General features: G+C 33.8%; 6 protein-coding genes and 6 pseudogenes across 7 annotated transcripts in view; 6 read left to right on the top strand and 6 right to left on the bottom strand.

Moving 5' to 3' along the window:
- Positions 1-580, bottom strand: part of LOC144560838 (dirigent protein 22 pseudogene) — a 625-nt pseudogene extending 45 nt beyond the window's left edge. The window contains exon 1 of the transcript XR_013513494.1: positions 1-580. This exon is cut by the window's left edge and continues 45 nt beyond it. The product of XR_013513494.1 is annotated as a dirigent protein 22 pseudogene (transcript).
- A 6,293-nt stretch (positions 581-6,873) lies between these two features.
- LOC144560735 (dirigent protein 22 pseudogene) lies at positions 6,874-7,512 on the bottom strand (annotated as a pseudogene).
- A 10,827-nt stretch (positions 7,513-18,339) lies between these two features.
- On the bottom strand, positions 18,340-19,226 carry LOC144560929 (dirigent protein 22-like). Its single transcript, XM_078310144.1, has one exon. It carries the CDS (start codon positions 19,184-19,186, stop codon positions 18,593-18,595), a length of 594 nt encoding a protein of 197 aa, XP_078166270.1. The 5' UTR covers positions 19,187-19,226; the 3' UTR covers positions 18,340-18,592.
- Positions 19,227-22,758: 3,532 nt separating this feature from the next.
- On the bottom strand, positions 22,759-23,489 carry LOC144560928 (dirigent protein 22 pseudogene; annotated as a pseudogene).
- A 3,237-nt stretch (positions 23,490-26,726) lies between these two features.
- LOC144561079 (putative transcription repressor OFP9) lies at positions 26,727-27,399 on the bottom strand. Its single transcript, XM_078310287.1, has one exon. It carries the CDS (start codon positions 27,391-27,393, stop codon positions 26,815-26,817), a length of 579 nt encoding a protein of 192 aa, XP_078166413.1. The 5' UTR covers positions 27,394-27,399; the 3' UTR covers positions 26,727-26,814.
- An 8,756-nt stretch (positions 27,400-36,155) lies between these two features.
- LOC144560700 (uncharacterized) lies at positions 36,156-38,400 on the bottom strand. The gene is made up of 3 exons (XM_078309947.1): positions 38,241-38,400; positions 37,220-37,488; positions 36,156-37,032 (listed from the first exon to the last, which is right to left on the bottom strand). The coding sequence occupies exons 2-3, from the start codon at positions 37,481-37,483 to the stop codon at positions 36,343-36,345; spliced, it is 954 nt and encodes a 317-aa protein (XP_078166073.1). The 5' UTR covers positions 37,484-37,488; positions 38,241-38,400; the 3' UTR covers positions 36,156-36,342.
- Positions 38,401-44,280: 5,880 nt separating this feature from the next.
- LOC144560607 (uncharacterized) lies at positions 44,281-48,839 on the top strand. The gene is made up of 6 exons (XM_078309848.1): positions 44,281-44,706; positions 45,299-45,516; positions 46,239-46,422; positions 46,655-46,867; positions 47,251-47,782; positions 48,446-48,839. The coding sequence occupies exons 1-6, from the start codon at positions 44,401-44,403 to the stop codon at positions 48,577-48,579; spliced, it is 1,587 nt and encodes a 528-aa protein (XP_078165974.1). The 5' UTR covers positions 44,281-44,400; the 3' UTR covers positions 48,580-48,839.
- Positions 48,840-52,922: 4,083 nt separating this feature from the next.
- Positions 52,923-54,436, top strand: LOC144560770 (aspartic proteinase nepenthesin-1-like). Its single transcript, XM_078310019.1, has one exon. The coding sequence runs from the start codon at positions 53,060-53,062 to the stop codon at positions 54,386-54,388; it is 1,329 nt and encodes a 442-aa protein (XP_078166145.1). The 5' UTR covers positions 52,923-53,059; the 3' UTR covers positions 54,389-54,436.
- A 1,014-nt stretch (positions 54,437-55,450) lies between these two features.
- On the top strand, positions 55,451-56,779 carry LOC144560220 (aspartic proteinase nepenthesin-1 pseudogene; annotated as a pseudogene).
- Positions 56,780-58,765: 1,986 nt separating this feature from the next.
- On the top strand, positions 58,766-60,103 carry LOC144560219 (aspartic proteinase nepenthesin-1 pseudogene; annotated as a pseudogene).
- A 3,900-nt stretch (positions 60,104-64,003) lies between these two features.
- LOC144560816 (aspartic proteinase nepenthesin-1 pseudogene) lies at positions 64,004-65,588 on the top strand (annotated as a pseudogene).
- Positions 65,589-70,273: 4,685 nt separating this feature from the next.
- LOC144560218 (aspartic proteinase nepenthesin-1-like) lies at positions 70,274-71,454 on the top strand. Its single transcript, XM_078309392.1, has 3 exons — positions 70,274-70,616; positions 70,921-71,134; positions 71,262-71,454. The coding sequence occupies exons 1-3, from the start codon at positions 70,274-70,276 to the stop codon at positions 71,452-71,454; spliced, it is 750 nt and encodes a 249-aa protein (XP_078165518.1).
- Positions 71,455-72,089: the final 635 nt, after the last annotated feature.

Genomic DNA, 72,089 nt, shown 5'->3' with positions numbered 1-72,089 from the left:
CATTATACTCCACCACGGCATTGCGGTTCTTCACATCGATGGTATGTAACACCACGTACCCACGAGCGAATCTAAACAACCCGCTCCCGCCAACAATCGGCATTTCACGCACCGCAGAAACCACATCGTTGTGTCCCAAAATAGTGATTGTACTCCCGTTATATTTCCCGTCGGTTAACACAATGTTCATTGCCATGAGAAGCCCAGTTTTCTTCAACCCTGCGAAGCCGTAGAATCCTTGTGCCCGACCCACTAACTTGGAGTTCATGTCGGACCCAGTTGTCAGTGGGTCATCAATCATGAAGATGGCCCCGAATAATGTGGATGATGTGTTGGTTCCTGGTGCTTCTGCTACTGGGACAGAAGTTGGATTGGGACCGCTGACAATGTCGTGCCAATAAAACCGAAAATGACTCTGTTTTTCAACAGTGGTGCGAGAAACAGGCTGGCTGCTCACCAGATAGGCATCAGCACTGTCGGAGGAGATGACCAGTGCTAAATTGGTTGCAGTGGTGAGGAATAAGAGGAGGTAGGAGAATGTGGCGCATATACAGGTAGCCATGGGTGGCTGGTATGTTGTTCTTGTCTTCTTCTTTTTTTCTAGTTCTTTTTCTTTGAATGAGCAACAAAGGAGAATCATGGTTCATTTATAGTGGGCACTGTATAGGTTTATTGGATCGTTTATAGTTACGCCCGATAAGTAGTAATTAAAACCGTTGAGCATTAGTAGTCTCTACTAACCAATTCAGCATTAACTCACAGAAAGAAGCAACATAGGGAATATATATACTATAAATAAATTATAAGGAAATTCTTATTCACTCTACATAACTGAATATATATGTTTAGTAATGATGTTCAGAATCTTTTAGAAATATATTAAATAATCTGTGGGAAAGGAGAAATTAAGATGGAAAAAAAAATGGATGCATTAATAGAACGAAGTCAATTATTGATTCGATTCTTTGAGATATTTTATACAAACCTGAATAATTAATTTGATTTGTTAAAGTTCGTAGGATTTTTATTCGTTTTTCCTTGCGTACCCAACACTTGCAACTTGTAAGTAGCTATTGCTCTCAATATAAAGAATGTATAGTTGAAGTTAATTAGTCGAGGTTGACGAGTTAATATATTTGTGTGATTGATTTCTAGACTAAATGATATGACTTAAACTTAGCCCGAACATATATAAGCTCAAAGGCCGAACAGATATAAACTCAAAAGCAAAGCAATAGATCCAGAGAGAGGTGCAATGTCAAGGCCCAAGTTTAAACGGAGGAATGCAAAATATGATGATGATACGGTTTAAAGTTGATTGAGGTGCACAAGCATCTATATATAGGCTGAACCTTTTTGGGTCTGGATCTCCTAAATTAATCCAAATTTTGAGTTTGATCCGCAATGCGGGCCAATTTCGTCTGAAGTGGAATGTACAAAGTCCTTTAATATTTGTGTCATTGTAGATCGGACGGTCCTGATCCAAACTAAAAAATTGGGTTACTTTAGGAGATCTGAGCTGAATTCACCCTTTGAATTCACCCTTTTCATAGGTTCATATTGAAAAAATATATATATATATCTAGTATGAAAGTATGAAATTTGACTAGGCATTTAATCATATACTAGACTAGTATAGAAGATATCATAGCATAAAACAGACGATTTGTTTAGAGATTTAATCACTTATCAGAACCTATTTAGAATATATGTGAGGGATTTGTATAGAGATTCGTGTCAGAATAAAACAGACGATTCAGATCTCATTTCAATTGCACGATCTGGTACCGCGTTGGATCCGAATTCGATATCATGAGTGTTTTGAAACATCAATTTCAATACTTTTTAAAGAACTCCAACAGTTAAATTGTTTAAGTCAGAGGTCCAAAGGTGCTCTGGGAACGACAAAATTATGACTAAAATATTTAAACTGAATATATAATGAATAATAAAGCACGTAAGCTATGACTAATATACTATATGTTGAGATTTAATTCAAATCGATTAGAGCATGTATGAATCAGCTTTTACCAGCATAAAAACTGAATTGGCTATTTTAGGCGTTTATTTAAGCATATATAGTTTTTTTTTTTTGATGGTTGGCGGGTAACTGTCAAACAAATTTTATAAATAATATAAAGGGTTTAATTACACAAATTTTCAAAAATAAAAACGGAAGTAGCTCCTCCACACCTGACTATTATTTGATCAAAAAAGCAGTGTAACAAATAGATATCAAAAAAGCAGTGCAACAAACTGAGAGTAAGCTGAACCAAAATTAAAGGCGATTATCCATTTTGATGCCAAAACATGATCTCCCCTATATAATTATTTAAAGAATAGTTGGCATAATGGTTATTTTTAGTAAGCATGTTGTGTAGTGGGTGAAAAATAATAATACAATATAACCTACCTATTAGCAGAAATCTTATGAAAAATAAGCTCAATAGTTTAGCAAATAAACTGAAAAATAAAATATTAAAGGTAACTTAAGTCGTTGGTGCTTTAATTTGTTATAGCTCCAACACATGTGAAGATTCTGCGAAGCTCTGACCAAAATATTTAATTCAACAATAAAGCAAGTTGAATATATATTATATATGTTGCATATTGGGAACTAAAGTACATGTACTAAAGCACATCATTAGAAGTTTACCGGACCATCGTCACAGGTTATAAAATAGGTTTTTTTGAGAAGAAATTTAGGAGTCTAGCTCCTATATTCCATTAATAACAGACACCAGTGGTGTCCAGAGTTACAAAAGTGAAAATAAAATTGCGTAATTTAAACATACAATTGCCCCTAATCTACATCCTTTATGCTGCTATACCCTTCTCCATGGATTCTCAATCGATTCCAAACCAACTCCTTACTTCCTGAGCCACTTCAATTGCTAATAATGTGTCTGTTTTACAATTTTCCTGAAAAATGCGCCTACATCGCTCTCTCCAAGTGACAAAGCATGCAGTCAACGTGATTTGCCTGTTTACCAGAAGCACCTCCTTGTCAATCATACACGTGTAATCAATGGTTCCATTGCCATCCCTGTTCTGCCATGTTGAGATATGATTGCACATTTGTCTTCTTATGCTCTTTCCCACTTGACAATCCAGAAAGAGGTGTTGAATTGTTTCCTCCTGTTTCCTACACATATGACATATATTTGCCATTTCCCATCCCTTTTTCTTTAGATTATCGACTGTGAGTAGTTTGTTGTTCATCAGCAACCATGCAAATATCATAACTCTCCCCGGGCCTTTGATCTTCCATATCGTTTCCATTTGTGTCTGCTCCCAGGGGCCTTGCTCCATTGCCTCATAGAATGACTTTACTGAGAATTGTCCCTCTTTTGTCCATATCCACTGTACGGTTATAAAATAGGTTGATCGATATACGAAAAGTAATAATAAATTATAACCAGTTAAATTGTTCAATAGTAAATGTAAGATTGTAGAGTGCATAGATAAGGGTTACAATTAAGAGTCATGCCGTTCCGTGCTCCATAATTTGGCACTTTTAAAAACAACATACAATTGCATGTGGCACATCTACACATGCACATACAATTAAAGAAAAAAAAAACACAAATTTACTCTCTGGTTTTTCTCCTTTAAAATAAAAACTCAAGAAAACAAATTACAATTTAGAGTTCCGGTCTCTCCGTATCTGAGATTATCCATATCCGTATCTGTATCCGAAAAATTATAACGGATACGGATACGGATACGGTAAGACCACTATCCGATCCGTATCCAACCGTTTACATCCCTAGTCTCTCGTCTAGCAATAAATATATTTTTCGTGTTTTATGAATATTAAATAATTGAGAAATTTGACTTTCAACCTTTATTAAAAAGATGAACAATTTCAATTCATAAATTACTCTTACCAATTCTTAGTAGTGATTGACAAAAACATTATACTCCACCACGGCATCACCGCTCTTTGTATCGAACAAGTAGGTCCGTGCCTGAACGTACCCACGAGCGAATCTAAACAACCCGCTCCCTCCGACAATCGGCATTTCCCGCACCTCGGAATAAATTGCATTGTGTCCCATGATACTGATTGTGCTCCCGTTATATTTCCCATCGGTTAACACAAAGTTCTCCAACATGAGGAGACCTACATTCTTTAACCCTGCCGAAGCGTATAAACCTTGTGCCCGGCCCACTAACTTTGAGTTCAAATCAGGTCCAACTGTCAGTGGGTCATCGATCACGGCGACGAGCCCGAAAAATGTGGATGATGTGTTGGTTATTGGTGCTTCTGTTACTCGGACAGCCGTTGGGTTTTGGGACCGCTCACAATGTCATGCCAATAGAACCGAAAGTGGCTTTGTTTTTCAACGGTGGTGTGTGAAAAGGGCTGGCAGCTCAACAGATACTCATATGTATGGTCGGAGGAGGTGACCAGCGCTAAATTGGCTGCAGAGAAAAGGAATAAGAGTAGAAGGACAGAGGGGAAGGTGGTGCATGTCCGTGTAGCCATTAGTTGACTTTTTGTAAAATGACAATGTCCCATTCAAAGTTGTAACTTATTTTTGTAATGATAGTTGCAATGTAGCATTCGTTGTTTTCTTAAAAAATTTCATCGTATTAGGTTGTAATTTAATTTAGATGCTTCCAAGTCATCACCCACCACCATTTTACATTTACTTAATGTAATATGATTATTTGCTGAATGGTACTTAATGTAATATAATTTACTTAATTGTTCTATATAATTTTAAAAACTTATTCGTTTTATGTTGAAATGTCAATTCACATGTACCTAGTCATCACTCGTCACCATTAGTTGACTTTTTGTAATCAGATATTTACTTAATAAATTATGGTTATGTGGATATATAGAAGGAAGGAAATTCTCGTCACCAGAAAGGTGGGACCTATTTTTTCAATTTAAGCAAATGGACCCACTATTGGTTATTATATATATTCGGCCATTTCTAATTTAATATTTATTTTAAGTGCTTCATATCAATCCGGGACGTGTTAATATTCTACTGTATTTAGTTTTTATTCATTCAATTTATGCAATCTTTAATATAACAGCTTAATTATTTGTAATTTTTGTATTTTATTATATTAGTGAATATTTGAGTGTTGTCTTTTATCTTATTAAAATTTTCTTACAAATTAAAATTTTACAAATGATCTTTTCCTATTTTTCTAATACAAAATAGATTTTTTTTTCAAAAAATCCAAGCCAATCAATTAGTACAAGCCTACAAGGGAACAACCATTGGGCAATTGAATGGATTTTTTTATTGTAATGATTTGTCTTTACATAATTTTGGAAATATTAAATTTTTACACATTAATTTTTCTCATATTTATTGGTACAAAAAAAAATTGAATTTTAGATTTAATTCAACCGATTCATCCGATTTTAATTCCACAGTTAAGTGACCAACTCGGATTCGGATTCAGATTCTTATTCGGATTATGATTCTTATTCGGATTTACGAGTCATGGTTATTTGCAGACGTTTACTGATACTTTTGATATTTTTTAGACAACAATTAATGCTTGAGTTGAGGAGCAGGACAATATAATAGGCCACATATATAAATTGTGGTGCAGGATTTTGAATGAATGATACATGCATGCCTATGCTTTGGTGATCAAGGTAAGAATGTACATATTTGCAATCGGTGAAAGAAGAATGTAGACACTGAAAAGTCAGTCAAATGAAATCAATATATGGAAGTGAAATTGCTTTGTTGTATATAATTCGTCTGTTGCATGAAGTTAAAATTACTCATTTAGAATCTTTTTCCGTTGTTCGTTTTCACCCGAAAAAAATATTATTAACACAACAACAAATTTTTTCGGGATGAAAATTTGTCACTAACGGTATTTTTTTCTTATAATTTCCACAAAAGCATTTGATTTGACATATTTTTAATTTAATTTTTGTATAATATTGTATTTAACGTCGTGAGACTAAATTACATTTAATTACTATAAAAATGAAACGGATCACTAGCTCATTATCTCATTAGCGCAAGTGGAATACCGTGGACCTTATTTTTTATGAAACTTGTGGGATAGAGATGCCTAGCTACCTCCATCTAGAGAGAGAAATGAGAGAAAGAGTGGGGACACGCAGACAGCTAGCTCCAAAAATAATTGTAAAGCGAAAGATTATCTTTTAATGGAGAATTTTATTATAAAGATTCGGATTTCCTCAATTACTAATTTTCTGAAATATAATATGGACTTAATTAGTTATTAACCTATGTGACCCACTAGCTTTTGATAATTATGGAGCAGACCTAAGGAGAAGGAAGGGGAACAAGAATACAAAGTTCTTTTGAATTGGAGTGGTGCAGGAGGGAAGCTTTCAAGCATTGGAGCATAAACAGAAGGCAAAAATATTTTTTGAGTAAGGTTTAGATGCTATTAGATACTATGGATATTATAAGGTATTACGTACTATTGTCTTAAAAATTTATCATATAAATTTCAAATAACAAATTCAATCTGTTAAAACCGATGTACTCCATTATTGATGCAATTATATCTCAAATTTACAAAAACATTAGTTCATTTTGTATAAAGTCAAGCGGTCAAAAAATGATGAAATTAAATGTATTAAAATTAACTTAAATTTCATAATTTTTTGACAGCTTGACTTTATATCAAATAAAATAAAAATATTATAAATTTGACATGTAAATGCATCAATAATGCATTGGTTTTAATATTTTGGATTTATCATTTAAAATTTATATGATAAGTTCTTGAGGCAATAGCACGGAAGGTCTTATGCTAAAGTTGCATGTTCATACGAATGTTGCATGTTTGAAATCTTTATAAAGAATATTAAACAATGAGGTTAGACCTCCAACTTATATTCAATTAAAAAAGAAAACAAAAAATTTCAATCCATAAATTTCTCTCATTAATTCTTAGTAGTGATTGACAAAAACATTATACTCCACCACGGCATCACCGGTCTTAATATCGGACGTGTAGGTCTTCGCCTGAACATACCCACGAGCGAATCTAAACAACCCGCTCCCTCCGACAATCGGCATTTCCCGCACTTTAGAAAGGACTTCGTTGTGTCCAAAAATAGCAATTGTACTCCGATTATATTTCCCGTCGATTAACACAAAGTTCATTGCCATGAGAGCCTCTATTTTCTTTAACCCCGCCGCAGCGTATAAACCTTGTGCCCGGCCCACTAACTTTGAGTTCACATCAGGTCCAATTGTCAGTGGGTCATCAATCACAACAACCATCCCGAAAAATGTGGATGATGTCTTGGTTCCCGGCGCTTCTGCTACTCGCACATTCGTTGGATTGGGACCACTCACAATGTCATGCCAATAGAACCGAAAGTGGCTTTGTTTTTCAACGGTGGTGTGATAAAAGGGCTGGCTGCTCAAGAGATACTCATAAGTATGGTCGGAGGAGGTGACCGGTGCAAAATTGGCTGCAGAGAAAAGGATTAACAGTAGAAGAATAGAGGAGAAGGTGGTGCATGTACGTGAATCCATTGGTTGAAGAAGAGAGGAGAAGGTGGTGCTTTGCTTGGACCACCATGGGAGATTCATGGTTCATTTATACAGGGAGTGAATAGGTTTATTGGACCTTGTCTAGTTACGCCCGATAAGTAGTAAACCCATTAAATGTACCTGATTAGATTTGAAACCCAAACCGGACCCGCACCACTTTATAAAGGACAGAAAAGTCAACGCTACTAAAAAAAATTTAAATCGCTTATTAGTTTGCTCAAATAATTATGTGCTCCGAGATCTCCTATTCGATCTCCTTATTTTGATTTTAAACAATAACTAGAATTTACGCGCTTAGAATAACACTCCCTCTAAATTAAACTTCGGAAGTTCGGAGCATATTTAGAATACTGTGCGGTACTGGATTGAGGAGAATACTTTCAACTTGTTTGAGAGTAAGTTTGATTGTTGTTGTTTTAAAATCACTTCAGAGCATATTTAGAATATAGATAGTCTCCTTTGAGATTCGTGCCAGAATAAAACTCGTATCAAATTTTAAAAAATCTGATCCACTACATGGTAAAAGTGCTTTTTTATTATCGCAGATACTTATGTCGGTAATACTTATATGCTAAAAAATATCACGTTTTTGTCAATGAACCCTCGGAGATAGTTTTTTTTACCCTCACGAATATCGTCTTATTCTTATAGTTATTGGATCCGAATTCGATATCATGAGTGGGTTGATAAATCAATATCAATACTTTTTAAAAGAATAATAATTGATATATAATTCGTCCATCCAAATAGATACCTCGTTTTGGAAGAGACGAACAGAAGTTCCAAGGTATGGAGTCAAAAATTAAATTCACAAATTTTTTAGAGGGGTGACGTTAATTAAAAAAAAAAACATTTATATGATGTACTCGAGATATCCGTCACATTTTTTTGTTGAATTTGATATCTCAACGGTGTTGTGAAAGGGTTGATGTATTTATATTATTTGTCGTTATCAATTATATATATATATATATAGATATTATAAATTACTTGTCAATATTTGGATGTCGTTATCAATTTGATATCTCATTAACGGTATTGTGAAAAGTTTGATCAATTATTATTTCTATTTTATATGGATCCAGAAAAATTCTACGGATTATAAAAAAAACTTCCAAATTAAGTGTTGTTTAGAGCGAAAGATTTGTATAATATTGGTATAACGCACATCCGAAACCATGGCGCCTTCTTGAAATCTGAATGTATTTATTTCATCTTCTACACGGCTGAGCACAAACTGGGTCTCTGTCAAGCAGGGCCCGTCAGTCCGTCACAGAATTCATCGGCTGCACGAGTTGGTACATTTAAGATCCCTGATATGCTCAACCGTGTACGCGAATTAATATTTTTCATTTTTTTTTTATATTCATGTTTGCTAGCTAGTAAAGAATCATATATAAAATGACCTTCATAGCAAAGGACTTTGCTACTACTTCTAATTTCATCAAGATTAATCTAAAGGTATTTACAACTTTTTCCAAATGAGGAACCTCCCAATAGATGTAATTTGTCTCACATCCATGCTCCTCTACTATGAAAAGCTGTGATTTTTTTTTTTTAGAAAAAATAAGGGTCTTGGCCCATATTTGATTCATGTAAATGATTACATAGATTGTAACCTAGAGTAAAAGTTTGAAATTTAAATTAAGCTCAAAACATTTGAGCTTGCTGATAAATAAATTGGAAAGCAAATAAAATCTAACTTAAGAAACTAACACAATCTAAAGAGTAAACAGTAGCGCTTGACAGCATAGATTGGCTTTACCCCTCGCTTTGCTTGTCAGTATCCTTGATCCTACTCTCCCGAGTTGTTGTCCTCTTGACGAGTCATAGCCCCGTTCGCAGTTATACTTTCCTGGTACCCCACTATATGTAACTGTTGCAGCACATCCTGTAGCAATTCCTCTGTTGTTCTCATTTTTTCCGTAAATGATCTTGCACATCTTTCCCTCCAAACTACAAACTGCATAATTAGTATCATTGATCCTTGATTCCCCGTTAGTCTCTTTCTCGCGAAAAGTCACACCATCTATTTTATTTGAGTTGGTATTTGACAAGTTTTAGTTATTTTAGCTTTGTCATTTGTTATCACTTTTGAGTCGTTGGTGTGTGTATTTGTAACATCCAATAATTTTAATTATATTTTTATAACTTATATTGGAGCTATTTATAATATTGTAAAATTATAAGGTTACTTATGTAAAATAATCTTCAACTTTGAAAAAAAAAATATAAGAAAAAAAAAATGAGGTGACACTAGTTCCACGTGGCCTATCCATGTGTTACCACATTTGTATTTTTTACCACCGTTAAAAAGTTTCCTTTATATTAGTCATTATCTCTTCAATTGGATTAGGATAAAAAAAAACTATAGTGAAATAAAAGTGAAAGGAGTAAACCGAAGAAACATAGAGAAAAATGAGAGGAAAATATTTTCACAACAACAGAGTAGACACTTTTCGCGAGAGAAAAAGTGTATTTATGACGGTACTCTCTTGGGAAAAGTACCGTCACAAAAAGAAAAGGCTGAACAATGACGGTACTCCGTCGCTAAAAGTCATTTTTTTATCCTCGCGAAAATTTGATTAGTATTGTGATATTTGATTTTATATCTGATTGGAATTCCGACTACGTTGCATTGATTCTGAATAGTCGTTGCAGTTTGATTTGTATTTTTTGGGTTAATCGCTATCAGGTAACCGGACTTCTCTATAATCTGTGTTTTTATTTTGTTTGGTTGAATTGAATTGGATGATTGAATTGGGTATTGGATTATGATGCATATTTAATGGAATAGCGGGTCTGTGGTTCGAATTTGATTTGTGAAATGAAATGATCGTGTGTTATGAGAATTTGAGAAATAATGTGATTGTGTGAAAGAAAATGATATGAATATTGTGTGACTTGATTTACGGATAACCCAGACCCAGGTGCTATTGCCGATTAATGCAGGCATGATTTGAAATTGTGTGGATTAATTTAGTCTGTTTGAATGGTTGTTTAGTTAAGTCAGTTATAGAGAAGTCCGTCGTTAAATAACCGGTTACTGAGCTTTGTAGTTGACTCCGTATTATTTTTGTTGTTTCTTTTTATTGCGACGTAGGTTGACGAGACGATGGATGGATGCGAGGTGCCTCTCTTGTCACGACTCTCGGCCTGGCGGCGGGGTCGTGACAATATATATGGGTGTGCGTGCGTGTGTGGACAACATTTGACTTGGAATAATAAGGAGAAGCATCTAATATATATTCCTAATATTCTCAGTAATAATAATAAAATTACATAGTTTTATGTATATATAAAAATTATCGTAGATAATTTTTATATTTATTAATTATTATATAGGGTAATGAATGCAAAATAGCTCTTATTCATATTTTTATTCAATAAACTAATGATAAAAATTCTTATCTCTAGTCATATCTAATAAGTTAACAGCAAAAAAACCATACTTATATATGGTACGGGACGGGACGGATAAACGGTTTAAAGGATATGATTGACACCCTGACAGAAATAAGCAATACAAAGAATATATGGACTATAAATTAAAAAGTGTTTTTTTTTTCATAATTGAAGACATATGTTTAGGCAAGATGTTCAGAATTTTTTAGAAATCTGTTAAATAATTTGTGAGAATGGAAAAAGGTGAAAAGATGTTTTGGATGTATTAGAAGAAGCTGAATTATTGATTCAAACTTTTGAGATATTTTTTTAGAAAACTGAATAATTAATTATTTAATTGGATTTCTTAATTTGTATACGTTTTTCTTTACTATATATATCTGCCCATACATTTGACTCTAATTGCTCTGTCATAGACAGATTGATATGACTTAATTGGAAACCATCCTCTCTTAATTTTGAAACCTTCAAACGATTGAATTAGCTTGAACAGAGTGAGTCTATGGTACTATGCATATCACGGATTGTTACCATGCTACGGCTCTATATTCGAGTTTTCAAATCCTAACGGTCGATCCGAACCGTTCATCTTGTTCTCCATATTAATATGTATTTGGAGACCAAATTTTACATTTTTTGAAATTTTTTTACTATTTTTTTAGATTTATTGAAAATCACTGTTTTTGGATGGTCCAGAATTTTCAGATCAAGTGATTTTCTAAATATCTAAAAAAATAGTAAAAAAAATTTCAAAAAATGTAAAATTTGGTCTCCAAACACATATTAATATGGAGAACAAGATGAATGGTTCGGATCGACCGTTAGGATTTGAATACTCGAATATAGAGCCGTAGCACAGTAACAATCCGTGATATGCATAGTACCATAGACTCACTCGCTTGAACATGGCACTGAAAATATGGTGGGTAGCATAATAATTTATTAATTTTAAAAGGCCCACAAACCTAGCCCAAATATATAAAAGCACAAAGGCCCAACTTGTAAACCCATAACCAAAGCAAAGCAAAGCAACAGTTGCACTGTCAAGGCCCAAGTTTAATCGGAGGATACGGTCCAAATTAAGTAGGATATATATATAGGCTGAAGTGCTCAATCCTTTTCATATTATGACAGTATGAATCAAACTATAACTAAATTAAAATTCGGAACATATTTAGAAGAGGAGCGGCGATTTTTATTAATATTCCTAAAACAAATCAAAATTTTAAAAATGCCCCTGTTCCCAATTTTTTTTTAAAAATGCCCTGACCGCCTGGGCCCAGGGCGGCCCAAAATACCCTGTGAGGCGCCACCCCCTGGGGCGCCCCATAAGGCAAGTGAGGCGCCATCCCTAAGGGCGCCCCATGGTTTTTTTGTTTTTTGTTTTTTTATATAGATCTTATAATTTTGATTTGAAGAATTTTGTGAAGAAAAACGGATTAAAATTCATAATAAATCCAGGAATTTAAAATTGAAATACATTACTAAATAATACAGTACCGTCGAGTCCATAGAAAAATGTAACATAAAATTCATACAGCAACAACCAATTCAAATATCAATTATACAAACCGTTACAGTTAAAACATAAAATACTACAACAACATACAATTGGGGTCTAAGCCTTACGAGACGAGGAGCTTGCTCCCTTTTTTTCCTCAGCCCGACGGACGCACGCAGGACACTCCCACGTAGTGAGACGAGCGTCGTCTTCGTCTCCTTCCGGATAGAGCAGTCCCATAGTCAAAATACTACAGTCAGAAATATATCACAATAAACAAAAACTCTACAATCATCATCTTCGTCTCCTTCCGGATAGAGACAACCTAGGAGCCGCTACGCCCTTGCCATGCCTGTGCGGCTGCACGCGCCTCTGCGGACTCACATCTCGTAATGCATCCTCTCCCAAATCCTCCTCATGGTCCCCCATATCCTCATCCTCGTCCCCCGTATACATGTGCTGCGTACCTGTCCTGGCTGCCCATGGATCAAATCCAGCAGCTGACTCTGCATTGGCGGGCTGTGTACGCAGCTCCCATGGATCTTGCTCCCAGCTTGCAGAATACGTGGAAGGAGGCGGTGCGCCAAATAATGCAGAGACAAAGCCATCTGCAGTCTGAGATGAACTCCCACCAGCCTCAAAGTCATGCTCCATCTCCACTCCATATCGTGGTCTGTGGGAGCCATACGCCTCTGCATCTGTATCTGCCGAGTCCAGCTCATTTATGCTAAATATGGGATCGGCATTCCAACGAGGTGCTCCATCCTAGATTAAAATAATGTTAGTTTTGCTACATACAAAGAACTCTACAACAAATAATGGTATAATTGGCGACTGACCGTGCCAAGCTCTACTGCAACTCCGTATTTATTTTTATAAGCATCCCATCCTTGGGTATTCAGCACCCAGTCGTGGAACGCCCAACCTGAGTCATCAGCTGCATAATTGGAAGTTAACTGAGTTAGAACGAACAATTCAACGAAAATATGAATATTGTGTGTGTCGTACTTTTAATATTAACTTGTAATTACCTGCAAGAGCTTGCGGCATCTCATCGCCGTAGACAGGGACTCGTTGATAATCTGGATTTCGCGGTGCAGACTGTATCTCCCGCCAATTGATGTTCTCCCCAGCATCGCGCAGCATGCCAACGAGGCAGCCTTCAAAACCGCCTGTCTCCACGATTGGTGCAGTGTGCTCGAGCATCTGGCATCCTATATATCGCCAAGCATCCTTCGCCATCCTATATATCTGCCATCCTATACTTACCAAATCGTGCATTTTTTATCAATTTGTCAGACTCAAATCGTGCATTTTTTTAGTAACTCAACAGAATGTCATTTTTTTAAGTATGAAAATCACATACCTCAAGAGATGCCAATGAGACGCGGTGCTTAACATGATGGGTCCATAGAAGAGGACTAAATGTGTCAGGATCATGCACACCATCTGGAAAATCAGCCTGAGACGACGGATCCGCTCCAGTCGGATCCTCAAAACCCCTACCAGTCGTATCATCATACGACGACGGGCCCTCTCCAGTCGGATCCACCGAGGACGTGCCAGCTCCACTCGGATCCACAGGATCTGCACCCTCTGCAGGCTCAGCTCGTACTCCCCACCGTCTAACTCTAGGCATACTACATTTGCCAAAAAATATTAATCAAAACATACAATTTATATAAATTTTTTTTAATAAGAATTGAATGTATATAATCCCAAAATAATTGCATGTATATGATTTAAAAATAATAATTTTGTTGAAAATAAATAAACTTTACAAAAAAAAATGCATATACAACTCTGGGTTTACTTTTTGGGTGTATATGCAATTTTTTTACAAAATTAATTTTGCATGTATATGCATTTTTTTTGTAAAAAAAAAAAAATTACAAAAAACAAAATTAATTTTTAAACAAAAAAAATGCATATACATGCACATGCAATTTATTTACATGCAATTATTTTGGGTTTACTTTTTTTAGATTTATTGAAAATCACTGTTTTTGCATGGTCCACAATTTTGATATACATGCAATTCTTTGAAATTTTAAACCGCACAAAATTTTTGCAGACCTAAATTTTAAAAATAAAAAAATGAGATATACATGCAATTTACTTACAATAAAAAATATATATATGTCATTTTTAAACAAAATTACTTTTACTTCAAATTATTTTGTATTGATATATACATATTTTTCATGAACTATCACAAAAATAATTTTCAAAAAATAAATATGCATATTTTTAAATCATAAACCCAAAAAATAAATTCTTAAACCGTTCAACCATTTGAACCATAAATTTCAACCCTAAATTGACAAACATAAACCCTAAATTTAACTATAAACCCTAAATTTTACCCTAAATTTTACCATAAATTCACAATTGACAACTATAAACCCTAAATTGAACCATATGACATTCAAGCAATTTTACCATAAATCATAATCCTCAATTCGAGTAATTGAACCAATTCAAGCAATTGAAGCATCTAATTTAAGCAATCAAGAAATTCAACCATCTAATTCAAGAATCCAATCAAACTAATTCGACCAATTCAATCAATTCAACTAATTACTCACATTTAACCCTAAACATCGAATCAAACCAAACCGAATCACATTACATCATTTAATCACATTTAACCGAAACCCTAAACCCTAATCGAATCAAAAAGAAGAAAACTCACTTGTTCGATCGAGAGAGAAGCGAATCGAGGCGCGAGGCAGTGACGAGCATGGTGCGAGGCAGAGAGGGGTCGACTCGGCAGGGCTTCTTTCTTCTTCTTTTTTCTCTTTTTTTTCTGTTTTTTTCGGCAGAGAGGAGGGGAGAAGAGGCAGAGAGGAGGGGGAGGGGGGTTTAGGGTTTATTAGATGGGCAGTGGGGCGCCAGATGGGGGGGCGCCTCACGGGCTTTTTTGGGCCGCCCGAAGCCCAGGCGGTCAGGGCAGATTTGATAAAAATTTGGAGACAGAGGCATTTTTAAAATTTTGATTTGTTTTAGGGATATTAATAAAAATCGCCGGAAGAGGAGAGTTCAAATGCCTTCATTTTTTTTCTTTTTTCGTGTCTTCATCGTGTCTCTATTTTTAAAAAAATTTAATAACTCAAAATTTAAATCTTAAAATTCAAAATAAAACCATTCGATATGAACTACATCATTTTATCTGTGCACATGTAAAATATTATGGCATTTCAACTTTGTTTTTGTTATCATGATCTTGAGCTTGTTAAAATGTATACTAATGTGGATAATTTCTAAACGTTGATTTTTCAACTTATTGATTCATATAAAATCAAAATCAAAATGTGATATTTTTTTATAGGCATAAATAAAATAGCATAGATCACATCTAACGGTCTTATTTTAACGTTTAAGTTTTAAACTTTGAATTATTTAAGTTTTTAAAAATGGAGCCATGATGGAGACACAAAAATAGTTGAACCCTCCTCTATTTAGAATACTGTGCGGTACCGGATCGAGTAGAATACTTTTAACCAAGCTAAAATGAGTAGAACTAGGGTGCTCTTAAGCTTACCAAAGTTTTGGTGAGCTTAACTCTAAAACTCATCAAATCAATTTCAAATGACGAATCCGAACCGTTGAAACCCGTCTACCTTATGTGTGATGCATCTACATGTGAAATTTTAAAACATTCGAATTAATTTAGTATAAAGTCAAGCGGTCAAAAACGTTCAAAAAATGAATGCACTAAAATTAATTTATTAACCTTCTAATTTTGACCGCTTGACTTTATACTAAATTAATTTGAATGTTTAAAAATTTCACATGTAGATGCATCACACGTAAGGTAGGCGGGTTTCAACGGTTTGGATTCGTCATTTGAAATTGATTTGATGAGTTTTAGAGTTAAGCTCACCAAAACTTTGGTGAGCTTAAGAGCACCCTAGTTCTACTCAGCTAAAATTACTTCGGATTATGATTCACTTTCATATTTAATATATCTCATCTTGTTTGAGAATTGAGACTAAAAGCTTGATTGTTGTAAAATCACTTTAGACCATATTTAGAATCTAGATAGAGTCTCCTTTGAGATTCGTGCCAGAATAAAACTCATATCTCATTCTACAAGATCTGATACCGCATTGGATCCGAATTCAATATCATGAGTGTGTTGATACATCAATATCAATCATTTTTAATAAGAATAATAATTGATAATTCGTCCATCCAAATAGGCACCCCACTTTGGAAGAGACGAACAAAAGTTCCAAGGAATGGAGTCCAAAATTAAATTCATATATGTGACATTTTTTTTAGAGGGGTCCATATTTATGGTTGACGTTAAAAAAAAAACAAAAAACATATACCGTCACAATTTTTTGTTGAATTTGATATCTCAACGGTGTTGTGAAAGGGTTGATGTATTTATATTATTTGTAGTTGTCAATTATAAGAGGAGGGATCCGATTACACCCTTTTTTTGGTGACACCGAATTACACTCTTCATTTTCAAAGTTTTCAAAGTTCAAACAGTCGATCCAAACCGTTCAACTTGTTGGATATGTTAAAATGTGCTTGCAGATAAAATTTTACATTTTTTTTGAATTGTTTTACTATTTATTAAGTATTTAACAAAATCGCTATATTCAGACCGTTGAATTTTTGTACCCATCTTAATAAATAGTAAAAAAATTCAGAAAAATATAAAATTTGAATTTTAACATATCCAACAAGTTGAACGGTTTGGATCGACTGTTTGAACTTTGTAAATATAGAATGTAACCGGTGTCACCAAAAAAAGGGTGTAATCCGATCCCTCCTCCAATTATAAATATATTATTAATTACTAGTCAATATTTGCATGTCGTTATCAATTTGATATCTTATTAACGGTGTTGTGAATGGTTTAATCAATTACTATTTCTATTTTACACGGATCCAGAAAAAATCTAAGGATTATATTAAAAAAAACCCTCCAAATTAAGTGTTGTTTAGAGGGAAAGATTTGTATAATATTGGCGTGACGCACATCGGAAACCATCGTGCCTTCTTGAAATCTGAATGTATTCATCTCATCTTCTCCACTGCTGAGCACAAGCTGGGTGTCTGTTAGGCAGGGCCCGTTGCAGAATTCATCGGCTGCGCGAGGTGGTACGTTTAAGATCCCTGTTATGCTCAACCGGTATTCATCTTCGTAGCACGTCTAAACCTTTTATAACATAAATAGAAACATTAATTGACATAGTTTTCAAATTTTATAACAATTAGAAGATTACAACCATTGACACAGTTAATTTACTGATGGCATAAGATTAGATTAGTTGTAATTTATGCTGTGCTTTGTGATACAAGAAAATGTCCCATACACCCTACAAATTCAGAAATAAGCCAGTAACCCTTCTCTGTCAGTATCTTGAATAGATGAAAGGAGCCCAAATCTATCCTCATTTGTTTAGAGGCTAACATTTATAGTAATACAAATTCTGTGTTGTGTCAGATATATATTTTAAGACATATAAGTTTACCAGTATTGTCACAAGTTACCAGGGATTCTCCCTGGTACCTGTAATTATACTATTTCAGCAATAGAATGGGCTTCATGCCTCTGTTTTTTTTTAAAAAAAAAAATTGACAAGTAATAATAAAGTATTAACTAGTGTAAGATCGTAGAGTGCAAGTCCTAAAACCGAACGCGGCACTTCTAAAACACGCATGTGGAGTTGTGGACACATCTGCACGACACATACAAAGATTGCTGTTTAATTCACTGTAAGGAATTATATTACACTGACAAAGTGGACCCAATATGTTCAAAAATTTATGTTTTTCTTGCCTTGTAAGCAAAATAATTTTCTAAAAATCATTCCCTTTTCTTACATTGCAAGCAATATTACTTTTGGAAACATCATGAACTAATGCCCTAAAGGGAAACCAAAGCAACAAACAATTAATGATTAAAGCACGGAAGATTTGATCAATAAGATCTCTGAAAAACAAAAAGAGTTACAGCTAGGTAGGTACTCTTTTATGTTTTATCTCCATCAAAAATAACATGAAGAAAATTAATTCCAATTCAGAGAACAATTCTCTGACCTTTGTATCAGGATCACAGAATTAGAAAGCTTAAACTCCAACCTTTATTAAAAAAAAAAAACAATTTTAATTCATAATTAAATTACTCTCATTCTTAGTAGTGATTGACAAAAACATTATACTCCACCACGGCATCACCTCTCTTTGTATCGAACAAGTAGGTCCGTGCCTGAACGTACCCACGAGCGAATCTAAACAACCCGCTCCCTCCAACAATCGGCATTTCCCGCACTGGAGAAAACACTTCATTGTGTCCCAAAATAGCGATTGTACTCCCATTATATTTCCCGTCGGTTAACACAAAGTTCATTGCCATGAGGAGCCCTACGTTCTTTAACCCCGCCGAGGCATAGAATCCTTGTGCCCGGCCCACTAACTTTGACTTAACATCGGGTCCAGTTGTCAGTGGGTCATCGATCATTACAATGGCCCCGAAAAATGTTGATGATGTGTTGGTACCAGGTGCTTCTGCTACTCGAACAGCCGTTGGGTTGGGACCGCTCACAATGTCATGCCAATAGAACCGAAAGTGGCTTTTTTTTTCAACAGTGGTGCGAGAAACACTCTTGCTGCTCAGGAGATACGCATCGGCAGGGTCGGAGGAGGTGACCAGTGCAAATTTTCCTGCAGAGGAAATGAATAAGAGTAAAAGGAGAGAGGAGAAGGTGGTGCGTATACATGTATCCATAGTTGTCGAGTTTGGTGCTTTTCTTTTGCTGTGGTTGAGCCAGCAAAGGCGATTCATGGTTCATATATAGAGGCCGTGTATAGGTTTATTGGATCATGCATGTTTAGTTACGCCCGATAAGTACCCATTGTCCTATTTAGGTTTTCGGATTTTAGAATTATACCCGTTAAGCATTAATGTAGTCACACATACCAGAAGTACTAAAAAAATTTATAAGTATTAAAGGTTATAACAAAAGTGACCCTGGCAGTTAAAGACTAATCAAGGCTGTTATAGGCAGTTATTAAAAATTCTGTTAGACAATTAATATTTTGGTTAAGCTTTCTGTTAGACAAATGTAGCTAGGATTAATACCAGATAACAGCTACTGGTATTTGCTATATTGAGCTATGTACACTGTATCAAGAAATACAACACAGAATCATTCTATCAAATTCGTTTCTCTGTCTACAATTCTCTAATTCTATTGGTATACTTAGCCATCAATAACATTTTTTATATTTTTATACAAGTGTATATTGAAATTTAATTGAACTTTTTTTAAGTATATATAATTAGCTCCCTTGTAATATTAGAATTTCAAAGGAATTCAATGTAAAATTTCAGAAAAAGCCCATTGGACTCCGTGCGCACAATCTCCTATTCTAGTTATTTTGTTTACAAACAAAAAAAAAGTATAGATCGGAAGGATGAGATTGGAAAGGTATAATAAGAAAAATTAACAGGCGATGAAATTAAAATTTTTTTATAAATTTGTTCTACCTTTCAAATTTTTCAAACAAATACTCCGTTAAAATTATTAACAAAATATCTTTGTAGACCTCCATATATTCCGCTCTCCCCCTATCGTACCACCTTTCGGCTATTATAAAAAAAAATGCCCACATCTTTCCAAAACGAGATGTAACATGCATTTTGCCATAGTATGTATTTTAAATATCAATTATTTTTCTTATAACCAAAATTATATAATATATGCAGGTGTCACAAGTAGGGCGTGCAAACGAGTCGGATATTATCTGTCCATATCCAAAAATTGCATACGGATAGCCGATATCTAAATATCTATGCGGATATGAATATAGATATATGGTTTTAAATTTTAGTTATTTGTATCCGAATAGTAGATATATACCAGATAGTTCAATATATATTATGAAAATATTATGTAATTCACCATTATAATGCAGATATCCATATCCATATTTGTTTAATATCTGATCTGTGTTTTATATGTATCCAAAAAATTAAAGAAGATACAGATATGATTTCACCACTATTTGATCTATCTGTTTGCACCCCTAGTCACAAGAAATCATCTACCGTTCAAAACTAAAGCATGTTTAACACTATTCTTAATCTAATGTGAGATTGTTTGATCGTATAATGTTTATTGACTACTAGTTGATTCCTCAAAAGACTAGATGGTTATTTCCCTCAAAAGACTACTAGTTGATTCCCTCAAAAGACTACTAGTTTATTAACTACAAGTCTACATGGTTCTTTCCCTCAAAAGACTACTAGTTGATTCCTCTTTCCTGATTTAAAAGATGTTCATTTTATTTTATTACTATTCCTCTTCTATACAACGATATGTTTCCACCTTTCTCATAAAAGTGCATTTTTTTACTTGGGAAAACTTGAGAAAAAATTGTTGTCTAATTGAAAAACATATATCTAATATATCAACTGAAAAATTTGTTGTCTCTATACTTAAAATTTGTTGCCTGAATCACATTTTTTTTTTTAAATATTTTACGTGCTCATTAAAGTCTTATTAGAGAAAAAAGATGTCAAAACTGATGAAAGTAGAATGTAGCAGGGAGAGAAAAGATGAGAGGAAAATGAGGGCCCCACAAGAACTCTCTGTTCATAATTTTAGAGGAGGAGGAACATTTTGTTTGAATAATTTTAGAAGGCAGAGTACTTGATAAAATTTCCTAATGACATGATTAGAAATAGAAACTAGCTCAATAAAAATTCATTTAACTAGTGGACGGTCACTTTCATTATTAATTTTTCTAGCACTTTGAAGAACGAAATGACAGATTTTTCCGAATCCGCATCCTCAGTGATAACATTTTTTTTAGTTTCAATCATGACCGTCCAATCTGAATCCAAACCAATCCGATTGAAACCTGTTATGCACAAATCTGTACTAGTATATTACGAACGGACCGGATTCAAATTAAAAGTTTCTGTTTTCTCAGGTGATATTAATATATCCAATTTCTAATTCTGCCTTGTAAGTAGCGTACATACTTTCTAACAATTAATTTGATCCAACCTAAAAAGAGAAAACAGTTTCAAAACAATTTGAACCTCAACATAATGAATTCAAAAACTCCTTGAATAATCCGAACTCCAAGATAATTCTCATCATAGCTCATATGATCTGAAACCTCTAGAATAATATGAACTTGTGCTGATCTAATTTCAAAGCAATTTAATCTTAATCAGACCCATTCACCAATTGTCTTCTCTATGAATTATAAAGTGGATTCCTCATACATGAAAATAAACCCATCTGAAATCCAAAAGATACAATCCTTTATGGATATTAAATAGTTCGATGGCTTTATCTTCAACTTTTATCCAAAAAATGAAAAATAAACCCAATCCAATTTGATCAAATGTCTATGAAATTATCTTGAAATTAAAATTTTTAATTTTGATATAGTCAAAGATACGTAATGTCCTCTACGTAGGATGTCACTAGCTAGTTTCAAATTTAATAGAGATTTTTTGTGCGAATAATACCTAGTTAGCTGAAACTTATGATATTTACTTAAAATAAAAGTAAATTTTGTCGGAGGTTGCTAATAAATTTTATTCTTTATCATGAATTGATTACTCAAGTTGTATTTGTTCATCAGCAACCACTGAACTTTTTATTTGTTCCAATCAATGCAAATAGGGATGTAAATGGTACCTTTTTAGCCATTTACTTGACCTGTATCATATTCGATAAGGTTGTTTTTCATTAACTTATAGGGTATGGATATGGATAAGAATTTTTTTACATTAATCAAATGATTAAGGATATGGGTAATGACTATTTTGCTGCCAGTTGAGAACGGGAATGGATTTGAGTTCGGATCTAATTTGAATTGCCGAAATATTGTTCCCGTGGAAAAAAAATTCACTCTGAGTGAATTTTTTAACAGGTGCTTATTAGTTATTACTTCAGTAAAATACTAGCGAAATGCCATTTGATCAAATTGGATATTCGTTATTACTTCAAATTTATCATTTATAACGTCTAATTGTTTAAGTTATTTGGGAAGATGAACTATTTATTCACCTATCCCCCCTCGATTTGTTTCCAACTCATCATTTATTTAGAAGTTGTATGTCAAAATTTTGCATCTTCCCATAGTTCGACCCAAAAAGCGAGAGAGAGACACCATGCATATAGCCACATATTGCATGGTGCAACACTATAACCAAGTACAGATCGTTATACTTCTTTCTGTATTTTCTACTTCAAAAAATTATTCTTTAATCAAGTAATAGAGATAATATTTTTTCATTTGAAGATCGCAGGATCGAAATTCAAAAAAAAACCCGTTGTAAATTAAATAATTGAAAGGTTTAACCTTCCACGCCTTTATTAAAAAAAAAAAAAAAATTCATAAACTACTCTCATTCTTAGTAGTGACTGACAAAAACATTGTACTCCACCACAGCATCGCCGTTCTTCGCAAGCAAGTTGGTCCGTGCCTGCACGTACCCACGAGCGAATCTAAACATCCCGCTTCCTCCGACAATCGGCATTTCCCGCACGGCAGAAAGCACATCGTTGTGTCCAAAAATAGCAATTGTACTCCCGTTATATTTTCCATCGGTAAACACAAAGTTCATTGCCATGAGAAGCCCTATATTCTTTAACCCCGCCGAAGCATATAATCCTTGTGCCCGGCCCACTAACTTTGAGTTCAGATCGGGTCCAGTTGTCAGTGCGTCATCGATCATCACAATGGCCCCAAAAAATGTGGATGATGTGTTGGTACCTGGTGCTTGTGCTACTCGAACAGCTGTTGGGTTGCGACCGCTCACGATGTCATGCCAATAGAACCGAAAGTGGCTCTGTTTTTCAATAGTGGTGCGAGAAACGCTCTGGCTGCTCATGAGATAGGTATCGGCAGGATCGGAGGAGGTGACCGGTGCAAAATTGGCAGCAGAGGAAAAGAATAAGAGTAGAACGAGAGACGAGAAGGTGGTACATATACATGTAGCCATTGTTTGTGGAGGGAATGGTGTTCTTTTCTTCTCTCTTTTTTTCCTTTTGCTTTGATTGGACCACCAAAGGAGATCCATGGCTCATATATAGACGCAGTACATAAGTTTATTGGATGGTTTATAGCTACGCCCGATAAGTAGTAAAGCAGTTGTACTCTTTAGGTTCTCGGATTTTAGTGTGAACCCGGCCCGTTAAGCATTAGTAGTACCATATTGAAGAATCAGGAGCGTGAAAAAAAAACCACCTAAACAGTAAATTTGAATATGGTAGTTAGCGTGAAGAAAAAGTTAGCAAAGAATAATTATACGCTATAAGTTAGGCTCTATCGATTTATACAATTTTAACTAAATAAGAATTATATTGATGCTTGAAATAATAATCATAATTCAATAATTATAACTATCATTAATTTCTCTCAAATTTTATCATACCACTTACCTCACAAAACGAAGCAACATAAGGCATATTTAGACCAAAAATTAAAAGGAAAATCCTTCTTGAGCTGATATAATTTCAAGGCAATTAATACAATGTCTATTAAATTATGGAATAATATGACAATTTTATGAAACGTCTGTTAAATTATAGAATAAGTATTGTCATGTTCATCTAAAACTTCTGAATATCATTTCTTTTTTGTAAAAATTAGAGAATAATTTATTTTCCCACTAAAAATAAATAGCTTTCTGTCATTTCCCTTTTGTACCATTTTTTTAATTTGTATTTGATTTTGTAGAATAACTCAGTTTTTTAACTTTTGAAACTTTAAAGTTTTAAACTTTTAAACTGCTTAGCTAGTTTTTCCATCAATACAAATCTAGTAGCTCCAACAAAAGTTAAAAATTAAATTAAATAAATGAAAAATGAGAAAGATTATAATTTTTATTATTGAGAAAATAAGTAATTTTCTAAGTTTGATAATGAAATTGAACATTATGAAGTTCTTAATGGGTAAGACAACAATTCTAATTTAAAATACATAAATAAAATATTTGTGTATTTTAATAATTAAGGAAATAGATATATAAAATATTTTACTATCAATTCTTCTTTAAAGTGATCTAGAAGTTACTTTTCTGTAAAAATTTTGCTTCTTCCTCAAGTTTGACCCACATTGCGCATGACCAAGCACTTGAGAATAATTGGTTGGTGGCATTAGACTTGTGTGACAAATTTTCCACGCGCATGCACTTTGACATGTTACCGTATCAGAACAGATAGAAAAAAGAAAGAAAGTAGAAATTAGAAAGAAAAAGAACTTGACTTAATTATTTGGCAGTGGCACTTGACTTAATTTTCCAGGCGCTTTGAAAGTTGAAAGGAGAAAGACTTTACTAAGAAAAATATGTTATAATATCATGATATTAAAAAATAATATCAACAATAACAATATATGAAAGAAAATAATTTGATTTTTAATAATGATTCCATCTTGAGATAGTCTATATATATGCATGGACACAATTAATTAAAATTCTAAAATATGAAATTCAGTTATACCTCAAATACTATAATAACAATATTGCTGGAATAATAGACAAAAATATTAAACATGATAGCTAACCTATAATTTTTGTTAACAACGATATCATCATAAATATATTATATTTATTGGCTTATATATGAGTATGGCTAGTATAACATCAGTGTCATTTCAGCTTATATAACACCTAACTCCAAAACCTATCGAATCGACTTTAAACGGTGAATCCAAACCGTTCAAACCGATCTACTTCATTAGTTTTGTGTTTACATCAAAATTTATAATTTTTCGAATTCATTTAATATCAAGTTATGCGGTCAAATGTGTGACATTTTAAGTTAATTTTAATACATTCATTTTTCAACATTTTTCCTACTTGATTTGATACTAAAATAACTCGAAAATATAAAAAAAAAAATTGCATGTAAACACATCACTCATAAAGTAAATCATATTGAACGGTTTGAATTAGTCGTTTGAAGTTTATTCAATCGATTTTGAAGTTAGTGTCATATGACACCAATATCATACTAGCCGGACTCCTTATATATTTATCTGAGTTGACGTCCGACTAATCAATTTTTATGATAAATTGACGTTCTGGGTCATAAAAAATTGATCGAATAAACCATTCATGAATCATGACAATATAGGTATATTCAATCCTATGTATGTTATCAAGTAAAACTAGAGTGTTCTTAAGCTCAACAAGTCTTTTAGTGAATTTAACTTTAAAATTTATCGGATAGATTTCAAATAATAAATTCAAATGTTGAAACTGATCTACTTCACAAGTGAGGAGTTTTCATAAAAAAATTTTAATTTTTTGAATTAAGTTAGTACTTAGTACAAAGTCATGCGGTCAAAAAATATAAAAATATAAATGTATAAATTTAATTTATAAATCTTCTAATTTTAACCGCTTGACTTTGTACTAAATTAGTTCAAAAATTTAAAAACTTTGCATATAAACGCATTACTTATGAAGTAAATCGGTTGTAACAGTTTGAATTTGTAGGTTGAAACTAATTCAAAAAAAAATTGAGCTAAGTTCACAAAAAAACTCAGTGAGCTTAAGATTCTACTCTATTTTATCAAATTTATGTAGGCCTTGTCGTTGTTCAGATGGATTAAATGGGCCTTAAATTAGTGTCATGAGAACCATTTCAAAACCTATTTTGGGCTGTACATTGGATACCTCAACAAAGGGCTTGAACTGTGAATTGCCATGTAAAAAATTTGCAAATGTGTTTATTTGAAGTATTGTACTCTACGGCCTGTGTTGGTTTCTCCTACAGGCATTCATAGCTTCTTCTTTTTTCTCTACATCAAGTAACCCTTCTTTCTGGAAAATATACGAAAACCTTCTCTTTCTTTCATTTTTTTTCTTAGAACAATATACAAAATTACAAACTGAAAATAACAAATTACGACCATAATCATAATTAAGAGAACGGAGTAGGTCCAATGGGCTTTGGATTTGGATCTGATGGACACGGGAGCCGTCCGATGTGCTTTAAAATTTGTGTTAAGGAATCTCAGAGCAGGGGCACACAAATCTTAAAGCGAATCGGACAACTCCGGTGTCCATCGATCAGACCAAGATAGGTCCAAAACCCATCGAACCTATGTACACTTTTCTCCATATATAATTAAATAAATACAACAAAAACTAAGAAATGGTTTATATTAGATAAGCTAACAGATAAAAAAAATGAGAAATAAAAGACGCTTCATTGATTAACAAGGAAAGTTCCATTTTATACTCCTGGCATATTCACCTTTCATTGACTTGTAAATCTAATACATTATACAACATAGACATTTTATACTATGCTTCATCCTACTTTATTCCCACCATGAACACAATATCACTTATACATCACTCTATTATAACAATTACTAGTGAACATAATTGCCTTTATTGCATACAAAAAGTGTCGAACAAACATCAACGAATGCTTCAAGTATCGGTTGATGATGCTCGCTTGAGTTCAACGAAACATAACAATTCAAGAGGCCCTTGAGCTCTTTCGGTTCAACCAAGCCTTTACAAGTAATTACCTCCATGATAGAATTCCGAAAATCTTCTCTCGGGTCATATGAATCCCGCTCGATGGCTACTAAAACAACATACTTCTTACTATCAGTAGTAGTAATTGCATTACTAACTGACTTATTACAGTATGTTTTGCCAAAGGAAAGGTCTCTTCTATGTCTTTCGTGAAACCCTAATGGGTGCGAGTTTTCACCGATGATGTGCTCGAGCCGTGCTTGAACCATACCATGAGCCATGTTGGAGAGGTCATTGATTAGTTCCGTGTCGGACGATCTGATCGGTTCTGAACAAGAGGTGGTTGAGGAAACACTTAGTCTCGAACCGCAACATAATGCTCGACAATGGCTTTTCTTCGAGTTTTGTTGGTGATCAGTTTGGCTGTTTGCAATGTTCTTACTCCTGCTTTTCTTCTTCTTTCCCATTAAGCTTTGCATCTCTCCTCTCTCTCTCTCTATGTCTCTCTCTTTGTTTTTCTTCTTTAATATGTTTCCTTTACTAATTAAGCCTAGCTTATAGCTAAGAGAGGCACATGCATGGTAAAGTGAGTGCTACCCATGTGAGGAATGTATATGGAGTGTGATTGTATAGCGCAGCCTTTTCGTTTAAGCGTACAATTGGTAGTTTCTAATGTTACTAACTCTGTGGTCATATATGTGGCATGCTATAATTTTCACTAACTTCTGGATATAAAATTCCATATATATGCTAGAATTAGTGCAGTTAGTATTGGTTTAATTTCGCTCACTTCAATCTCAGTAGTACAAAATGCTGGTGCAATACTAGCGGTATTTTTTAAGTTAACTTGATTTTTTTTTTATTATATTTGTACTGGGACTGGGAATTCATTTTTAGTCCTCTAGTAAAACTTTTTAGAAAAAAAATTAGTGAATCTAACTAGTGAATCTGAGCACTTCAAATACAATTTCTTTTGCTTTGTCTTAATTTTCATTTTTTTTTCTCTAGTAATCTAATGTGGTCATGTACGTATAAATCATTAGAAGATGTAAACTTTTATATTTGTAATAATCTTAAACATCCAAAACATTATAATAATAATAATAATAATAATAATAATAATAATAATAATAATAATAATAATAATAATAATAATAATAATAATAATAATAATAATAATAATAATAATAATTTTATGTTGCAATCTCAAATTCGTCATAAAACCTTATTTTCTCCATGAGTTACTCATAAATTAGTGATCATGCATGATTGGTAGAAAACAAATTTAACAAAACTAATTAATATAAAAATTTGAGAGAATACAAATATATATATATATGTGTGTGTGTGTGTAGTTGGGCTATGGTACTTCGTGAAGTAAAACGAGTGTTTTACTTCATGTCAATATCTCCAAATTCAAAGATCAAAATATCGATCTAAACCGTACAAGTTGATCTCCATATAAAGTTGTGATTGAGACCAAATTTTACAATTTTTGAAACTTTTTACATTTTTTTTTTTTGGAATTTATTTAAAATCACTGATTTTTTATGGTTCACAATTTTCAGAAAAATAGTGATTTTCAAAATTTCCAAAAAAATAGTAAAAAAATTCAAAAAAATGTAAAATTTGGTCTCCAAGCACAATTTAATATAGAGATCAACTTGAATGGTTCAACTATATATATATATAGAGAGAGAGAGAGAGAAGGGTTCAAATGCACCCAAATTTTTGTGCACCAAAATGCACCCTATCTTTCAAATTCTTTTTTTCTGTTTTCAAAGTCCAAATAGTCAATCCAAACCGTTAGATGCGATCTATATATTAAGATGTGCTTGGAGACCAAATTTTACATTTTCTGGACCATTCAAATCAGCGATTTTTAAAGTGGCTTAATAAATAGTAAAAAAATTCCAAAAAATGTAAAATTTGGTCTCCAAGCACATCTTAATATATAGATCGCATCTAACAGTTCGGATTGACTATTCGAACTTTGAAAACGGGGAAAAAGGATAGGGTGCATTTGGGTGCACAAAAATTTGGGTGCATTTGAACCCTCCTCATATACATCAAATACTAAAATTTGACCCCGTAAGCACTTAGGTCGAAGTGCTACCGGTAGCAATTTAGCCATACTCTATATATATATATATATATATAGAGTATGGCTAAATTGCTACCGGTAGCACTTCGACCTAAGGGCTTACGGGGTCAAATTTTAGTATTTGATGTTCAAACAACAAATCCAAACAATTAGATGTTCAATCTATATTAAAATGTGCTTGGAGACTAAATTTCACATTTTTTGGAATTTTTTTACTATTTATTAAGTTGGTTTGAAAACCGCTGGTTTTCAATGCTGCAAAAATTTAATAAAAACAGCGGTTTTCAAACCAGCTTAAAAAATAGTAAAAAAATTCCAAAAAATGTAAAATTTGGTCTCCAGGCACATTTTAATGTATAGTGAACATCTAATAGTTTGGATTGTTTGAACATCAAATACTAAAATTTGACCCCGTAAGCACTTAGGTCGAAGTGCTACCAGTAGCAATTTAGCCATACTATATATATATATATGAGTAAGGTTACCATGCTTTAATTTGCAAATTAAAGTGCGTGTTTTAATTTGCGTTCATATCTCTAGTTTCAAAGTTCAAAACGTCGATCTGAACCGTTCAAGTTGATATTCATATTAAATTGTGCTTGGAGACCAAATTTTATATTTTTTGGAAATTTTTTAGAATTTTTGAAAATCATTGTTTTTGATGGTCCAAAATTTTCTAAAAAAAACACTAATTTTGAAAATTTCTAAAAAATAGTAAGAAAATTTCAAAAAATATAAAATTTGGTCTCCAAGCACAATTTAATATGAATATCAACTTGAACGGTTCAGATCGACGTTTTGAAGTTTGAAACTAGAGATATGAACGCAAATTAAAACACCAACTTTAATTTGCAAAGCATGATAGCCTTACTCATATATATATATATATATATTATATATATACAGAGAGAGAGAGAGGTTGGCTACTCTACTTACATAAGCATATGATGGTATATGCTTATAAGTCATTTTTTCGTTTTTAAAATTCAAAAAGTCGATCTGAACCGTTAGATGTGATCTCTATATTGAAATGTGCTTGGAGACCAAATTTTACATTTTTCTGAATTTTTTTACTATTTAGTAAGCCACTTTGAAAATCGCTGATCCAACGGTGACTTCTGATTTTACTGTTTTGTTAAGCCATCGTTGGATCAGCAATTTTCAAAGTGGCTTAATAAATAGTAAAAAAATTCATAAAAATGTAAAATTTGGTCTCCAAGCACATTTCAATATAGAGATCACATTTAACGATTCAAATTGAATTTTTGGATTTTGAAAACGAAAAAATAACTTATAAGCATATACCCTCATATGCTTATGTAAGCAGAGTAGCCAACCTAGACACACACACACACACACACACACATACATATAGAGTTGGGCTATGGTGGTTTATGAAGTAAAGCGAGTGACTTCACACTCATATTTTGTTATTTCAAAGTTCAAAATGTCAATCTAAACCATTCAAGTTGATCTGCATATTAAATTGTGCTGGAAAACCAAATTTTACATTTTTTGGAAATCTTTTACTATTTATTTAGAATTTTTTTAAATCCCTTTGATGGTCCAGAATTTTCTAAAAAGGAGCGATTTTTAAAAATTCTTAAAAAATAGAAGAAAAATTCCAAAAAATGTAAAATTTTGTCTCGAAGCACATTTTATTAGGGATATCATAGTGAACGTTTGGATCAACTTTTGGACTTCAAAATCAAAGATATGAGCATGTTGAGTAAAATATGTCATTTATACTTCGTGAACTACAATAGCCCAACTATATATATAGAGAGAGAGAGAGAGAGAGAGAGAGGGAGAGAGAGAAATTGGTCAAATCAAAATGTTTGTTTCTAGGCCGTGGAATGAGATGAGTTTATACGTTATGTATGTATTATATATGTTATGTATGTATTATATGTGTTTCATGCCATATATATGTTATGAATGTATTATAATGTACTGCATACCTCACCATTTGAATGGGACGAGTTCATACGGTGCTAATATTATGTGGTATTTTCTATAAAATACTGCAACTTGTCTTGTAACATTTATCATTGTATTATAATTTATTACCTGAAAAACTATATACAGGTCCTTCTGCTGAAAAGAATTATAAATCTTAAACGATAAACCAATTTGTATTATGTGAAGAAATTGATGCAAATTCAATGATAAAAAAAAAAAAAAAAACCATAGTAGGGCACCAGTATTGAGAAAGCTGATCTATTCTCAAAATTACACCCAACATATTAATTGGTGATCTAATATATATATAAATGGGTAGCAAGACGTACAGATGGCCACATGGGGAAGAGACATAGAAGAACAACTTTGATGGAAGAAGGATCAAGGATCGATGCCCTTTATGGAACGAACGAAATCATATTGTCTCCTCGTTTCCCAACTTGAGATTATTAATTAATTTATAATTATAAGTAATCCTCTTATCTTCAGCGCAACCGACTAATTAAGCTAGCGTAGCTTAATATTACTAATTACTAGTCGCATGACAAATAAAACATAAGCCTACGAGCGACAAAAATATCACTACAAGAATGGATCTTGAGCAGTAAATTACGAACTGATTTGTTAAACAAATTTATCAATATAGTGACTTATACCACCAAGTTTTCAAAAATAAAAAAAAGAATGGGATAGTATCCGTGAAGAATACTGTCGGTGTTATTCGACTAATTTATTTAATTATTTTATCGGTATAATCTCATAGATTGTCATTTTTTTATCTTCGCAAATATTGTCTTAATTATTTGTAGTAGAATATAATTAATATATCTATATATGTTCAAATATTAATTTCAACAAAAAAATTGGAATCATGCATGCATATAATTAAAGTGGGCTTTTGTGTTTTATAGAGTGTTAGTCGTTCTTCGATACTTCGCTTAAAAGTTATCGGATACGTATACGTATCGATAGTCAATTATTTTTATATGATTTAAATTTAAAATTTACTTCAGAGCCCAATTTCATATTTTATCTCATTCTCATAAGGAGAGTTCAAATGTCTTTTGTTTTTTATATCTAATATTTTTATGTTTAAAAATATTAATAAATCAAAATTTAAATAATAAATGTCAAAATAAAATCATTAGATGTGATATATATTATTTTTTCTATGTGCTTATAGAAAATAAAATATCACATTTCAATATTGTTTTTATGTGAATCAATCATTTGAAAAATCAACGTCCATAAATTATCCATATTAATACTTGTTTATAAGTTTCTGATGATAACAAAAACAAAGTTGAAATATTATATTTTTTTACACATGCATGGATAAAATGATGTAGATCATATTCAACACTTTATTTTAATTTTTAAGTTTTCAATTTTAAATTATTAAAGTTCTTAAAATTGAAGACATAATAAAAACACAACTAAATAGATATAGAAGTATTTGAACCCTCTCTATTCTTATATATTTTTTGTGTAGGCATGATAAACTTCTATGAACTCACCTTTTAAACAAATCATAATTTTTCCAATCTGTTACTTGTGATTATTGCATAAATTTGTGTGCATTAAATTAACATAGGGTGTATGACCTCTAGAATATTTTGTATTCCAAAATGTAAAAAAATAATAATAATAGCTTGCACCGCTTTTGCAACATGTCTAGTACCTTCGATTAATTATGTGATAATTGTAATTCATAGTACTCACATGTACCCGTTTGAATTTTATAATTTATTAACAGCTGTCGTATGACCTTGAGTATATTTTTATTCCAAAATGAGAAAACATGCTCCACTTTTGCCACATGCGTGTAACCTTCAACTAATAAAAAGTGCCATATTATGTCTGTGCATATGAACCTTCAACTAAGAAAACATGCTCCACTTTTTCAACTAGAAAATTTAGATTCAGTCATATCATATGAATATCCCTCGAATACAATTATCTAGAAAATTTTGCTGTTATATGTTCCTCTCATTTTTTGAGATAGGGAAACAATTTTTATACATGAGAAGGATTCAAATATCTCTATTTTTTGTGTCTTTATTATGTCTCTATTTTAAAAAAAAAAATTAATAACTCAAAATTTAAAACTTAAAGTCAAAATAAAACCGTTAGATATGATCTACATCATTTTATCTATGCACATGTAAAATATTACAACATTTTAACTTTGTTTTGGTTGTCATCAAGATATTGTAAAAAATGTACTAATGTGGATAATTTTTGGACGTTGATTTCTTTTTGACTTATTAATTAACTTAAAAACAAAATTTAAATGTGATAAAATTTTATGAGCATATAGAGAAAATAACATATATCACATCTAATGGTTTTATTTTGACATTTATAATTTAAATTTTGAGTTATTAAAGTTTTTAAAAATGAGACATGATGGAGACAAAAAAATGAAGAAATTTGAATCCTCCTCTTTATATATACATATAGCTTATTTATTGTAAATCAAACATTCTACGTACAGAAAAAAAAAAAGATGGTTACTGATAACTTTTCAGAAATGAAGCACATAATATAAAAAGTACCATATTTCATTTCTTACTAATTTGAATTAGTATACAAAAATATACATTTCTAGCTATGTAATATAATATTAACTAATTAATCTTTGCAGAGAAAAAATTAATATAACTTTATTGTGTAAAATATTTTTATGGTATTACAGACTAATTATTTTGAAAGAATAATGCTTGATAATGTTATTGTTTAGTTGAGAGGATTGCTCATTTGTAAACAATGTTATAAAATCGATTAATTCTTCTCTAATTATACAAAAAAAATTATACAACTATAAAATAATTAAATAAATTGGTCGAATAATATGAGACTTTATACCTAAGGGTGTCAGCGGAACGATATGGACTAGGTGGAGACATTTTCATACCCGTACTCTTATGATAACGAAAAAAAATCTTATATGAAAACAAATACAGTAACGGAAAAAATGGTTACTTTTATCCGTATCCAATAAGCTAACGAAAAAAAGAATTACCTTTACTCGTGTTTTTAGATACAATACATGTCGAATAAACAAATAAGAGTTAATTAACACTCCTACTTTATACCTAATTCTCAGACTTATCACCTCATAAAAAGGAACAAGAGCTAGGGAGGCAAAGAGTATATTAGTGGAGCCCAATTTGACTTTGACAGAGCAAAACAGCAAATCTCCACTGGTGACTCACTTACACTAAACTATTATATTTGGGTCCGGTCGGAATCTAATCATTGTTAGTGATGTTGGGTAAGATTAGTTAACTGATTGGTACAAAGATAGTAGGCTAGCTACCTTTTGCATATATACTCTTTCAACAGGGAAAAATATATATATATATAGAGAGAGAGAGAGGGGCTAATATCAAAATGTTTGCACCAACCCTCCCGTGCAACCGAGTCAGTTTCCGATTTTTAAAGTCCAAATGATAAATCTAAACCGTTAGATGTGTTTTTCATATTAAAATGTGCTTGGAGACCAAATTTTACATTTTTTGGAATTTGTTTACTATTTATTAAGCCACTTTGAAAATCGCTGATCCCACGGTGGCTGTTTGGAACAGTAAAATCAGAATCCACCGTTGGATCAGCGATTTTCAAATTGGCTTAATAAATAATAAAAAAATTCCAAAAAATGTAAAATTTGGTCTCCAAGCACATTTTAATATGGAGAACACATCTAACGGTTTAGATTTATCATTTGGACTTTAAAAATCGGAAACTGACTCGGTTGCACGGGAGAGTTGGTGCAAACGTTTTGATATTAGCCACTCTCTCTCTATATATATATACATAGATACTGACACTGCAGTTTTGGCTTCATGTAACGCATAAATAATATTGTTAAAACAACACTGTATATGAATTGTACATTGTATGAAATCAAAATTGCATTGTTAGTATTAGAAAAAGGACAAATATATTATTAAAGGAGGGCTCAAATGCCCACATCTTTATTTTTGTTTATATAAACAATTGATCTGAACCTCTGATCTTCATATTAAAATGTACTTGAAGAACAACCAAATACAAAATCACTTTTTTTAGAAGATTCTGAACCATTCAAAAACAATGATTTTATATATATTTGAAAAAACTATATATAGTAAAAGATTTACAAAAATATATAAAATTTGGTCTACAAATACATTTTAGGATGAATATCATGTTAAACAATTCATATCGCCTATTTGATATTTAAAATCAGAAATAAGAATGTAATGCATGATTGGAAATAATGGGGCATTCCGCATTTGAGCCCTCTTATTACTGCATGTTCAGTTTTTTTTTTTAAAAAAAAAAATGATTTCTATAATATCAACAAGTTATATTAGTAAAGCACCGGTATAGAAGGAGACAATGGTAAAATCACTCGTCCATAAGACAGAGAAAAAAGAAAAGAAAAAGCTAACAAATGCATAAAAAAATAGTGATTTTGCTCTCTTTGAAACAAGATTTGCACATGTAATGAAATGAACATTGCTTGATAATTCTTTATCTGACTTAATATAGAGTATGACTAATATAACATCAGTGTCATTTCAGTCTATATAACACCAACTCCAAAACTTATCAAATTAAGTTCAAATGGTGAATCAAAACCGTCCAAACCGATCTACTTCATTAGTTGTGCATTTACATGTAAAATTTATAAGTTTTTGAGCTTATTTGGTATCAAGTCAAGCGGTCAAATCTGTGAGTTTTTAAATTAATTTTAATACTTTTTTTAAAAAAAATTTTGCTGCTTGATTTGATACTAAAATAACTCAAAAATACAAAAAATTTGCATGTAAACACATCACTAATAAAGTAAATTAGTTTGAACAGTTTGAATTCATCATTTGAACTCGATTTGATAGGTTTTGGAGTTAGTGTTATATAGACTGAAATGAAATGACACTGATGTTATATTAGCCATACTCCTTAATATATGATTCATTTTAAACAGTACTTAAACTACATAAAATTTAATTGTCAAGCAATTTATATATTCAATAACATACATATAAATTTACTTAACAATTTATTTTACTAAAGTGGTTGCTTCTGATTGCAAGGTACAAACCTAACAATGAAGCATAGTACCAAAAGACCTATCAGCTTCAACATATTTAAACATAAATGAAAAAGAAAACATGAGGAAAAAAAAACTAAAGGATCAGGAAACATCGATCGGTTATCAGCCTCTCGATTCAATCCCTCTATAAGCATCTATTCATAAATACCAATCGAAACAGTTAAAAAAAAAACATAGATAACAATCTAGTCCTAATACAATTCATAGTTAAACAAAACAACATAAATAACTAAGAAAACCCCACAATTACAAAACCCGAACTCTAGACCGAACCCTCCTCCGCCTTACTCGCTGTCTCCTTGTAGGGACCACCACCTCCTCGTCACTCGACCATAGATCACTCTCGACATCATCACTATCCAAATCAATAGCATTGTCACGGGTATTCCCCTCTATTCCTACACCTCTGCTACGCTCACTATTCATATTCTCTCTATGATCCCTCCCCATCCTCATAAGCCTCGCTCCCTCTCTAAGGAAGAAATAAAACAAGTCCCTGCCATTACCTCTCCTACCTTGATTCGCCTCGGAATCCGTGTCGCTGGTATTGTTACTGCTGCTGTTCATGTCAATTACATAGTCACCGAAAACCACCGATCGGGGCATGGCTGATTGAATAGCGCTCATAACGTCTTCTCTTTCCCTTTCTCTCTCTAAGGCTTGCCATCTCTGCTCCTGAACTGGGTCCACCTGACGGGTCTTTACAGCGGAGTGTAAAGATTTAATATGGTTTCGGAGTTGCTTGTAACTGCCTCTGAAAGAACAGTTGTCATGTGCACAGGTGCGTTTTTTGCGGTTGAGGTACTTACGGGCGGGGACCACCACTGTCCAGCCCTTGACCTGGCCTCGGCATAGAGGGCATGCCAGCTCAGCCGCCTCGCCTGACTCTTTTCCCGGACCCGCACCAGGGATGCTATAATCAATTTGACTTTGACCCTGTATTATTCTTTTTAATTACCCTTATGTGCACACAGCGAACCAGATATTTCAAATAGTCATCAGATGTGATACTGACATGTACCAGTCAATATGAAAGAAAACAGTCGGAACAACTCAACGTAAAAAATAAATTAAAACTTGTGCAGATCAATGTATGAAGTAAAAAATGGAGCTAAATAAGTACCTTAGAATAGGCTTTTTTGAACTGAGCAAGGCAGTTGGAGAGGCGGGGCCCAGTGCCACACATGTAAGGCCGGCATCCTTTTTCATGTGAAGAGCACAAAAGCAGCACTGCATTGTGGGGCCTCTCCATGCACACCGAGCACACAGCATCTTCCCAGTCTCTTTTCTCCTCTGCTGCTATTTTTAGGGTTTCGGATGGCTTCTTCTTTATCTTGTGAGTCAATTTCGACAATTTGGTGGCGAGCTGTTTCGGAATCCGTGTCATCTTTTCTTCTCGAGAAAAATTAAAACAGAATATTAGCTAGTTGTGTTGTTTTGGGGCTAATTTAAAAAACCAGCAACATCAGTTTTTAAGTGTTACCTAACTTTAACAGTATAGTTAAATTAGTCACTGCTACAGGCATGTACCAGTACCAGTCATTCTGAAATTAATCTACAAATGCATAAATTTAACCCAATTTTTGCTCCTTTAAACTCAAAATATGCAATCATGCATTCAACCCAATTTGTACTCAATTAAAACAAATATTAGCCAGTTTTGTTGTTTTGGGGCTAATTTCAAAAACAAGCAACATCAGTATTTGAGTGTTACCTAACTTCACCAGTATAGTTAAATTAGTCACTGCTACTGGCATCTACCAGTACCAGTCATTATGAAGTTTAATCTATGAATGCATAAATTTAACCCAATTTTTGCTCAATTGAGCATGCATTCAACCCAATTTGTGCTCAATTAAACTCAAAATATGCAATCATGTCTAAATTTAACCCAGTGCTTACAAAAGTTCCTGTTAACCTAAACCCTTAATTATCCACAAACAAAACCTTCTGATCTTTAAAACACAACTTCCTCACATCCACCAAAATGAAGGAAAAAATGTGCTTCATACAAACTTTTGATGCTAAAACAAGAAAGATTAACCAACATTCCGAGTGCGGGACCCGCATCTCAGTTAGCAGAGCGACTAAAGAGAGAGGTTTAGATTTGATATAAGAGAAGTTTAGTAGTAGCAGTAGCTTGCCTTGAGAGGGAACGAGACGAGAGGAGATCGATCGGGTGGCGGCTAGGGTTTCCCCGGGGAGGAGATCGACGGTCGGCAAGCGCGGAGAGGTCGAGGCTTCGGTTCGCTTTAGCGGGGGGTTTTGGAGAGAGAGAGAGAGAGAATGGTCGAGATGCACCTGGACCAATTGTGTTTCAAGTTTTCTAAAGTATCTCAAATTTTGAGAATATATCTGAACCGTTCGATATAGTCAAATACGAATATTAAAGGAATCGTGTATTTGATCGCACAGTGGAGATCTTAACTCAAAATTTGAATTACTTTAAAGGACAAAACCCGACCTAGGCGGTGCACCAAGGGTTTGGTTTACCAATGAAGGTGGTAATCCGTGTGGATTTGGTGTATCCCACATGTCAGCCGTCAGCTTTCATGAACCAAGAAAGATCGATGTGCATTTAATAATTTAATAAAGGCATAAGAGCGGGGAAATAGGGAGATCAATGAGAATTCAGCTCCACTAAAGTAGCTCAAATTTTGTGATTGGATATGGACCGTTTGCTTATGCTGGAACGAATATTAAAGGTAATATATGTCAAGCCCACCAAGGACCGGATCAAAATTCAAAATGTGAATTACTTTAGGGGTTAGAACCAGACTTTGTCGGTGCACGAAGGGTTTGGTTTACCATAGAAGGGCGGGATGCTTGTGGGATTTAGGTATGTCCCACATGTCAGGGAAACTGTTTTCATGAACCAGAAAATTCGATGTGCATTTGAGGATTTAATATAGGAGCAACAGCGGGGAGATATGCCGAGTATCTCTCAGATGCGAAATCAGATCCCGTGCAACACCTGACCGGGTAGAATGAGATCTGAGTCGTCGATTATAACCTGGCACGAATCTTAAAGCAGACTTCATATAGTTCAAATAAGTAGGAATTTCAATTGCTTAGCTAAAAGCTCATTCTATCAAGTGTGGTATCTGAAGGGACAATTAATCCTCAGATACCGCACACGTATTCGAAAAATTATATCGAAATTTTATTTTTTATCAAATTAAAATAAATAGTTTGGATCTCATTCTATCAGATCAAGTACCTGACTGAAACTTAATTCTTCCGATAGGAAATCGTGTAGAGTTTTGAATGCAAAAAATATTTATTTTTTTTATAGATACGTTCTATATATAAATATTTAATTAGTTATTTTTATTAAAAATGTATATTTTTAATATATAATAACCTAAATATGTTTACTGATTGTGTGTTATTACCATTAAATTATTTAATTTAAGAAATTTTTTTTTTAAATACCAAGATACTTCCTTTTAGACACATCACCAACTAACAAAAATTAACAAAAAGGGAGATAAAGAGTCCCCTGTCGTACAAAATAAATCTGCTGAAATCTTAAATTAGTGAACAATAATTTTGAAATTCCTGCAATCTGAATCCAACTGATGATTTTTCTTTAGAATGTATCTTGAAACAATTAATTTTTTTGTGTACGCATTTTGAAACAATTCGACGGCTGGATTCAAAATACATGAATTTTATGATTATTGTTTATTGGTTTCAAATTACAGCAGATTCAAATTCCCTGTCAGATACCTCTCTTACAGGAGAAGTAAAGAGACATTCTATCTTAATCACTCCACCTTTCTCCTTATTATGTTTACAAAAGTGCAAAATTTCATATCCTAAAATTACATTATTCAAAATGTACCTGTGTTTAACACATGCATTTTTGTTTGATCTAAAGACAATCCACAAGTACTTCAAGTCATAAAATCAACAATTTATAAATTATTTTATACTACAGTTTACCAAACTAATTGGCATAATATTGTCTAATTGTCTTAACTTTCTTTCTTTAGAAATAAGGTAGACTATAGCTTTATTAAGATGAGCTAATAATAATATGTTTTCATAAAAGACAGCAACTAGGGTGAATAAATCAATTTTAATAGTGTCCCAAAAGTGTTGATAAAAACCAAAGGGATCCCATCTGAGCCATAAGCTCCTGATTCCGATTTTTTTATATATATCCAAAACTTCAATCAAATTACAAAAAATAACCGATGCACCGTTGAAATTCGATTTTTATCCAATCCGGTTATCCAATAACCGGATTTTATAGAAATGTCCGGTTAACCACTCCCCGGACTCAAAATGCACAAATCCGGTTAATGGTTAACCGGATTTGTGCATTTTGCCTTTTTTTTTTTTTTTTTTTTTTTTTTTTTGAAAACAGAAATTTTTTTTTTTTTTTTTTTTTTGTATTAAAATATTAGAAATATTAAATATATTTCTTTGAAAACAGATATAATACAATATAATTTGATTTATTAGAAAGACTGCAACAAATAACCCGGATCAATATTTTTCAGATCCGATTTTTCACGGCTGTAAGAAAAATTAATATATTTCTTTATGTGTTATTGAAAAAAAATAAAAATAATTAGATTCCGAGTTATTGATCCCGGTTCAAAAGTCACTTCTAGGTAATCCAGAAAATATTGTGACCTTTCTAGTACATTTAATTAATAAAAAGTTGTATCTATTTTGAGAATTCTTTTTGAAAAACAATAATTAAATAAATTAAAGTTTTTGATTTTTTTCAAAAATAGATACAACTTTTTATTAATTAAATGTACTAGAAAGGTCACAATATTTTCTGAATTACTTAGAAGTGACTTTTGAACCGGGATCAATAACTCGGAATCTAATTATTTTTATTTTTTTCCAATAACACATAAAGAAATATATTAATTTTTCTTACAGCCGCGAAAAATCGGATCTGAAAAATATTGATCCGGGTTATTTGTTGCAGTCTTTCTAATAAATCAAATTATACTGTATTATATCTGTTTTCAAAGAAATATATTCAATATTTCTAATATTTTAATACAAAAAATAAAAAAAAATAAAAATTTCTGTTTTCAAAAAAAAAAAAAAAAAAAAAAAAAGAAGGCAAAATGCACAAATCCGGTTAACCATTAACCGGATTTGTGCATTTTGAGTCCGGGGAGTGGTTAACCGGACATTTCTATAAAATCCGGTTATTGGATAACCGGATTGGGTAAAAATCGAATTTCAACGGTGCATCGGTTATTTTTTGTAATTTGATTGAAGTTTTGGATATATATAAAAAAATCGGCTCCTGATTGGTCAGAAGAAACAACAACATTTTTAATTTTCTTCAAAAAAGAGGTGATTTTTAATGAGTTATATATAGCTGAAAGTTGTTATTTTTCTTCCCAAAAATCAGATTTTAAAATAGCCTCTTTGATTCGACTAACATATATCCAAAATGGATTTATAGTACTAACAATATGTGTTTCAGTTAAAGGAATCTAATCAGTCATTTGTCCTTGGATTTACATTTGTAAAATGGATTGTTTGTTGAACCTTTTTGTTGCACATTTGTGGAAGTACTTGGTATTTAAATTAAACCCTTCTCCTCGATCTAATCACTTTTGTTTAGATCTCTTTTTCTAATATAAGTTTTTCTATTCATATATTTGATTGAGAGTGAGTTGTTATTGTTGCCATTGTTAGCATTCTTCCTTTGTGAGGTCTCTTCTTGTAAGATTCTAATTTCTTTAAATTTTTTCGAGAATATTTTTTATTTTATTTTTTCCTCATCATTTTTAAAGCATCCTTTCATTTTTTTTTTTTTGGTAAAAAAACTTATTTTTCTATACCATGAATCAATGGAAGTGTAATGCTAAAAAATTTAAAAATACCCTCAACAAAAAATAAATCAACAGACCACTGATATGTGGGAAAGCGAAATGGTGATCTCCAAGATTAAGGCCGCTATTTGTCGTTACGGCTCCAATCTTGAATCCGTCATTTCACATTACGGCCCCCTATTTTTATATAAATATGTTTTCATGTGCATCATTTTATTTCTCAGATTGAATACCGCAACGTGAAGTGTCTCATTCTTTTTCCCAACAATATTTCTAGATATGCCGAGATATGTCTCATTCTTTGGGACAAAGAATGATGCAGAATTTTTTAGATCAATTGATTTTCTATCTATCTAAAAAAATAGTAAAATTTTCTTCATTTGTGCAGAATGTGCCAGGAACAGTACATGTGAACAAGTAAAGCATGTAAACTAATATATACTGGCAAGCAAACAACATAAACAAAGCATTGAAAATTTGTGCATATAAACCTGTGTTTACAAACACATTTTAAAGGATATAAACATGTGTTTACAAACATTGAAAAATCTGTGTTTACAACTATATAAACCTATGTTTACAAACACATTTTAAAGCATATAAACCTGTGTGTAAAGCAAGTAAACCAATATATACTGGCAAGAAAACAACATACACAAAGCAATGAAAATTTGTGCATATAAACCTGTGTTTACAAACACATTTTAAAGCATATAAACCTGTGTTTACAAACATTGAAAAATTTGTTACAAACATATAAACCTGTGTTTACAAACACATTTTAAAGCATATAAACCTGTGTTTACAAAAATTAAAAATCTGTGTTACAAACATATAAACCTGTATTTACAAATACATTTTAAAGCTTATTCTTCAAACACATTTTAAAGCATATAAACCTGTGTTTACAAACATTGAAAAATCTTCATTTAATGGATTACTTGTTCAAAATGGAGACTGTATTTTTAGTTATTAAATATCAAAAGCTGTTAATTTGCATAATTAAAATTAGAACCAATCCCCCATCGCGTCCCCGAGCTAACTGGGTTTAAATTGTACTTTAAAGTACTTTAAAGTACGTTCAAGTAAGTAGTTAATTAATGATTACATGACTGTTAATAAGCTGGGGGACTAGCTCGGGTATTAGTGATTACAACTCCTCCTAACAGACTGTCGACGAAATTAAAGCGCAAGACAAAACCGTGCAAAGCTAACATTTAAAGCAATCAATGTAAAATAGCAATGCATTAAAACATCGATGCGTTAATTAATGGCAAATTAACAAATTTTCATTATTAGCGAACAGTTAAACCCAGTTAAACCAGTTCGGGGACGAACTCGGATTTGATGGCTCGGGGTACCAGGACATTTCTCTAATTTTTTTTATAAACTGGCTTAGAAAGTAAAAAAAAAAAGTAGTTTTAAAATTATAAGTAAATATGAACAATCACGTGACCAGCCACATAATATAAACAACAGTGATCATATTTGATGTAACTATTTATAGAATGAGAATGTTTTTTCATTATTTGATGCATGTCATATATTTTTTTCTTCACTATCTATTCTCTTTTGTTTATATATATCGTCTTTTATATATACCAATTCTTTCTATCTCGATTCTCTTGATCTTCTTTGCGCCATTCTCTTGTAGAAACGATAGTTGGATTCGCTTATGCTCTTATGTACTCGATGTGATACATTATATCAGAGGTAGAATTAAACTTTTCAAATTATAGAGTTTGATGTAAATAAAGATTAATCTTATAAAAATTTTGTACTATAAATAAAAATTATTTTTACATTATATATAATATTTTACTCTAAATTATATATAAAATTATTATAAATACAAACATTTTGGAAAAAAAAAGTGAAAATCAATTACCCCATTTGATGTGCATAGCTCCCCCTCTGCCTTATGTCATCTTAGTTTGTGTTTAGTGGAGTCAAAGTTTTGTGATTCAGGTATAATTTGAGAATGATTGAAAATTATACATTGAATTCGGATTAGAGATCTCAGACCCACAATGGAGGAAAAAAAAATTGAAGAATAATTTGTAAAATTCGGAATGTAAAATTAGAAAATTATTCATGAATAATTTGATACGATTAACCGAATTATTCACAAAAAAAAAAACAAAAAAAAAGAATTATTCACGAATAATTTGTGAATCTTTGTCACTCTAAACTCCACCTTAGTCAATACAAAACAGCACACGAGCAAATTCGCATATGCCACAGAAGATCTAACATCAGACCTCTCAAACCCAAAAAAAAAAGGCGCTCTATTCTCTCTCCCTCGTTACTCCTCACTTCCAATTTCCACATCACATTCCCAACTTAGCAAAGAAAAGAAACGCGGAGAGATTGCGACCCAAATCCCAATTCAAATCGGAATCTCTCTCTTGTCGCACAAACTTATTATCAAGCTACGATTATCTCTCAAAATCTAATTGAGCAGAGAATAATTAAACAATCACAAATGTCATCCTTTCCATCAATACTAAAAGCGCCGCTGCTCCACCAAATTCCACCAATGCCACGGAAAGGAAGCACTTACAAACTCCACGATCGACGGTCGTTGGCCCGGAGCAAATCCCGGGCTGACGACGAGTTGCGGAACTTCAGGAGGGTCTTGCGATATCTGTGTGCTGACCTGACATGCTTCCGGCTGCCCGTCTCGGCCACCATACTTTCCTGGATTGCCTTTTGTGTTGTCGCAGTTGTCATTCCAACCACCTTCGGTTTTTTACTCAGTCGTCTCCGCCCATACGATTGGGCTGTCCAGGTAACTGCCTACCTGGATTTTGAAAACCGGTATCGGTCTATGTATAATCGGGTTGTTGCCTAGCCCGGATAAAATTTTGCATACCCCTGAACAATGCACACTCTGAATTGGTTAATACATGGCAGTCTGCAATAGATGGGTACCAGTAAATTCTTTTCCCCCTTCTTTATAGTGGGTTTTAAATCCAAATGTATAGTAGCAAAGAGATATGCATAATTGTCACCTTAGAATGTATGGGGGTTAATTTTACTGTAGCCATAACATTCTACTCTGAACTATATAGAAAATAATGTATAATTACAAAAATTTTGAAAATGAATTGACTCAATTTCACTTAACATGAATCTACCTCTGGATTTCAATGCAATTTCACTCTTTCTTGCTTGTCAGTACTGAAAGGTTTAATTAGAAAGAACTTGAAAGATGTTGTATATAGTTTGTTTATCTTTTCCCCTTTTTTATAGTGGGTTTTAAATCCAAATGTACAGTAGCAAAGAGATATGCATAATTGTCACCTTAGAATGGAATGACAGTATATTAATTTCTTTGTTATATGCCGGATCGATCTAAATTTAATAATTCTGAAATACAGATTCCACTGACACTTGCTTCGGGATTGGCATTCAATTCGCTGAACACTCTGTCCCGCAAGTACGGGCTTCGCCGGTCCCTGTTTCTGGATCAACTGGTAAAGGACAGCACCAAGGTGCAGGTGGAGTATACAAAACTACTCCACAAGGCACTTCTTACATTGGTTATTCGGCTGTTGCTACCAGTCTCCATTGTTGATGCATTCTACAAGGCCTATTGGTAAGCTCGAATTAAGGTTCGACTTCGAATGAATCTTTTCTGATATATATATATATATATTTTTTTTTTTGACGGTTAGCTGGCAAGTGTCAAACTAATAAATATATTATAAGAAATTTTTTTTGAGTAAAATATTATAAGAAAAGTTTATTTAAAATCCTAGATCTAAACATGATTTTGTTTTCTATTTATTTCAAGGATTAGAAGCACATCTTTTTCCATTAAAGCTAGTATAGGATTTGCTTTTAATTAAAGGAATGGGAGCAATTAGGACCTTTGTAATTTTGGATTTCAAATCTTACTTCAGAAATGCACATTTGCAAAGAAAATTTAGTTCAGGCATAAACTTGAAGATATCAACTGTAATTCTTTCTAGGGAATTTCATGTATATCCCTCAAAATCTTCGAAATTATGTATATCTCCTTCTAAAATTCAAAATATCATGTTTACCCTCCTAAATTTCAAAAACTCACAAATTTACCCTTTTTTTTTGCCTTTCCTATTAAAACTCATTTTAAATCATTTTTACCCTTTATTAAAATAATAAAATATGAGTAGCTTGTTTTAAAAAAAATCAGTCTTCTTTCTATAACTACATTGTTAGGAGTTCTTAAAAAATTCACAGGGAGTAAATTTGAGTTTTTAAAATTTAGGAGGGTAAATATGATATTTTGAAATTCCTCCTTCCTATAAAAACTTTAACCTTTTCTTAAATAAATAGGTACTACTGCACACTAACAGATCCCAGTACGGCAGCTCAAGTACCTGAATCACTCAACACACCATGGATGGCAGCGATCATGTTCACAGTGGAATTGGCTTCCTTCATGTACCGTGTGTCTGTTCTCTTCCTAGACTGTGTACTTTTCAAGCTCAATTGTGCTCTTCAGGTCCTTCGTATGGAGGTAACCTGCTACTTGATTCCATATCTAATTTGGTACGGTACATATCTGCGTGGCATCGATTTTGAACCTGACAGTATGTGTTCTGGTAAAGTATGGTAAAGTACTGGTAAAGTATGGTACATATATTATTTAGTATATAATACCCTTTACTGGTAAAGTACTGTACTTGAGCAGATACTGAAATTCAGTTGCATGAAATAATATTTTGATAGGCAATCTTTACACAATACAGGATTTCACGAAGGGGTTCCATGAAGAGCCTGATGTGGTAGTTACTCTTGGACATCACATTAGACTAAGAAAGCAATTGAGAATTATCAGTCATCGGCATCGGTTATTTATCATTTCCTTTTTGATAACTACCACAGCCAGCCAATTCTGGACTCTCCTGATGACAACTCGGCCCCATGCACAGTTCAATTTGTTTGTTGGCGGTGAACTTTTTGTGAGCCTCTCTTTTCTCTTAACTTTTGTAAATTCTCTTTTACATAAATTTCTATGGTACCATTGTGAATTCCTTGATTAAACCCTAAATGAACCCCAAAAACCCAAGTTAATATGAATAAAAAGATATAGAAAAGAGAGAAAAATAAAGTTTAGTAGTCTTGTATGATCCATATAAAAGCTGCACATGTTTGCACCAAGATCTCCAATTTTAGTATTTGAGCATATATTTTCCAAAGGGATTATCTTTTCCTTAATTTAAATGACTTATTTGTTTTATGATTTGTAAATTCTCAATTTCTCAAAAATAAAAGATTATCATATTCCAAATCAAATATCATGCATCTACTAATTTAATTATAACCTAATTTTCGTCGAGTGTAGCTAGGTGGAGCATGCTTAGTAGGCGGCATTTTGTTGTGCCTAGGCAGTGCAGCATGCATCACTCACAAGGCACAAGCACTCACCAGCCATGCTGCCACCTGGCATGCATGTGCCACTATAAACCCGTGCGAACCTTCAATGGCAGCAGATGTCGAAGCCCATGCTGCCACTACTGCACCACCCACACCTACGGCTTTCCCCACTGTGGACACCACAGAAACTATTACAGTATCTGTGGAAAAGTCTACTACTTCGCTATCAACATTGACTGAGATTGCCCCCGTCCTTGAACCGGCACCAATAGGAACTGTACACTGGGCCCCACAGGGTAACGAAGCGTCCTTCTTTTCTGTTGGGGGCAGTGAGTTAGCTCTAGATGTCAGCAGCAAAAGCATATGGAGTAACAGCAGCAATGGTAGTAAGAAGGAGGGAGATGAGTGCACTGGCGAGGATGATGATTGGTTTATTGAATTGGACAAGCTCTTGAAAACCACCACTACTGCCATCTCCTACCAGAAGAGACAAGCAATTGGTATAGCATTTTTTTTATTAAATCACATTTATTTGGAAGCCTAACCTTTTATATCACAAGGCTTTTACTAAAGATCAGTATGGTTCAAATGCCTCACCTCTTTGATGCCTCATTTGTGCCTCACATTTTTTATCTACGTTTTTAAAGTCCAAACAGCCGATCTGAACTGGTTAATATGATCATTTAATAAAATGTGCTTGGAGATCATATTTTATAATATTTTGAAACCTTTTCTAATTTGTTAGACAAGTACAAAATCACTATTTTTGGATGGTCGAGAATCTTCTTAAAATAGTGATTTTTTACATATATAAAAAATAGTAAACAAATTCCAAAAAAATATAAATTATGGTCTCGAAGCAAATTTTAGTGTGTAGCGGTTCAGATCGACTATTTGGACTTTAAAAATGAAGATAAGGATGTGAGGCATGAGACTTGAGACATTTGAGCCCACTTTACTAAATCACCTGTTATTAAATCAAATGCAACAGGCATCATACCTGTCACATCTTGTGGTTTCAGATGGTACAGTGGTACTGATACAGAGAGACATATGTGTTATGTTCTTAGCCCTTACCAGTTACCAGTTACCAACCAATCAATTCTTATCAATCGATCAAAAATTGCTCTGATAAAACAATTTTGTGTGTTCACACTTCACAGTGACATATTTGGAGAACAACAAGGGTGGAATCACAGTGTATGGATTCGTGGTCGACCGCACCTGGCTTCACGCGCTCTTCATGATCGAGTTCTCTCTCGTTATGTGGCTTCTTGGGAAAACAGTTGGCATTTAATGTCAAGTTTTTGTTTCCTAATTGTTAGTAGTTTCTGATTTGATTTTATTGGTTTTTGATATGCTTTTGCACATAAATGAAGAATACATGCCGGAGGTTCCTAATCATTTTTGTTAGTAATATTCATTTAACAATATTTGTAGTTGTATTTAACATATTGTGTACATAGATTAAGAGTTTGCAAAGCAAACAATTTATAGGTAGTGGCATTAACATGTTTATATTGTAACAAATATTTATTGGCTTAATTTTCCTATATATCCTTCAACAATTCTTGAATTTATTATTCTTCATTTACTATTCAATATTTCTTATTTTCTTCTAAGCTTCAAGATCTTTCTTATTTGTCTATCATGTTCATATTGTAACAATTATTTATTGGCTTATTCATTTTCTTATATCCTTCAACTTTTCTAAATCTATATAATAATGAGGGGGATTTCTTATATTCATTTTCTTACATCACTGCTTCCAAATCTTTTCATATTTGCCTATAAACTTCACATCAACCTATATAATATTGAGGGGGATTTCATGTATACCTGTCAAAAACTTCAAAATTACGTATTTTACCCTCTAAACTTCCAAAGCTCACAAATTTACCTATTTCATTGTCTTTTATATTAAAACTCATTAAGGCTCACGCAAATTTGTTTACTATAATGAATGGTTTCATTAGTTTTGTAATAGTGATCAGAAACCGTAGAATCATATATATTTGGATTGGTATGACAGTGTATAACAGGCTCCTGTTAGGCCCAATATTTATCCCAAGTTCAAATCAGTTGTACAAAACACACCATGGGTTAGAGATGCAAACGGACCAGATAATATCCATTCGGATCCGGATCCATATCTCAATTTTTGTGAATTCGGATATTTGGATACAGATAATTTATGAATACGGTTGTGAATACGGATACCGATATGGTTTCAATTTTGGATCTGGATCCGGATCCGTATCCGATCCGTTTGCACCCCTACCATGGGCTTAATTATGTTTGCGCACAGCTAGACTTGAGGCAAACCCAAATTTGATTTGTCTTATCCAATATCCCAAATGATGCAAATCCTAAACCCAATAGACCGAATACTAAAAAATGACTCTTTACCTCAAATAAAATCCGACCCGACAACGACCAAATCCACCTAACTGGTGGGTTGTTCAACTGCTGAGTCTGTTAGTTAGCTTGCTAGATTCTATGAACTAAGTTTTCTTTCGGATCTTCTGCGTCCATGTTTTAGACGGAAACCTGTTACCTTTATATGTTACATGGCTTTATGCAAGAATGTGTCTTAACTCTTAATCAATAGAGAGTTAAATCCTGAATTCATATCAGTTAAGATAACAAAATATTTCTGTTTAGATCCAGACTTTCCGATTAAAATCTGCACAAATATTAAGGGTCTCATGCATTCCATCTCGGACTGGATTTTGATCGGACAGGCCGGATCTAAACAATTTATTTATTTATTTTTTTTTAACTCAAGAGTATATCGATTCGTTCGATCCCTTTCTTATTTTACTATTATGATATTATGTGACTAAAATTTAAATATCAACATGAAGATATAATCTTCCTCTATTACTTTTATATTTTAATATTTTATAATTGCATCATAAAATGGAACTAGAATTTTTTACTCTTTTTATATTTGAAAATCAAATTTTAGACCATATCAGATTATTTCTTTTGTATTCTAAACCTGTCATACATTAATTAGTAGCATAGTGTCAAATGAATTATTCGGATTCGAGTGAGGTCAAAAATTGTGATCCGGAAATAATTCAGGAATGATCCGATACCACGAAATGTATAAATAGCGTTTATTGCGTCATAGCAGAACAGTTAAAAAAATAGCACTATGTCCATATAGCACCGGTGCTATAGCGTCAATAGCACCATAGCTTTTATGGTCCAAAAACATCATAGCGGCACTATAGCGCGTCATTTAGAACCCTAGGTAACACGAGGAAGCAAATATTTATTTTTCGCGATTTATCCGCTAATAATACTTATACTACTTTTATTCGCATTTTATTCAATGTTCGATTCAGAAACATTAAAAAATATTTTATTCACGAATAAAATGCATACATTGTTACTAATTAGCAGGTACATAACCAGCTATATCACCAATGCCCCATGCAATTGAGTCACAGAGAATCTGGAAGGGAAATGATGCAAGTAGATTCTTACATCATAGATGCAGGGGCTTGTGGTAGAATCTTGTTTCAGTTAGGACTTAGGACACCAAATGAATAAATAAATAAATTAAGGAGGAAACTGAGGGTACAGATTACTTGGTTAGATGGAAATGGGTGGTCAGGATTTAATCAATAATTTTCTTATCAAAACAGGTCGGAAGTTGCTTTCTCTTACGTTGCTTGATGATCTTCAATCAAATAAGAGCAAAGTAGATAGATCACCAAATCTGACCAAGATGCACTCTCTTTCTCTCTTACTCTGAAAAATTAATTGGCAGAGGCTGCTGCTTTCTCTAACATGTTTTTTTGTTTTTATTTTTCCAAATATCTCTCTCTAATATATAGTCTCTTGCAAAAAATGATATGAGAGGGTTTTTCTCTCTAATTTTTTTAAAAATTCTTATAAAATTAATCCGAACCTTCTCATTTAGATCGGAATATGGTTTGGATCAAATATGACACTATAATAAAATTCATTTAAGGGATATAATCCCATATTACCGGTTGGTTTAGCTTACCCAATTTCTTAAGTATCGATGTCAAAATCCATACAATAATAAATTTAATTAAAAAAATAATCATATTGAAGATAAAAAGGATCGATGATAGAAATAATGAATTGAATTATCGAAAAAACCAACCGATTTTATTCTATTAAATGAGACTTAATATGAATCCTTAATTTAACATGAATTGTACCATACTAATTTTCTCAACCGCTTTCATTATTTCGCTAGTAAATTAATTGAATGTAAGGGTCGGGTTTTGAATCGAGGTAAGCGAAATAGCGAATAGACTACTTAGAAATTTTTATTATCAAATAAAAAGAGTTTACAAAAGAGCAAATAATATGGAGAATATATAGTTTACTAGTTAATTTGTAAGGGTCATATTTTGACAATACAAACTTAATTTGAATTGACGATACTATTAGTAATATATAGGATGATGAGTTATTAACATTATATTAATACGAAAATTTTGATAATGCAAAAAAAAATTCTGACCATTAAAATATAATCTTACTATATTAATACGATTGTAGGGTGACTTAAAAATTGCAATAGCTAGTCTATTTTTAACGAAATTTATCATAATATTTAATTATACTAAAATTGTATGAAAATTGATACATAATTAATTCATAAGTCCAGCAACATATCCATATAATTTTTATATTTATTGCAATTTTTTAATATAATATTGATTCTATTTCAAAATTTATAGGCCCATACAAATTAATGTAGACTAAATTTTTTGTTCATGACATTCGTTTTTAATTTTTATTGTGATGATAAGAGTAAATTTGGGAAAAACAGATCCAAAGGCAATCACTAGAATACCATATAAAATGACTTTGTAAATCACAGAATAATTTCGTTTTGGCTGCTTGTGTTGAATTCCAAGTTCTGAAATGTTGAGTGAACAGTTATATTTTTTTATAGAATTGCTTGCTTGCAATGCACTACAAACTTGGTATTTCTATCCTACCATACAAGAATAATATAATAGGTCAAGTTTGCTCACCTACCAAGCAACATTTTGCTCACCTCTCTTCCTCTCTCTGTCTCTCTCCATTTCTGTCTCTTCTTGATTTGACATTGCACCATTCAACTGGAGATGTACCAAACATGAGTTGATAGTATAATTTGTTGCGGTCTGGACAGAGTTCCTGTTCCGGTTGAAACAAAGCAAACATTATCATACTTCTTGTGTGATAAATTTTATTGATTTGTTACACATAAGACAAATAGTTTGTGTGAAAATTATATAAGAAAATATTTTCAATAAATAATTAATTGCACCAATCTGATGAAGTCATCAAGAATATATAAAACAGCTAGCCATCACAATTGAAGTTCCACTTGCTTTAGTAATTAAGATTGTATCCAATTTGTAATTATAAAAGGTATAAGAACATTAGAAATTGACTGTTAGAACACAAGCCAACCTAATTTACCTAAAAGTCCCTTGGATAAGAAAATTTCATGAAACCTTCTCACCAACTCTCATTGACACATTCTTTGACACTCTCTATTATCAAGGAGAAATCTTACATCACACCATTCATTATAGTAAACAAAAGGTTAGAGAGAATCATGACCAACTTCCCATTTTTTTTCCTCATTTTTTATTTTTGAAAAAAGAAAATAAAAACTAGCTAACGTGTTAGTTTAGAAGCATCAGCCAACATTCCTATAAACCCCCTTTTTTTCCAAAGAAAGCAAACTCCTTGTAGTCCTTAGTCTCTCTCTAACTTTGCCTCCAAAAATGTTAAGCATCATGTCTGTTCAAACCATTCTAATAATAACTATATTATCAGTCGTTTTTTTTCTTCCACATGCCAACTCATCTCGACCTTCCCTTACAGGCTTTCGAGCAGGCCTAACACATATCGATTCGAACAAAAACTTCTCCAAGCTGGAGCTCTTGCAACGCATGACTCAACGGAGCCACCATCGGATGAGTCGTTTGGTCAAAAGAAGTTTAAAGCTCTCGAAACTTGACTCAAGCCCTGGATCAAAGATTCAATCTAAAGTCCGGGCAGGAAATGGTGAATATTTGATGGATATGGCCATCGGGACACCAAGCCAATCATATTCGGCAATTGTCGATACAGGCAGTGATTTGATATGGACACAGTGCAAACCATGCGTAGATTGCTTTTCTCAGTCGACACCAATTTTTGACCCGTCTACTTCTTCGACATATAAAAAGCTCCCATGTGCTGCCACCTTATGCAAAGCGTTGCCTGCTTACACTTGCAATAGTGATAAATCATGTGAATATCAGTATTCCTATGGTGACTCGTCTTCGACTCAAGGAACCTTATCAACCGAGACCATCACTTTGGGGTCTCAAAAGGTTGCTGATGTGACATTTGGTTGTGGTGACACCAACGATGGTGCCGGGTTCTCCCAAGGTGCCGGGTTAGTCGGTCTCGGCAAGGGGCCACTCTCTCTTACTTCCCAGTTAGGGTTGGGGAAGTTCTCTTATTGTCTCACTTCACTAGATGAGACAAAGACGAGCCCGCTGTTCTTCGGCTCTCTTGCTGATTTCAGTGCAAGTTCAGAGACACCTGCACTATCAACACCACTAGTAAAGAACCCCTCGCAACCTTCCTTCTACTACTTATCCCTAAAGGGAATTACTGTTGGTTCAACTAAACTAGCAATACCAAATTCTACATTCGCATTAGACAGTGATGGAACAGGTGGGTTGATCATAGACTCGGGCACATCCATCACTTACTTGGAGTTTGAGGGCTACAAGTTAGTCAAAAAAGCATTTACCTCACAAATGCAGTTACCCGTAGCTGACGGGTCCGATGTCGGCCTGGATTTATGCTTTACGGCTCCATCTGATACATCATCAGTTGTTGTCCCAAAATTTATTTTTCATTTTGACGGTGCAGATCTGGACTTGCCTGCGGACAACTATATTATCGCAGATTCAACTAGCGGGCTGCTTTGTTTAACTGTGATGGGTTCCCGTGGAATGTCGATTCTCGGGAACTTTCAGCAGCAAAATTTCCAAATTCTGTATGATGTTGGGAATGATAAATTGTCATTTATGCCTGCTAAATGTGATAAGCTGTAATTAAATTTAATTTGATATATAAACATAATATATATTGTTATGCATGAATCATTGATTAATTGTTTTGTTTTGTTTTGTTTTATTCTTGCTTTCTCTATTGTATTTTTGTATTTTCTTTACATAAATGCGTGGTTTGCATCTTTGTAGCTGTTGTGTACTTTGCTCATAAATGTGCATAAATTTGATCAGTTATATGTTAATGTTTAGATGTTAAAAATTAAATATATAAGCTGTTTCACAAGGGTTGGACATTGAAAATTTTGGGATAAGGTGGCTAAAAAATATCATTCTTGTGTTAATTTAAAGAGAAAGTTTACCTAACAATTAATTATGTGGACAGAAAAGAAAAGAAGAAAACATTTTGCTTCCCCAAATAATAAAAGCAACTAGATGAAGAATAATAATTCAATTAATGAAATAGAAACGTCATGTGGATGCTCATGTTCAGAGATATATAACTAATGGGTCTGGTTGTTTCCCGGTTCGGTTCAACTATGTGTATATTCCCAGTTCGGTCAATAAGTATGGTCCATAAGGCCATAAATTTAATTACCATATTTCCTATGTTATGGGCCGAAGCCCATCCCATGTTACATGCAGGTAAAAAAACAGTCCTATAAATATATAATACGAAATATATTACCAGTTTGCTTATCTAGGATAACATTCCTTCTTCCTTCTATGGCAGCTGTGCTTAACTTATACGCATGTAATGTGACTTACTTTTGTAGTATATATCTATGTACATCTATATTTAGAATTAATGATAAGCATATAAAATATAAGTACAGTATAGTTATAACTTATAAGACAGAGAAGAATGCCAGTAACAACACTCAGATACAATCAACCATATCACTGTTATGTCACAACTACCGTGTCTCCAGCAGCATGCACCTGCACCTGCACCGGTATCAAACCAGTACCTATAATTAGAAAGTACTACAGCCAAATCCTCAGAAAAAAAAATTAATGCCTTCACTTTAAAATCCTTAGAATGTATCTTTCTATTTACTAATAGACCCAAACTTTAATCAAAGCCAGCAATTTTCTCTCGACAAAATGTCAGAAACAAAAATTCTCCACAACATCATTACACTAACCATGCTCATCCTCCTTGTATCTTTATCGCATGCGGAAGCATCTAAACATTCCATGAAGCATCTACGCATAGACTTAAGGCATATCGACTCGCATGGAAACTTCTCCAAGCTCATGCTCTTTCAGCGTATGACTCGTCGTAGCCATCGACGGATGATTCACCTTGTAAAGAAAACCCACAATCTCTCACAATTTCACTCCAGCCTTGTATCAGCAGCCCAAACTAATGCCTATTTAGGTAGTGGTGAATTTCTGATGGATATGGCTATTGGGACACCAAGCTTATTATTTCCAGCAATTCTAGACACAGGAAGTGATCTAATATGGACACAATGCAAACCCTGTGACCGCTGCTTCAATCAGTCGACAGCAATTTTTGACCCATTTACTTCTTCAACATACAAAATGTTGCCTTGCACCGCTGACCTGTGCAAGACACTACCTTCTTTCAAATGTGGAGGAAGAAACAGTTCATGTCAGTACTGGTACTCATATGCTGACAAAACTTCAACTGCAGGGAATTTGGCATCTGAGACCATTACCTTGGGTTCAACAAAGATCGATAATATTGCATTTGGCTGTGGCAACAAAAACACTGATGGATTTCCTGGAAGTTCCGGTTTGGTCGGTCTCGGGAGGGATTCACAATCTCTAATTTCTCAATTAGGATTTAAGAAATTCTCTTACTGTTTTCGTTCATTGGATGAAAAAAAGAAAAGCCCGATGTTCTTCGGATCGCTAGCATATCTTAATAAAACCGCAGCAACAGGGCCAACACAATCAACACCGCTAGTGCAGAGCCAACAAAATCCTTCGCTTTACTATGTGTCTCTATTGGGAATAACTGTTGGTACGACAAAACTCAATATACCTAGTTCCACCTTTGCATTGAAGAATGATGGTACTGGTGGTACGATAATTGACTCTGGCACAACCATCACTTACTTGCAAACAACAGGATATAATGTTGTGATAAACGCTTTCATATCACAGATTAAGTTTCCTGTGGTTAACGGGTCTCATTTTGGGGCTGATTTATGCTTTTCAGTGCCATCAAACTCATCATTTAATTTGCCAAAATTTGTTTTGCACTTTGATGGGACAGATCTCGACCTTCCGCATAGTAATTATTTTATCATTGACCCGAATACTGGTCTGCTTTGTTTTACCGTCTTGCCTTCTCCAGGTCCGTCGATTTTAGGGAACCTGCTGCAGCAAAATTTCTTCGTTATATATGATATCGGGGAAAATAAATTGTCATTTACACCTACTCAATGTGATAAGCTGTGAAGAATAGAATATTTTTTTATTTGATTTTATGTTTATTTCCTTAATACTAATATTAATGTATAAATTCAATTACATATTTACCGTACTGCAATCTCATTGATTGTGCTGTATTTATTATTGATATGATTGTGTGTCTTCTGAATTTTTTGGTTAATATTTGACGCATGAGTCAATCAGAGCACTAGTGGAGAACATACAATTAGTGTCGCCTTAACAAACCGACACTAATACTTTAGTATCGGCTATTTACAAAAAACCGACACTAATAATATTAGTGTCGGCTAAATCGGCTAATAACTGAGAATTAGTGTCGGCTGTTTATAAAGAGCCGACACTAATGTATTAGTGTCGGCTATTTATAAACAACCGACACTAATACTTAACAATTAGTGTCGGCTCTTTATAAACAGCCGACACTAATACATTAGTGTCGCCTTTTTATAAACAGCCGACACTAATTCTCAGTTATTAGTGTCGGCTATTTATAAACAGCCGACATTAAAGCTAAAAAAATTTCATTTTAAGTCCCGCGCACCTCTTTCAAACGCATCACTCCGATCTGATCTGGTTTAAAACATCTCCTTCACTTCGCTTCACGCTTCTCTCCGATCTGATCTTCTCAAACCGAGCCGCTTCTAGGCGAATACCAGATCTTCTCAAACCGAGCATGCTTCAGTCCAAGGGGCGTAACTTTTGATCCGTCCGTCGGATCGGGCTGAAATTTTGACAGGAGCTCCGCAGCCCCAAATCCAAGCTAACTTCCTTTCCAGCCCGATCCGACCGTCGGATCAGCGATTTTTCGAATTTTCTTTACAATTTCATTCCGATCTAACTTATAGTCTTTATAATTTTAGAGTTTTTAGGGTCTTTTATGTATTTTTTATGTATTTTCTGTTTTAGGGCTTGTATTTAAACAAATTTTATGTATTTTCTGTTTTAGGGTTTGCACAAACCATTTATAAGAATTATTTAGTGAGCAATTTGGATGATATTTTATTTAGTGAGTGTAAATTATGATGAATTATTTGATATCTTTGTTTTATATATAGTTCAGCAAAAATATATGAGCATTCCAGAACAAAAATTTTCATTTTTAGAATTTCCTATGATTTATAGTGAATTTTTGAAATTTATTTTTTTTTGTTTAAAAAAAACATTAGTGTCGGCTATTTATTAAAAAGCCGACACTAATAAGTATTAGTGTCGGTTATTTAATTAATAGCCGACACTAAAAGTTAGTATTAGTGTCGGCCATTTAATAAATAGCCGACACTAATGGCTTACTTTTAGTGTCGGCTATTTACAAAGTATTAGTATCAGCCCGATTAGTGTCGCCTAATGTCCGACACTAATACCCATAAACATCCGACACTAATTCCAAGTTCTCCACTAGTGGAGGTGCAACCGATGTTTAAATATATAGTTAGGGGGTGTCAATATTGATACGAAATGGATTGGATGAAAGTATTTTTAATCCCATAACCATATATATATTATAATTATGCATGAGCAAGGGAAAATTAATTAGTAATTTAGCCTTGTAAATAAACTTTTTCTTATCAATATATTGTTGGCGGTCAACCGCCAACCTTCAAAAAAAAAAAAAAAACCCGTATATATGACAAGAATTTACCATCGCAAGGGTAAAAAATGTTATTGTCAAGGATAAGCCGGCACAAAACGTTATTTCCAAGGGTATCGCTATTACCAACAAAAAATACTTTTACCCTTGCAGATTGTTACAATCAATCATGCATATTAGTATTATGAGACAACTACCATGTCGCCAGCAGAATGCACCTGTACGGCTGTCTTTAGTCGCATATTAAGCGAGTACCTAAAATTAGAAATTACCACAGCCAAATCCTCATGAAAGAAAAGTAATTCCTTCACTTTAAAGCCTTATAAGTTACAATGTATCTTTCTTTTTCCTAATAAATCAAAAATATATTGTACACAGCAATTCAGCAATTCTCTGTCGACAAAATGTCAGGAAAAAAAATTCTCCACAACATTCTTACAGCAATTATGCTCATCCTCCTTGTATCTCTGTCTCATGCCGAAACATCTAATAATTCCATAAAATATGCACGCTTTGACTTAACAAATATCGACTCGCATGGAAACGTCTCCAAGTTCATGGTCGTGCAGCGTATGGCTGCTCGTAGCCATCAACGAATGATTCACCTTGTGAAGAAAACCCAGAAAGATCTCTCACAATTTGACTCCAACCTAATGGAAATATCAGGAGCCCAAACTGATGTGCATGTAGGCATCTCTCAATTTGTGATGGATATGGCTATCGGAACACCAAGCTTGCCATTTCCAGCAGTTCTTGACACAGGAAGTGATCTAATATGGACACAGTGCAAACCCTGTGAACACTGTTTCAATCAGTCGACACCAATTTTTGACCCATCTACATCTTCAACATACAAAATGTTGCCTTGCACTGCTGACATGTGCAAGGCACTACCTTCTTTCAAATGTGGCGTAAGCAACAGTTCATGTCATTACCAGTACGCATACACTGATAAAACTTCAAGTGCAGGCAAATTGTCGTCTGAGACCTTTACATTGGGTTCAACAAAATTCGATAATATTGCATTCGGTTGTGCAAACAATAACACTGATGGGTATCACGCCGTTTCCGGTTTGGCCGGTCTTGGGAGGGGTTCACTATCTCTTATTTCTCAATTAGGATTTAAGAAATTCTCTCACTGTTTTGTTTCATTGGATAAAGTAAAGAAAAGCCCGATGTTCTTCGGATCGCTAGCATATCTGAATGAAAGCGCAGCAACAGGGCCAACACAATCAATACCGCTATTGCAGAACCCAAAACTCCCTCCTCTTTACTACGTGCCTCTATTGGGAATTACAGTAGGTACAACAAAACTCAATATACCTAGTTCAACCTTTGCCTTGAAGAGTGATGGTAGAGGCGGCACGATAATAGACTCTGGCGCAACCCTCACGTACTTACAAACAACAATATACAATGTTGTGAAAACCTCTTTCGTATCACAGATTAAATTTCCTGCGGTTAACGGGACTGATACCTGGGCTGATTTATGTTTTTCAGTGCCATCAAATGCATCACTTGATGTGCCAAAATTTATTTTGCACTTTGACGGAGCGGATCTCGAACTTCCGGAGGCTAATTATTTTATTCTCAATGATGCTGGTTTGCTTTGTTTAACCGTTTTGCCTTCACCAGGTGTAGCATCGATTCTCGGAAACTTCCTGCAACAAGATTTCTTCATTATATATGATATCGGGGAAAATAAATTGTCGTTTACACCTACTCAATGTGATAAGCTGTGAATGTTAGAATTTTTTATTTTATGTTTATTTCCTTAATACTTATATTAATGTATAAATTCAATTACATATTTACCGTACTGCAATCTCATCTGATTGTGCGGTATTTTTATTTATATGATTGTATGTCTTCTGATTGTTTAATATAATATGATTTCAAAAGTTAATCATGTCTGACAATGTTTTTAATTTAAATTGTTGATGCATGAATCAATCAGAGGTGCATACGAGATCTATATATATTGTATCATATGTTTGTATTCAAATTTAAGATGCATCAATGTTAGTCGCAAATTCTGCTATATTACTGTAAAACAACTACAACCAATTAATCAATTTAGAACTGGGTCTAGACAAATGTAATGGATGCATACTTTACATGCTAAACTTAGAATAGTCAAAATAAAAAAATGTTATATATTTTTTTTTCTGATGGAATAAAGCACACCTCTCTTTAGGCATAGCCATGAGAGAAGTATACCTCTCATTTTATTAAACATAATTAAATAAATTCTTACAATTTGCACCTAATACATTCGCACAATACAAAATTATTCATAAAATGAGGAATAAAAATTAAGGATTTAAAAATATGCCACTTGAAAGTGCATTCAAGAAAAAAAAATTATATATATATATATTATATGGTGCCTAAGAGACTATTTTGATGTACCGAAAAAATAAGTAATTAATTAAAAAAAATATGAGAAATTATTTTTTTTAGATTTATGTTTGTTGTGTTTTTCGATAAAATTAAGAAAGACAATGTGAAGAAAATAAAACAGCTACTCTCTTTTATATTCTAATAAAGCACACAATATTGAACCAAAACATTTGCTAGTTTTTTTTTTTTTTTTTTTCCAACTTCCTTCGTTTTAGCACACCAAGCGAGATGCCAATCGGCCCAAAATGGCCCATATTACCTGTGCATCAAAACTAAAAGCGGTTGTGTAATGACAAGTTAGGCTAGAGAAGAAAAAATATGATGTGACTTACACGCCGTGACTTGGTCATATCATGAGACCTAAATTTATTTGAACATGATATGATCAACTAAAATAGTAGAGGATGATAAGCCAAAATTGTATCTATTGAAACCTAGGGTTTGTTATGTAAATTAAGCCAAGTTTTGTTGAAATTAGGTTTGATTAGGTTAGAAATGTCCAAAAGTTAAAGTTACTGCCCTAGTTATGTTTATTTTGCAGTTAATCAAGTGTTTGGAGCTTAAAGGAGCAAAACGGGTGATTTGTAGCAAGCCAGCACGAAGTTTGGAGCAGCTTTCACTTTCATTGCGGCCCGCAACAAAACAGACAGAGCCCTCTTCATTTCCTGCACTTTCATTGCGGCCCGCAACCAAATCCATTGCGGCCCGAAATGACTTTTACAGTTTCCTGCACTTTCATTGCGGCCCGCAATCAAATCCATTGCGGCCCGAAATGAGTTTACAGTTTTCTGTGCGACAAATTCTTAACTGCCTCCACTCATTGCGGCCCGTAATAGATGTTATTGCGGCCCGCAATAAGGCGGTTCAGAGCCCGAATTTGCTATTTTTAGGGATTTATTTCTACGTTTCGCTAGGGGGTAAAAAAAGAGACCTGTAGAATAGATTAAGGACGTTTTTTTTTAGAGAATTTCTGGTTTTGAACAAGGAATAGCAAGGAAAAACAAGGAAGAGAGAAGAAGGAGAGAACACCATTGATCAACCGGTTTTATTATTTTCTTTCATTTGGAACTCTTTTACTCTTTTGATTTCATTTGTGTCTTAGCCATGACTGGCTAAGGATTTTTCTAGGGTTGATTAGGGCTGTACTTGAAACTTTTGTTATGATTTAGTTGGTTTTATTTTATATGTTCTTGTTCTTTGTTATGATCTATTCTTTATTTTAATTTATTGTGAAGACTTAATCGAAATCGCATGAAACCCTAGAATTTGGTATTTGCAATTGAGAGATTGAATATTAAGTCCCGACCATAAAGAATAGGGTATTTGATAGGCTAAGTACCGAGAGGCGACGCTTGTCTTATACAGGCTTTACCCAATAGGTTAGAAAATTGTACCAAGTACCGAGAGGTGAATAATAGCTTTCTATATCAATTGGGACAGTAAAGAACTTAATGACTTTAGATTAGTGTAGCCAAGTACCAAGAGGTGACGTTTATTCTAATTTAAAGATGATATTAATATAGAGATATCACTTTGTACCTATAACATCCAACTGTGCCTTCATAATTATAAGAACAAATTTAATAAACCAATTAATCATGACATTAGTGGATAGGGACCCTAAGAAACCCTAATTTTTCATTCTTGTTAAAAACCAAATTTCGCCTTAAGACTTTAGTTTAATTCAGTTTGATCACTATCAAACACACCACTTGAACAAACAAAAAACCTTTTTATTTTGCTTTTACTAAATTAAATTGTTAGGTTAGAGTTGATATTCCAACTTGTCCCTGTGGAGACGATCCCTAAGTACTACTTGACAAGGTTGTACACTTGCAACCGAATTGAGTATCAACTAGGATTTATTACTTGTATTGCAAACACCACATCAGAGGACAGTTAAGTGTTGTGACCGCACGTGATGTAATCAAATATGACGTGACCGATTGCATTTAATTATTGTTTTTTAAGTTTTAAGTTAGTTAAAAAAATACAAAATATATTAAAAAAAGAAACTCTTACAAAATAAATTATAATTTAGAAATAATGTTGAAAAAAATTAGTCACATAACTTGATCAAGTCAATGTACGTGATGTGAGTTAACTATGATGGAGGATGATACATCAATAGTCACGTTATGCAACAACAAGTCACGTCATGTGATTGATACATGTGACGTTCTGTGATGGAACTGGTAATAGTGTGACTAATTTTCTGTTAGGCCATGATTATAATACCGATTTGATTGGCAATGGTCAAGTAGGAGCTAGTAGACATTTTTTTTTGATCTCCTAACTTCATTAGATAATTCCAACTATTCTAAATTATTTTTTCTAAAAACGTGAAGATTACAGTACATATTAAATAGTTATCAATTGTATATATGCATAAAATTATATGAGTAGAACTAGGGTGTTCTTAAGTTCACAAGTCTTTTGATGAATTCAAGTCTAAAACCTGTTAAATCAGCTTAAAATAATGAATTCGAACCGTTGAAATCTGCCTACCTTACGAGTGATGCGTCTACATGTGAAAATTTTAAATATTTGAATTAATTTAGTATAAAGTCAAGCTATCAAAAAACGATCAAAAAATTAATGCATCAAAATTAATTTATTAAGTTTCTAATTTTGACCGCTTGACTTTATATAAATTAATTCGAATGTTTAAAATTTTCACATGTAGACACATCACTCGTAAGATAGGCTGGTCTCAACAATTCAGATTTGTAATTTAAAGCAGATTTGATGAATTTTAGACTTAAGTTCACTAAGGAGCTTGGTGAACTTAAGAACACCCTAGTTCTACTCCAATTATATATACTTGGTAATAACTAATAAGTATGCACATAAGAACATCCCTATGTTTCTATTCATAACAGTATTTTTCATGAACCTTGAGCTATGGCATGCATGGTTGTAATTAAGTTGATGTACAACCAGATAGGTGTCTAAATGAGTCACTGCTCCAGCGCATACATGATTAACATCATTAACTAAAACAGTCCAAAAAAAAAAAAGTTCGCACCACAAATCAGTTACAATCAACCAAATTCTCATTTGATAACTACCTTGTGTTGAATGGCATGTCAAGACAGTACCTAAGATTAGAATATTACAGCACAAATCATCATTTGAAATAGAAAACACCTTAATGTACCTTTATGTTTCTCTTTATATATATATATATTCTGATCAGTTTGACTAAGAAATTCGAAATTGTATCCTAATCTTCAATCCTTTGTCAACAAAAATGGAAACCAAAATTCTTCATAAAATGATTAACATCCTTACACTAACCACGCTTTTCCTTCTTGTATCTCTATCTCAAGCTAAAACATCGAAACATTCCTTGAAGCATCTCCGCATAGACCTAATGCATATTGACTCGAAGGGAAACTACTCCAAGCCCGAGCTCTTTCAACGTATGACTCGTCGAAGCCATCAACGGATGATTCACTTAGTTAGAAAAACCAAAAATCACTCACAACTTGACTCCAAACAAGCAACAGGAGCCCAAACTGATGCCTATTTAGGCAGAGGAGAATTTGTGATGGATATAGCTATCGGGACACCGAGCAAGTCATTTTCAGCAATTATAGACACGGGAAGTGGTCTGGTATGGACACAGTGCAAACCTTGTAAGCGCTGCTTTAAGCAGTCGACTTCAATTTTTGATCCATCTAAATCTTCGACATACAAAAATTTACCTTGTACAGCCAAGCTGTGCAAGGCACTACCTACTAAAAAATGCGGTAACAGAAACGCATCATGTGAGTATTTGTATGGATATGCTGACCAATCTTTTACCGTAGGGAACTTAGCATCCGAGACCTTTACCTTGGGGTCACAAAGTGTAAAAAATATTGCTTTTGGCTGTGGTAACAATAACACTGATGGATTTGATAAAAGTTCTGGTTTGGTCGGTCTTGGGAGGGAGCCGCTGTCTCTTATTTCTCAATTAGGATTTAAGAAATTCTCTTATTGTTTTGCTTCATTAAATTTGGAAAAGCATAGTCCAATGTTCTTTGGGTCACTTGCCCGCCTCAAAGCAAGTGCAGTGGCGGGGCCGACAAAAACAACACCGCTAGTGAAGAACCCAATATATCCTTCCTTTTACTACTTGTCTCTATTGGGGGTAACTGTTGGATCAACTAAACTCAACATACCTAGTTCCACCTTTGCATTAAACATGAGTGATGGTACTGGTGGCATGATAATAGACTCGGGCACAACCTTCACTTACCTGGAAGCAGCAGCATACAATGCTGCAAAGAAAGCTTTCATATCACAAATGAAGTTACCTGTAGCAGATGGTTCCGATATTGGATTTGATGTATGTTTTAAACCAAAAAAAAATGCATCATCCGATGTGCCAAAATTCATTTTACACTTTGATGGAGCAGATCTTGACCTGCCAGAGAGTAATTACATCTTCCATGATTCAGATACCGGTTTGCTTTGTTTAACTATCACGGCTTCCGTAGGTATTTCTATCCTGGGGAACATGCAGCAGCAAAATTTATTCGTTAAATATGATCTCGGCAAAAATAAATTGTCATTTACTCCTACTCAATGTGATAAGCTGTGATGAGTGGCAGATCCATATATATAGACAATCATAGGCACATAATTGAGAGTTGTAACCAATTATATATTGGATCTTCAAGAGAAGCAATTTTTAACAGTAATGTATTTAATTTTTTTGATCTTAAATAAAGAAAAACAAACAATGTTATTACTAATAATGAAATTATAAATTAAGCATAGACTCCCCTTGGCTGTGGTAGTTCTTTTTTTTTTTACCAACTATAATCTTTGTATTTGTACTTTTTTTTTTTTTTGAAAACCTTCGCAGAAGCTACGAAGTCGTGACGGAGAATCGAACAACAATCTTAGAACTTTTTCCTAGCCAATTGTGCTCTTTGTATTTGTACTTGCCACAATCTCGGAAGATTGTATTCCTTTCTGTTATATATATATATATCTAGAATTATCACCCAGTTTCTGTGGTACTTATTGTTTTATAATCGTTTCTGACTTCGCATTTGCCTTTTTAATTTTGATAAATAAACAAAACTAAATAATGTGGATAAAATATCTAAATGTTGATATTGTTAAAATCTCAATTAGTCTGAGAGCCATTGGCTGGTGCATTCGAGATTAATATAGTGTACGTATGTATTGTGCCTTTGGATTTAAATTAAAGATGTGTGATAGTATTCAATTCTACTAATAACTTTTCTCAATATATAGTTACAATCATTGAATCAATTCAGAAAAGGGTCTAGAATCTAGATATTGGCCGTTATTTATATTTGAGAAAAAAAATGAAAAAGAATGATGCAACGAAGATAATTGATTCATGCTTCATATGTAATGATAAGATACTAACTTAGTTAATGCCAGTGATTCTAATTTCTACCTTATTTTACATGGAAATGAGAATTGGTTGTGTATTTTCTCCTTCTTTCAATGTTTTCTTATTGATTAGAAAACAGAAGACACACAGAAATCATTCCATTCTCTTTATATATACCAGATAATGCTAATTAGCAACTGTAGCCCACTGTAATCAGCAATTAATTAAATCAATTAGCTATAATCAGCTATTGTATCTATCAGCTGTAATCAAGGTACGTGATTGCATCAATCAGAATTATACAGTGATTGGATGCCCTGTATAGCTCAATTTGAACAATGGAAATTACAATGGCTAGTGTCTTTGATCAGCCTATATATAAGTATATAATCATGTGTACAATCTGTGTAAAACATAAGGAATAAGCAATAAACAATACAAAATTACAAACTTTATCCATCTCTTTCAATGTACAGCATTTTCAACAGAGCTTCATTCATACCAGTCCAGCAAGGTATAAAATGAATATTCTACGGGAGGATGGTGCATGAGTTGTAACAGAAGCTTGTGTGTGTGTGAAATGTATGAGAACAGTATGAGCAACAGAATTGGCCTCATGATTTGTTGTTTCTTTCATGAGATGTTAAACACTTTTTGTTGTTCAATGATATCCTTGGTACCCTCTGCCTAGTTTTTATAATTATTAATATTATACCTCTTTTGCAATTTCGTCTACATGTTACAACATTTCTTTGTTTGCAATTTGTATAATATGCGATTTTTATGCATGTTAAATTTCTATTTGCAAAATGCATGGCTGCTTTCTCTTTTTCTTATCCCTTACGTACTCTATCCATTGCTTATCGCATTAGCGTATATAATTTTGCCTAAAATGCTCGGCATGACCTGCAATTTGTCAATTAGATTTGCATGTAGAATAGATATATAGTTGGGGCATATCTGTTCAGTGTAATTCCTAAACATCATTTACTAAACCACAAAAATGGTTCGTAACCTACAACACAGTTATAATCACACAAATAAACTGCCATTTGACAAATCCCAAAAAGCGTGCACCTCAAACAATATGTTGTCTTCGGTGGTAAATAAATGTAGACAGTATGTAACAATAGGAAATATTACAACTAAATGACCAGCTAAAATAAGAAATGCGTTGACCATTACACCATTATTCCCCCTAATTACAATTCTATTTATCTTTCTTTGTCCTTTGAATTCAAACCTTCTACTGTACTCTGCAATTTGGTCAACGGAATGATGAGAACAAAAATTCTAAGTGATGCACAAACGATCAAGAAATTGGAACAAGTAATGGAAAGATATATTTGGTTCTGAGATCACACAGATTCTCAATTCGTTGATAAAACTGATACATAAAACTAACCTCTTCCAAGAGGCATCATGTTTGTTTAAATACAAACCCTAAAAACAGGAAATTCATAAAAGATACATAAAAGACCCTAAAAACGCTAAAATTATAAAGAAAGGTCCAAAAGCCCATGAAGGAAGACTCGGATCGCGAATCTGAGCCCGGAAATGGCGAAACAAATCATAGATTGGTTTTGCATCCGGTTTTGGGCTGTGGAGTTCCTGTCAAAATTTCAGCCCGATCCGACGGACGGATCAAAAGTTACACCTTTTTTTGTGAAGCATGCGCATATTGCATCATTCTCCCCTCCTAAGAAAAGATTCGTCCTCGAATCTGCCACTGCACCAGCTACTTCCTCCACTTCAGATGTATCATTATCACTGTCAGTAATGTATGGGGACAAATCGGCCACATTAAAGGTCCCCGAAACATTATATTCACCCGGCAAATCAACCTTGTAAGCATTATCATTGATTCTTTCGAGCACTCGAAATGGTCCATCGGCCCGAGGTTGTAGCTTACCATATCTGCCAGTGGGAAAACGTGCCTTCCTCAGATGAATCCATACTAGATCTCCTTTTTTAAACACCACCTTCTTTCGGCGCCTGTCTACCCGTTCTTTGTACTTCTTGTTTGAATTCTCGATCTGAGTTCGAACCTGTGAGTGCACTTGCTTGATGTGTTCTGCATGTTCATCTGCATTGCCACTGAATTGTTTTTCAACAGGCAATGGTGTGAGCTCGATAGGAGTGATTGGATTGAATCCATACACAACCTCAAAGGGGCTTTTTCCTGTAGTTCGGCTCTGCGATCGGTTGTATGCGAACTCGGCTTGTGGTAAAGTGAGATCCCATTGGCGCGAACTGTCACCTACCAGGCTCCTCAATAGGTTTCCCAGACTTCGATTGACCACCTCCGTTTGCCCATCAGTTTGGGGGTGATGAGAAGAGCTAAACTGCAGTTGAGTGCCCAGCTTCCGCCAGAGAGTGCGCCAGAAATGACTTACAAACTTGACATCTCGATCCGAGGAGACGGTTTTGGGCACACCATGTAATCTGACAATTTCCTGCAAAAACAAACGTGCTACCTGCGAAGCATCAAAAGTTTTGTTGCATGCAATAAAATGCGCCATCTTTGAGAACCGATCCACCACCACCATAATAGAATCCTTGTTTCTCTGGGTCCTGGGTAACCCGAGAACAAAGTCGAGACTGACATCTTCCCATGGAGCCACTGGAACAGGTAGAGGTTGATATAAGCCCGCATTGGTTCCCCGTGTTTTAGCCAACCGACATGTTCTGCACCTCCCCACGAATCGAGCTACATCCCGCTCCATCCTAGGCCAATAAAATTGGTCTTGCAACCACGCCAATGTTTTGTCAACCCCAAAATGTCCTGCAAGTCCTCCAGCATGTCCCTCCGTGATAACTGCTTCCCTCAGAGAACACTTAGGAATGCACAGCCGGTTACCTTTAAAAAGAAAGCCTTCTTGTCGGATAAACTGCTGAAAGGGACGTGATTCGCACTTCTGCCATATATCTGCAAAATCAGGATCATCTCCGTACAACTCCTTGAATTCATCAAACCCGATCACTTGAACCCGCATTGTTGATATCAAAGAGTACCTCCGACTCAGCGCATCTGCTACTGGGCGGGTAGAAATTTAGCCATCAGTTTCTTTTTCATCTTATCCCAAGTTCGGATCTTTGGTTTTCCTTCTCTAACACGCCGGTTCCTCACATGTTCCCACCAGATTGAGGCATGTTTTCTCAACTTAATGGCTACTAACTTCACCTTCTGTTCGTCAGACAGATTCTTCACATAAAAAACCCGCTCGACGGTATGCAACCAATCGATAAACTCATCAGGATGAGATTTACCTTCGAACTCCGGAATGTCAATCTTCACCCCAAGGTTCTGAAAGGACTGATCAGGCCCTGGCTGAATTCTCTGGTTTCGCCCCCGATTTGGATTCCCCCACGGGTTAAAACCCGCATCTTCGTCGCCTGCTTCAGAAGAGTCAATGGTGTCTGACTCCTCTCCTTCTTCTTCGTTAGTAGAGGCCTCCCGTGCCTCTGCGAGTTGGCGCTCTAACTCTCGAATTCTTCTTCCCATCGCTGCAAGTTCTAGATCTCGCTGGTCTCGGTGGCGCGGTTCTTCTTCTCCCCGACCTCGGCCACGACCCCTACCACGACCACGATTCGCATCCGCCATCTGGGCTCTGATACCAACTGATGCACGAACGATCAAGAAATTGGAACAAGTAATGGAAATATATATTTGGTTCTGAGATCACACAGATTCTCAATTCGTTGATAAAACTGATACATAAAACTAACCTCTGCCAAGAGGCATCATGTTTGTTTAAATACAAACCCTAAAAACAGGAAATTCATAAAAGATACATAAAAGACCCTAAAAACGCTAAAATTATAAAGAAAGGTCCAAAAGCCCATGAAGGAAGACTCGGATCGCGAATCTGAGCCCGAAAATGGTGAAACAAATCATAGATTGGTTTTGCATCCGGTTTTGGGCTGTGGAGTTCCTGGCAAAATTTCAGCCCGATCCGACGGACGGATCAAAAGTTACACCTCTTTTTGTGAAGCATGCGCATATTGCATCACTAAGAAGCATCCTTGCAATAATCACCTTCCTCTTTCTTGCATCTCTATCCCATGCCAAATTATCTAAAAGTTCCATGGATGGTCTCCGCATACACATACGTCATATATAGACTCAAAGGGAACCTTCTCCAAAATGGAGCTCTTGCAACGTATGACTCATCGTAGCCATAAACAGATGAATCGTTTGGTGAGAAAAATCCACCATCTCCCACGACATAGCACCAAACATGAATCATCAGCCGAAACTAATGTTCATGTAGGTAGTGGTGAATATGTGATGGATATAGCTATCGGGACACCGAGCTTGACATTTCCAGCAATTATAGACACAGGAAGTGATTTGATATGGACGCAGTGCAAACCTTGTGGGCGATGCTTTTCTCAGCCTACACTAATATTTGACCCATCAACTTCTTCAACATACAAAAGGTTGCCTTGTACCGCAAAACTTTGCAAGGCTCTACCATATTACAAATGTGGCTGAAATAATGCGTCATGTCAGTATCAGGACGTATATGGTGACGGTTCTTTCACTCATGGGAACTTATCACCAGAGACCTTTACCTTGGGGTCCAAAAGTTTAACATTATTGCTTTCGGATGTGGCAACTTAAACAGTGATGGGTTCGCTGAAAGTTCTGGTTTGGTCAGTCTTGGGAGGAGTGAGTATTAGTTTCCGAACTAAAATTTAAGGTGTTCTCCTATTGTTTTGCTTCATTGGATACAAAAAAGCAGAGTCCCATGCTTTTTGGTTCACTTTGTTATCTCAATGCAAGTGTAGCAAAGGGGCCGATACAATCAACACCGCTATTGAAGAACCCAATATTCCCTTTCTATTACTACCTATCCCTATTAGGAATTACTGTTGGAACTACTAAACTTGATATACCTAGTTCCACATTTGCCTTAAACAGTAATGGTACTGGTGGTATGATAATAGACTCTAGCACTTCAATAACTTACTTGGAAATGTCAGGATATAATGCTGTGAAAAGGCATTTCATATCACAAGTGAGATTACCAGTAGCAGATGGAAAAGACATCGGATTCGATTTATGCTTTAATTAAATTGCGATCAAAGCCATCATTTGCTTTGCCGAAATTTATTTTACATTTTGACAGAGCAGATCTTGCCTTGCCAGAGAGTAATTATTTTATCCATGATTCAGATACCGACCTGTTTTGTTTAACTGTCATGGGTTCCTCAGGCGGCATGTCGATTCTAGGTAGCATGCAGCAAGAAAATTTCAAAATTATATATGACACCAATAAAAGCAAACTATCATTTATCCCTACTCAATGCGATCAGCTGTGAGTTTTAAGTTTTAATTTTCTTTGATTTTTCTGTTTTTAAGTTTTATTTTGTTTATTTTGTTTGGATAATTTAATTGTTTGCTTCATCCTGTTATGAGTAAATTAAGTTATGGATGTCCATTTTGCAGCACTTGAATGTAATAAAAAGCTTTTGAATTATTACAAACTTCATTTGTTCAGTTGAGTTATCTCCTCTTAATCCTGGCCGCTTCTAGCAGATGCGGTCCAAACCGACATTTCTATAAAATCCCATTTTCTGAAAAGAGAGTTCATTTCACGGGTCATTTTCACCGAGCCTCTTCTTCTTCTCAGCTGAATTATAAGTTTTTTCTTTTCTCTCTTTTTTCAAATTTTTTTTTCAGTATTTGTAATTAATTTAGTTAATTTGTAATTTTAGGTTTTCTTATATACTCAGACTAAAATTGCTGTAATGGTATCAGTTTACATTGGTGGTGAGGTTCTGACAGGCCCTAATGGGGTTTATTATAGTATCGGCCTGTTTTTGTGATACCGGTAATGCCGGGTACTGATTTGTTGGTTCTGAAATCAATTATATCTCAAAACCTAAAATTGAATCAGGATCGATATGACATTGATATTCAAGCCAAAATTAGCATGCCCACTGGTGATCAGGAC

Source organism: Carex rostrata, chromosome 10, assembly GCF_964058835.1.
Source record: "Carex rostrata chromosome 10, lpCarRost1.2, whole genome shotgun sequence".
Lineage (NCBI taxonomy): Eukaryota > Viridiplantae > Streptophyta > Magnoliopsida > Poales > Cyperaceae > Carex > Carex rostrata.
Note: the sequence above shows the minus strand (reverse complement) of the source record. Positions and strands in the feature narration are given on the sequence as shown.

Excerpts from the sequence above, each read along its gene's own strand:
- LOC144560770 (XM_078310019.1), top strand. The coding sequence starts at position 53,060 with ATGTTAAGCATCATGTCTGTTCAAACCATTCTAATAATAACTATATTA.
- LOC144560929 (XM_078310144.1), bottom strand. The coding sequence starts at position 19,186 with ATGGATACATGTATACGCACCACCTTCTCCTCTCTCCTTTTACTCTTA.
- LOC144560700 (XM_078309947.1), bottom strand. The coding sequence starts at position 37,483 with ATGACACGGATTCCGAAACAGCTCGCCACCAAATTGTCGAAATTGACT. Across the intron at positions 37,033-37,219 it reads TCAAAAAAGCCTATTCTAAG|GGTCAAAGTCAAATTGATTA; the intron begins GTACTTATTTAG and ends AGAATAATACAG.
- LOC144560607 (XM_078309848.1), top strand. The coding sequence starts at position 44,401 with ATGTCATCCTTTCCATCAATACTAAAAGCGCCGCTGCTCCACCAAATT. Across the intron at positions 44,707-45,298 it reads CATACGATTGGGCTGTCCAG|ATTCCACTGACACTTGCTTC; the intron begins GTAACTGCCTAC and ends TCTGAAATACAG. Across the intron at positions 46,868-47,250 it reads TTGTTGGCGGTGAACTTTTT|CTAGGTGGAGCATGCTTAGT; the intron begins GTGAGCCTCTCT and ends CGTCGAGTGTAG.
- LOC144561079 (XM_078310287.1), bottom strand. The coding sequence starts at position 27,393 with ATGGGAAAGAAGAAGAAAAGCAGGAGTAAGAACATTGCAAACAGCCAA.
- LOC144560218 (XM_078309392.1), top strand. The coding sequence starts at position 70,274 with ATGGAGCTCTTGCAACGTATGACTCATCGTAGCCATAAACAGATGAAT. Across the intron at positions 70,617-70,920 it reads GGCTCTACCATATTACAAAT|CAAAGGGGCCGATACAATCA; the intron begins GTGGCTGAAATA and ends ATGCAAGTGTAG. Across the intron at positions 71,135-71,261 it reads GGATATAATGCTGTGAAAAG|AGCAGATCTTGCCTTGCCAG; the intron begins GCATTTCATATC and ends ACATTTTGACAG.